Below are 71,661 nucleotides of genomic sequence, written 5' to 3'. Positions count from 1 at the left end.
TCACTCCTGACCATTGTCAATGGGAGCTGAAGTCCTGTAACATCTGAAGGACCACAAGTTCTCTCTATTTGTCCTAGGGTTCTGTGTCCCTTCGTGTGTCATCCTTCACAGAACCATAAATGGGATTTGTCCCACTGGCCCTGAACCTTGCTGTCCACACGTTAACCATACCACATCTGTAGAAGGGAGCCTGCGGTGTGCAGAGAGTCTTTCCCAGTGATGTGGAGCTCAGTGCAATCAGAATTCCACATCTCAAGGGATGTCTAGACATGTGCAACATGGTCCTCTCAACTCAGTATGCATTGCCTCCCTATCCCACTCCATGCGATTAAGATCTCATGGAGGACAATGAATGAAGTGGGGACATATATCTCTGCTTTGTCCCACAGGCCTAACTATTCTTGCTACTATCTTTAACTACCTTGCGATGACCATGAATGTAGGTTTGTTGTGGAGAACCCAACCCTAGGATAAAAGTTGAGTAGGACAGGAGTCTGTGGCAGAGAGAAGTCCCTAATCAGGAACTGAAGCTGGCAAGTTTGAGGAGGGTTGTAAAGATACAGAGATTAGTCAGGCCGGGGAATAGTCACAAGTGTCCCCCACCCCCTCCTGCCGAGACAAGCTGCCCTTCTCCATGTTTTCATGTCTCTTCTGGCCAAGGAGAGATCGGCTGCACTCAGGCACAGTCTCCAATCGCCTTTGGGAAGCCCTGGAGAGGAGGAGACATAGACAAGCAGGGAACTTTCGTCTTGGCAACTGAGTCCCACAGGGAATGAGTTTCTCTGCTCATTAGGCCTGACACTCAGCCAACTCTGTGAAGATCGTGTTTTTGCTAATAAAGAATTAACTCCAACTCTGAACTGTGTGGTTTAATGCCTGGCTTTCTCTGTGACGATCACTTGCATAGCGCTTTTGAGCCACAGTGGTCCTAGGGTGGCAAGTTGCCCACCCCCTACACTGCCGAGCTGTGTGTGACTACTTCCTTCTCATCTGCTCTATTGTATATTCTCCTATTTTTCTCCTCACAGGGGTGACTTCTGGCCTTGAAGCCCCACTAGGAGAAAAATCAGCTGAGGATGAGTTGCTTCTGGGAGAAAGGTTCAGGACTTCCACCCCATCTGCTCAGCCATGCTAAAGCATCCCTCATTAACCAGTTTTATGGAAGATCTTCTGTGATCCATTCTAACATATATGTTGGCTGCTGCCTCATTCTGTTTGTCCCATGGAGAAGCAGAGCTTGCAAAACGCTGTGTGCCCCTTTTGCTCCAACTTTCCCCCAAGTTGTTAAAAAATACAAACAATGTTGTTAAACGATACATCAATAATGATAAAGCAAAGCCCAGGCCACGAATACTGCTTTCAACCAAAGCAGATGTTATGCATTTAAAAAACAACAACACTTTGCAAAAGTTTTAAATATGGGACAAACTACAGGAAAACCAGAGAATTTTCTGCTTCTTAAATGGGAAGCATCCTTCAGTCACTTGTGCTGAATAAGTCTTTTTATCTCTAGGGGACTTCTAAGATCAAATGTTCTAAAAGTGAAGCGGGATTCTTTCTGCTAATAGCAACATGGCTTGCATGCAGTGATGCCTTTATGCTATGCCAAGAGATTAAAACATGCTAGATGCTTTTTTAAAAAAAACAAAAACCTGGTCTGTATGAGCCACGGTTTCTCTTATTGGTCCACTTGCATTGGAAGGCACATATGGGATGCAGGTTTCTGGAGATCAGAGCATTGACAAGCTATTGGCGATCACAGGCGGCACCTGGTCACGTTCTACCATCCTCTGTAATAAAGTTCCAGATGTCTACAAGTGAATGCAGCTGTTGGCTGAACGCTTCCTTTTCCTAAACTACTCTACAAGTATCATCAGAAAGAATGAACAGAAGAGAATGTAACGGATGGTGTCTGGGGAACCTAGGACCTGGAGAAAAACCTGAAAATGCGTTGGGTACTAGTAGACCAGTCCTCTGCTGTCTGCCTTATTTGAATATTAAAATCCCAAGCTCATGCTGTGTGGATGGGTGGGGAGAAATCGCCATGTTGCAGATTTCAAGCATTTCAATCATCTGGTGGTCACCTCATTTGCACAGCAACCTTAGCTAAAGGTAAAAGTAAAGGGACCCCTGACCATTAGGTCCAGTCGTGGCCGACTCTAGGGTTGTGGCGCTCATCTCGCTTTATTGGCCGAGGGAGCCGGCGTACAGCTTCCGGGTCATGTGGCCAGCATGACTAAGCCGCTTCTGGCGAACCAGAGCAGCGCATGGAAACACCGTTTACCTTCCCGCCGGAGCGGTACCTATTTCTCTGCTTGTTCTTTGACGTGCTTTCGAACTGCTAGGTTGGCAGGAGCAGGGACCAAGCAACAGGAGCTCACCCCATCATAGGGATTCGAACCTCCGACCTTCTGATCGGCAGGTCCTAGGCTCTGTGGTTTAACCCACAGCACCACCCGCATCCCGTGGTCACCTGATTTGCACAGCAGCCTTAGTTAGGTTTCCCATATTCCACCTCCCCCAATCTGGACATCCTAATTTCCAGATTATCATTATATTATACCAATCATACAATTTTACTCTGCACATAATGGATGGCAATAGAACTAGTGAAATGAGTTAAGTTTTGCCACAGCCAGAAATATCTGCAAAAAAAAATAATAATGTTTGAGTTCAGTCCTAATTCAACATGAATAATGCCTTTTTTCCATTCAAGTGATGACTATACAGGAAAATACTTTTAAATAACTCATTGGAAACTGTTCCCAAAATCTCTGGTATTAACAACGTGAATGGAAATGTGTCAGAAACCATCAAAAGGGCCATCTTGGGTTCTGATTCTAGTTTAGCAATCAAATGATGAAAATCTAATTGTGTGGCAAAATTACACACTGGATGCAAAGGAGAGCAACAGAGGATTGGATTGCTCATCTTTCTCCACCTTGTCCTCAGCCAAGTGGCATGGAACAGCTGGCCAGAATTTCTGAGTGCCTTTAATGAAGTGAATAGTTCATTGTTAGTATTTGGTGATTAAATGCAAAAAGACTAATATTCCTGTGTGGATTTGCTGAAAGAGAGTTGCCCCAAAAGGCAGGCAAGTCTCAGAAAGTGTCACATGGCTTTACAATCGGCTTATTCAGAAATGCAGAGCAACACTACTCTTTGAGTAGAGTATGTTCTGCTGTGTTCAATGACATTTACTCCTAAGTAAGGATGGATTCATCCCCTCTTCTTCATCAGTTTGCAATTCTTTAAAGAAAAAAGGTATACTTGAAAAGTCATATGCATTTTCATGCATATTTATCCTACTACATGCGTTTTTATGATATTTTCACATATATACACATTTTAATGCACTTTCCCCTTATATACATGTTTTTTATTAGAGAACTGAATCACAAAATCAGGAGGAGTGCAAATTTTGAAGGGTATGTTTTGGTTGATGCATTGGTTTGGAAAGTGCAAATTCATATTTAAAAAGTTACCGTACACCAAAAGAATTGCCTTACATCCTGGCTCCCAAGTAAGTTTGCATAGAATTGCAGTTTTACAGTACAAACCTATGCATTCTGCTCAGAGGTAAGCTCCATTATATTCAATTGGACTTTCTCCCGGTCAGGTGCGTACAGAATAATTGCAGCCTTGGTCCTTCTACTTTTTTAAAAAAACAAAACAAAAAACTATTGCAATTATTTAAACATTTTTAACAAACCAACTACAGAATAAATGCTGTTTCCTCTATTTTCTGTTCCTGGCCTCAGAAATCTGTGCAAATGAACTTGTGTCTAATTCAATTGGGTTTGCTGTCAAAAACCTTCTCCAGCATTCTAATGAAATGAATTCCAAACCCTGGAGAGACACTCCAGGGAAGCGCCATGTGATACAAAGTCTTCCAAAGGAAAAAGCTTCAAGCCAGCATCTGGTTGCCAAGGAGTTATTTCCAAGCCACTGTCATCCCCCAAAAATGTTGATACTTACATCTTCTTTCTCACAATATGGTGTTACAAAATGATAAGGAAGAGAAGCAGCCATTATTTCAGTCGCACAGATGACATGCTTCGCATCTATATTTCAGAATCAGGAACCATAAACTTAGCTAAATTTTCCACTTTTGTGGTGGTTTAATGTGCTTTCTTTGCTTGTTGGGCAAGAATGCTCTGGCCCAGCAAGGAAAATCTGTGGACCGCTGATGCAGGAGTGAAACCGGATATAGCTCACAGGTGGAGCTTATCCATCACCGCCATGGATGCTTTGAATGTGTATATATAGATGTCCCTCCCTGTCTGGGGGCACTAGTCATATACAATGAAGGAATGGCTGAAACTGAATTGGGGGCATAAATGTTTAAAGCTGGGACCATTCCCATTTTCACTTTGTGTTCAGAGACACAATCCACCACGACCCATGAGACAGGGACCTTGTAATGCGCAGTGGAAGACTCTTGAGGTTCAGTCTAATTCCTTAAAGGGAGAAGCTCCAAGAGCTTTTCAGCCAGAGGACAAAACCCTGCAGTAACTCTGTCCCTCTAGCCCCACAAAGGCTACAAAATAAGGTTATAGCCTTTTGATCAGCCAGCCAGCTCCTCCAAAGACTACCATACTTAAATAAGGCTTCCATTAACTTTAGCTCCCTGTAGAGGGAGCATCTACAGTCATTGTCAGTAGGACCTCTTTGAGCTGCTGATTAGCAAGAGAATGGTTGGAGGAGGGGGGACACAGAAGACATTTTCAGCCCATTACTGCCAAAGGATAGCACTGTGAAGTGCACAGAGCTCGTGAGAAGCCCTATGAGAAAGAGGGATGTACAAGGGGCATGTGACAGTGATGGGGAGGCATGGGGAAAACGACTTCAATGAAGTGGCCAGGAATCAGGTCATATAATATGGTCATGGTTGGAAGTTGGGTCCTCTATCATGGAGGGCACGTGTTGCGGTGAGATCACCAGAAACTGCCTCCCTGTTGTGGGGTGGGACCATTTGGATGGCCACAACACCCCATTGGTTGCGCCTCTGTTGCTGGGGCAGAAATTTGGTCAGTTGGGTTGGCTATTGGCTGTTGTGGGGCTATTTAAGCTGCTGCACGTTGCTGGAGAGTGTCACTTTCTTGTGAGGTGCAGTGAATCACCCACCCTCCTCTCCCTATATTTAGGGTTGTTCTTGTGGCCTTGCTATGCCTGTCAAGGGGTCGTCTGTTTTGGAGCAGGGGCCCGGTAGGAATTTTGCCATTTGGCTGATTAGCTGGTGCCAATTGGTTTTTGCCTGCCGTGTAGCAAATCGTCATAACTTTGTAAGGTTGGCGGTTAGGCATTTGGTTCAATGTTTTGGGGAGGGGACGTGGTTGGCTCGCCTTGCTTTTGTCCGAACCCTGTCAAGGGGCTAGGGCCACGCCAGAGCCCTGGGAGCATCTGGGGTGAGATGTGAGATCGAAGGAGTTCTCACTCCCCCAGAATGCTTTCCCTTACTGACATATGGTGGTGCCCAGTGTCAGTCCTGTTCCTGCCACCGTGCAGGTTCAGGTCGTCTGGAACCCAGTGCCTAAGCAACCACTCACATGCTGTAATCAATAAAGTTGTGGCCCAAATTTAATGCCAAAAACCTTAAACTAAAATCTGTGTCTATTGTGTCTTCATTTGGGGGTGGTTTTGGGGGGTCTTCACATGCAAGCAGAGGGGCAAGGCCTTTTAAGGTAAATCATGGGATATTAAAGCCTATGCAGAAAGCAGCATGAGACTTAAGAAGGAGGAAGGTATCCAAATCAGGAGATTTCAGCTTAACAGAGATATTTTGAATGACGGGAGAGGGGAACAGCCAGCAGGTGGGAATGCCAGAAAATACCCAAGGACGTTCGGTCGCTTTTTCCAGTTTAGCATTAATTATAGCTGAATTTCACAAGTATCTGCACAGCATACCTGATTCCCATGGTTTCTGAGGAATTTCTTAAGGAGTACATTTCAGATTTAAATCATTTAATCACCTCTCAAAATTCACTGTATTAATAACATTTTTGCTAGCATTTTCAGAACGACGGCATTTGGTTTACTTAATCGCTATGTGCAAATTGGAGCCTAGTGTTTAGTGAATGGTTCTTTTTCTCCACTGGACACAACTGTTGCCAGGGATCAGGTAGGAGAAGTTGGCAGCTAATGGGCCAGAGGCCAGCTCAGTGAGTTAGGAGGGATTCTAGCTCAGATCCTTAGTGCTGTCAGCCAGTATGAAGAGTAGGAAGCATTTAACAGCTTAATAATAATAATAATAATTTATTATTTATACCCCGCCCATCTGGCTGAGTTTCCCCAGCCACTCTGGGCGGCTCCCAATCAAGTGTTAAAAACAGTACAGTATTAAATATTAAAAACATCCCTGAACAGGGCTGCCTTAAGATGTCTTCTGAATGTCAGGTAGTTGTTTATCTCTTTGACATCTGATGGAAGGGCGTTCCACAAGGCAGGCGCCACTACCGAGAAGGCCCTCTGCCTGGTTCCCTGTAGCCTCACTTCTCGCAATGAGGGAACCGCCAGAAGGACTTCAGTGTCTGGGTTGAACGATGGGGGTGGAGACGCTCCTTCAGGTATACTGGACCAAGGCCGTTTAGGGCTTTAAAGGTCAGCACCAACACCGTGAATTGTGCTCGGAAACGTACTGGGAGCCAATGCAGATCTCTCAGAACCGGTGTTATGTGGTCCCGGCAGCCACTCCCATGATTAAATGAGTACAATTTTAAATGAGTACAATTAAAACAAACTAGGAAACAAAATCATTCTACAACAATAAGCAAAGATTTGGGCAAACTTTGATGTTTTATAAACTCCGGTTCCTTGCACTGAGCAGAGCATGTTCTGTAATCAAGGTAGTGCTACATACAACATGGTACAGTAATGGAGGTAGGAGGTTACTGGAGCCTGCAGCACTTTGGCCAGGCTCTTCAGGTCCAAAAACAGCCATAGATGGAGAAACTAGCCATAGTTGATCATAGCTGCTTCTTGTCTTCCAGTGACAGAGATGGATCCAGGAGCATGGAGCAACAAAAGTGTGCAGAATGCAGCATACTTTGTTTTTTAGAGCAATTCTTTTCAACGCTTAGCTCCCAAGGCAGCTTAAAACAGTAAAGGGACCCCTGACCATTAGGTCTAGTCGTGGCCGACTCTGGGGTTGCGGCGCTCATCTTGCTTTATTGGCCGAGGGAGCAGGCGTACAGCTTCCCGGTCATGTGGCCAGCATGACTAAGCCGCTTCTGGCAAACCAGAGCAGCGCACGGAAATGCTGTTTACCTTCCCGCTGGAGCAGTACCTATTTATCTACTTGCACTTTGATGTGTTTTCGAACTGCTAGGTTGGCAGGAGCAGAGACCGAGCAACAGGAGCTCACCCCGTCGCGGGGATTCAAACCGCTGACCTTCTGATCGGTGAGTCCTAGGCTCTGTGGTTTAACCCACAGTGCCACCCGTGTCCCTTCACTGCTTACAACAGTAGGTAAGAATAAAACCAAAATACCATAATAAATAGAACATATAAAATCACACGAAACCACTAACAGTAACTGTGGAGTTCAGAGAGAACAAGAAGAAGATAAAATCCTTACAAAATGGCCAGAGAGACAAGAAAAATAAAGGAACAGAGCCATTCCCCAAATGTTTGTGCAAATGGGGTTGCTTTGACCAGGTGTCTGAAAACTGACTGTACCAGGCAAACTTGGGAAATGTTCTTCCACAAATTGGACATGGCCATTTTCCTTGTCGCTAGCCTACCTCTGAAGGTGTGGACATGCAAAGAAAAGCCACAAAGTATGGCAGGAGGGGGGTGGGAATGCGGGGAGAAAATGATCTTTCAGATACCCTGATCAAAAATAATTAAGGGCTTTATAGCTCACAGCTTTATCAGAACCAGCACTTTGAATTGAGTCCAAGCACACACTGGAAGACAGTGGAAATTTTTAAACCCTTGCAGAATATGTTCAGTTTGGCCGCTTGTAGTTAACAGCTGCTACATTTCACATCAACTGAAGTTTCTGAGCAACACATTGCAGTAATCCAACCTGGTTACCAGAGCATGTATAACTGTGGCAAGGCTATCTTTGTAAAGGGCATAAAACTGATACAGTTCTTACCCAAAGAGCTTACAATCTATATCAGATAGGCAAGACAAAGATGGAGGAGCAGGGCGATCAGATACCGATGTTGAGTAATGGGGAGGATCAGATGGGAGCGCAGAAGCAGGCAAAATGAGGCTGGGGCAGTGAAGTAAAGGCTTGATTTTAAGAAAGAAAGTGGAGAAAATGAAAAATGGGAGGGAAAAGGAACAGGGAAGCTTGACAAAAGGAGAGGGGGAGGATGCTGCTACAAGGGTGAGCATCACAGGAGAAGGAAGGAATGTGACTTCCAGCTGGAGGCTTAATTTGTAAATAAGTAATTGAGGTAACATAAATGGGTAGTTGGGACGTGGGTGGCACTGTGGGTTAAACCACAGAGCCCAGGACTTGCCGATCAGAAGGTCAGTGGTTCAAATCCCTACAACGGGGTGATCTCCCGTTGCTCGGTCCCTGCTCCTGCCAACCTAGCAGTTCGAAAGCACGTCAAAGTGCAAGTAGATAAATAGGTACCGCTCTGGCAGGAAGGTAAACAACATTTCTGTGCGCTGCTCTGGTTTGCCAGAAGCGGCTTAGTCAATGCTGGCCACATGACCCGGAAGCTGTACGCTGGCTCCCTCGGCCTGTAAAGCGAGATGAGCGCCGCAACCCCAGAGTCGTCCGCGACTGGACCTAATGGTCAGGGGTCCCTTTACCTTTAAATGGGTAGTTAGTAACATGGCTTACTTTACTTACCAGATTCCCCACCCCCAGAAAGGGTAAATCCAGATTAAAGGGTGGTGGAGGTACAGATTGACATTTTTATGCCAACGACATTTTGTGGATACTGCAAAAACCTTGCAAGTGTGAGGAACCCTGATCACACACTTGGCACCTGTCTGGAAGCACCCAGAGATGCAAATGAGAGACAGAGAGTGAGCTAGAGGGTGTCTGAGAGTAGATAAGCACATGCAGAACAGGAGAAGCAAGGAAGAGGAGACACCAAAGGAAATCTAGATCAGGAGCACAGAGGTGGAGAGGTTTAAATCTGGCAGCATGAAGCTTAAACTTGAAGTGATGTGTGACAAGGAGCCAGGATAAATATTTAAGAAGTGGGGAGGATGTGGTGGTAGCAGAAAGTGAAGTCTTGTTCACAGCATAGCACCTGGATCTACATCAGTGCCAAGGCCACTTTTAAATATTCCTGGAGTGGAGAATCTGAGGGGCTCCTTCAGTTCTCAGCAGCTGTGTCTGACCCACCCCAGGCAAAGAGAGCTTTCCTAGCACAGCTGGAAGATCAAGCATCGGATAAATGTAACCGGCAGGGCTACTGGCAATTGGGGAGTAGAGATAAGGGGTGGGTTCAGGCAGAAGAGATGTGTTCTGAGATAAGATTAGAAGCTTTGCTCTTGTTAGAAATAAAGGCCAATTCCAAGCACAATTAAGAACACCGTGGTTGTTTGTGCTATTATGAAATCGCAATACAGTTTTTCAAGCCACTTATATGAGCTGTCACTCCTCTGTTACAGCTTTATGAGTGTCAAGTCGTCGACATGGTTGGAAACTTTTCTGTACTCCAAAGAAGCAATTGTGACCAAAGTGGAAGAGGAGGAATGACCACCGGGAGGAGCCCAGAGAGAGAAACGCCATGCACAAACGGATGCCTGCTTCTGCCCCAGCTGCAACAAAACATGTCTCTTCTGTATCATTCTCTACAGCCACTGCAGGCATTGTAATTCTCCAGTGATTTGACTTCACCCCCAATGGCACACTCTTCCATTGCCTCCCAAGATAGACAGATGCCAATCCACCTCCAAGTTCATAGGCCTCATGCCACTGAATGCCAGTTACTGATACTACTGTCCTGTTTGTGGGTTTCCTTGAGCCATCTGGAAGGTCACTATGGGAAACGGAAAGGTGGGATGGATATGCTTTTGTTCTGATCCAGCAGAGCACTTCTTGTTCTGTAATTCAAGCATGCCATGGGCCTATGGAACCGAAAGCAGCTAATTGGCTACTTAAGGGAAGAAGCAAATAAGGAAAGGTTCAAGTGCAGGGAGCAGTCAGACTACTACCACTTCTGAACAAATATATTATTAGGATCTTGACCATGTGGACAGGAACTGCTGGATAATACAGACCTATATTTGCTTCTGCTTCCAGCTGATTGCAAAAATAAAAATGCAATGCTTCAACAGCCCTAATGTGGAAGCAACCATCTGTGAAGTGGTTTGATATTATTCTTTACAGAGCTTTGAGGGGCTTTGTTATGGTGCATACCCTCCATGAACTTCTAAAACTAAAATATATTGATTATATGCTTAAGTGATAGGCACTTGACCACCTGAATTTGTTATTAGAAAAACTGATATGGTGAAAGCCACAAACCTTTGTTTAAAAGCGAGTGGGATTGACTTTCATTTTTCAAGTCCGCTAAGGCTATGAGGTATAAAAAGATAAGCATATCAAGAATACAGTATGTTAGAGATACTGTCTTTTTAAAACTTTAATCCTGAACATGTCCAAGACAGGGACCTCATTTCTTTCTCTTTAGTCTTGTTCCCATATCCTTACCATTGAAATGTTCTGCATATGCAAAGAGAAGCAGCCAAACACATTTTGATGCTTGCGGCAAAGGACAAGTTAGAACCCATTCCCCTTACAGGTGCTGATTGGACATTTTAAACATTGGTGCTGAGGAGGTGTCTTCTCCTGGGCCTGAATGGAAGAAGAGAGATTAGCTTAAGGTGTACAGAATAGTCTGCATATGCCATAGGACACACGCTGTTGTCCAACACCTCTCCACTGCTCTGCAATAATCTGGCACTGGCTGCCTGAGGCAGTTGCCTCACTCTGCCTTTCGGTAGGGCCAGCCCTGAGAGTCAAATATGGAATTTGAACTGGAGCCATTGGCACTCCCCATGCCATATCACAAATCCCAAGCAGCGTTCTGTGGAGACTATCCAAAGCACAGAGCCACGATGCCAAGATAACGTAAGCCCCAAGCTCAATTTGTCCCTGCATGCCCGTGTCATATTCCCTCCTTGGAAGAAAGAAGAAACATATCTGGTAGTTTCTGAGTGGCTCGTTTACTGTCCTCTAATTCTTCTGATGTAGGAGTTGCAGGTTCAGTGGTTGCAAATCAATGAATTCATCAAGAGTGGTTCTCTGCTGTCTCACAGCTTTTGTAACTCAGCTAACTTTGCAGCACAGCCGTCAATCAGGCCACTCCACAATGTGATTCATATATTCTACAGTACTTGTCTCTTGTTTTATTGGTTTCAGCAGGAATGAATTGGCTTTTTGAGAAACAAATAGAGATCTAAACACTTGGATTCAGCCAGCCTGTCTGTGGTTGTAAGTCCGTTCATAAACTGCCATTCAAAGGGTTTCTTCCCATACACGCATTAGTCACCTCACCATTGGAGGTATTGGTTTCATGGTCTGGTTACAAAATGTAGCCCCTACAACTCTGGAATATATGGTCAAGAATATGGTCGTGAATCTATGAGTAGGAAAATCACTGGCTTATAAACCATTTTCAGCCACAAACTCGTTCAGGGCCAGCTGAATAAATAAATAAGGGAACTTCAAGGATTTACTGAAAGCAAAAAAGGTGCCAACTTTTTCACCCAAAGAGGCTTTTCTTCTAAAACATTGGTGGCTGGTTTCCAGCCATGGATGTGCATGCTGATTTATTCTTGTCATCACCTTCACCTTGTCCTCTTCAGCACCATCTCTGGTGCTTTCTTCTTTCCCTCTCTGAGCATCCAAAGAGTCTTCAAGCCAGCAGCTGTCATAGGACGACAGCTTCCATCATCTATGTCCACTGGTCATGCTGATTTGGGATGACAGGAGCTGTGGTCTAACAACATTTCGAGGGCACCATTTTGGCTACCCTAGATGTAGACTGTGGCCCAATGGCCTAATTACACGTGACTGTCAAAGCACAGAGAAATGAGAAAGAGAGTGGCAGAAAAGAAGAGAGAAGGAGGTACCTTGTCCACTTTGGGCTCTGGCCCCAAACCCTGCTGGCTTTGGCACTGCCCATCATTGGCATGCAGTCTCTCATAGATCCATCCTGAAGGAATGCAGTCCTCTCTCTGCTGTATCTGAAGTTCTAGTCCCCCATGGTGTAGTGGTTAAGAGCGGTGGACTCGTAATCTGGTGAACCGGGTTCGCGTCTCCGCTCCTCCACATGCAGCTGGTGGGTGACCTTGGGCCAGTCACACTTCTCTGAAGTCTCTCAGCCCCACTCACCTCACAGAGTGTTTGTTGTGGGGGAGGAAGGGAAAGGAGATTGTTAGCCGCTTTGAGACTCCTTAGGGTAGTGATAAAGAGGGATATCAAATCCAAAACTTCTCCTCCTCCTCCTCATGTTGGTGAGCTGGCCCAAAATCGGCCAGGTTGCCTGAGGCAAACCACTGTCTTTCAGCCTCAGTCCACCACCTACAATTTGGGGCCAAGCATGCTGGCTTGGTAAGGGCTTTGAAGTTTCTATTATTCTCATTGCAATCTGGAAGATATCATCAAGAAGCTCCACAACAATAAAAAGGCATCCAAGCTAAAAGAGTGCATCAGGTTTCTCCAGGGTAGAAAGTTAGAGCGGCACGCTGGTCAGTGTTAAGTGATTTCCGACTCCTTGATCTGGGAGGTGAGCAAGGACTTAATAATAATAATAATAATAATAATAATAATAATAATAATAATTTATTATTTATACCCCGCCCATCTGGCTGAGTTTCCCCAGCTACTCTGGGCGGCTCCCAATCAAATGTTAAAAACAGTACAGTGGTGCCCTGCAAGACGAATGCCTCGCAAGACGGAAAACCCGCTAGACGAAAGGGTTTTCCGTTTTTGAGTTGCTTCGCAAGACGAATTTCCCTATGGGCTTGCTTTGCAAGATGAAAACGTCTTGCAAGTTTGTTTCCTTTTTCTTAACACCGTTAATACAGTTGCAACCTGACTTTGAGGAGCAACTCTTAGAACGCAGTGTACATAGTAGCCTTTTTTGAGGTTTTTAAAGACTTTGGTGATTTTTGAAGCTTTTCCAAAACTTCTTTTGCAGCCATTTGGTAAGTTAAGCTTTTAAAACTTTTTTGGGGGGGTTGGATTTTGAGTTGGGGTGTTTGGAATTCAAGGACTTGGTGTTGGGAAGGGGTTTGCAAGAATCTGGAAGCTTGTGGTTTTTTTCCTGCATTTTTATGATTTTCTGTGACCATTGGGCCACTCTGCTGTTTTTTTTTAAAAAATCTGGGTTTGAATTTTGAAATGCTCTTTACAGTATGTGTGACTTTAAAGAGCACTTAATAAACTCTTGTACCAAATTTGGCTTTGTTTGGACTGTTTTTGACCATAGGAACGCATTAATTGATTTTCAATGCATTCCTATGGGAAACCGTGGTTCGCAAGACGAAAAATTCGCTAGATGAAAAAATTCGCGGAATGAATTAATTTCGTCTTGCGAGGCACCACTGTACAGCAATAAATATTAAAAACTTCCCTAAACAGGGCTGCCTTCAGATGTCTTTTAAAGATAGGATAGCTACTTATTTCCTTTACATCTGAAGGGAGGGTGTTCCACAGGGTGGGCGCCACTACCAAGAAGGCCCTCTGTCTGGTTCCCTGTAACCTCACTTCTCGCAGTGAGGGAACCGCCAGAAGGCCCTCGGCGCTGGAGCTCAAGCTGAATGTTGGGGGTGGAAACGCTCCTTCAGGTATACTGGACCGAGGCCGTTTAGGGCTTTAAAGGTCAGCACCAACACTTTGAATTGTGCTCGGAAACATACTGGGAGCCAATGCAGATCTCTCAGGACCGGTGTTATGTGGTCCCGGCGGCCACTCCCAGTCACCAGTCTGGCTGCCGCATTCCGGATTAATTGCAGTTTCCGGGTCACCTTCAAAGGTAGCCCCACATAGAGCGCATTGCAGTAGTCCAAGCGGGAGATTAACATCAAGTCTATTAAAGTTGCTTTATTTTGGCTAGATCATGTCAAAGGCCTGGTTCTCGTGGAGGTGAACAACCTGTGTCTGGCTTGTACCACTTCATCTCGCACTTCATACCTCTGAATGTTTCTCCCTATGTAACAAAACGACTTGTTCAGAGAATGGCTGCCTATTGCAGGGGTTGGAGAAGCCAGAAGGCCTTTCTGTGCACAGAAACATTTTCTACAGAGGTGCATTCCTTCATGTCACAAACGCACACAGTACAAAGTGGTACAGCCACCTACCTGGTTCCCCACCTCCCTGTGAATGGGCCCCAAGGGAACCTCTCCGGAGCTAAACGTGCCGCAGGTCAACTCAGGGTATATTTTCCTTTTATTCTCCCTCCTGTTTCTCCACCCCTCGAAGGTGTTGAGTGTTGGGAGCTAACGAACTTCGCCTTGTAACCCCCCCCCCCAGTTAATCATGTCAACTTCGCTGTAAGCAAGAGAGGAAGGGGCTTCAAAGGGGGTCAGCTGAGTCCCCAGGGGACACGGGGCCCAGACGCCAGCCGAGAGAGATCCTAATCGGGCTTGCAGCGATGGAGGGCTATATTTGCCCAAGGATTTGGGGACAGGCCAAGAGCGTTCGAAGCGAAAAAAGAGAGAAGCTCGATTCAGCCTCCATCTCCCTCAGAGAGTATTGGCTTCTGCCAGGCTCCAGGCACGGCTGCAACGCCAAGGGAAGCTCGCTCAGCCCCAAACCAGAGAGGGAGAGGGAGCGAATGAAGTACAGGAGTAATTTGAGATAATGGCTTTCTAACAGGCTTGGGCAGACCTTGGACACAAGCAAGTGATGTTATCACCCTGCATCAGCATTCCTCTTCAGAAAACAGGGCTAGGTGCTGCTGCTGGGGGTGTTTCGGGTTTATCCCTCCCCTTCCACTGCATTCCCTCCCTCCTCGCTCCTTCCGAGGGAAACATTAACATTCCATCCAGGATTGCTAAACAGAATCTTAATTAGCTGATACTCTTGCGCGAGGGTTTTTCTTAACTAATGGTTGCTGTCAGGGTATCTCTCTCTCCCTCCCTCCCTCCCTCTCTCTGTCTCTTCTTTGGGTTCTTTGGGGGATATCGTGTTCTGCTGCTGCAAAGCATGACTGAAATGCAATGTGCAGGCGGGAGAAAAAGGGAAAGGGCAGAGAGGGAAAGGGAAGATCTGCAAATCTAAGAGTCGCAGGCCCACTCCCGGCCTGTCTCCTCCGGGAGGCATTGTTGGGAGAGCTAATGAGAGAAGGAGGCGCCGCTACACTTCTCCCGCAAAAGCATGGCGAGGACTTTGTAAACAGGGCTGCTTGCAGGTGGGCAGGGCTGGGGACACTTAGAATCATGGAACTGTGGAGTTGGGAGGGGTCCCGGGGGTCATCTAGCCCAACCCCCTGCAATACAGGAATCCTACCCACAGCCGTCCCTGTGGACTCGAAGCAACCGGGCGCACTGACCCATTGTGCCTCTAGGGCTGCTCCCTTCCGCCCCAAAGCTCCCCTGCCGTCTAGACAGAGAGCCGGCGAAAATCCTGCCCAGCTTAAAGGCAGCTAAGCCTTCCTTTTCTTTCGGAACTACAGTGGTACCTCGGGTTAAGTACTTAATTCGTTCCGGAGGTCTGTTCTTAACCTGAAACTGTTCTTAACCTGAAACACCACTTTAGCTAATGGGGCCTCCTGCTGCCGCTGCGCCACCGGAGCACGATTTCTGTTCTTATCCTGAAGCAAAGTTCTTAACCCGAGGTACTATTTCTGGGTTAGCGGAGTCTGTAACCTGAAGCATCTGTAACCCGAGGTACCACTGTATATATTCTTCTATCCTGATCCTGCGCCCACCCCACCCACACCTTTTTCTTTAGGGCTATCGAGCACACTCCCAACTAACGGTGCTTTTGCTAAGGAGGCCGCTACTAGAACTTGGCCCGCTTATTGCCATGGGGTGTGGACCGAGGGTGTCGGGCCTGTAATAGCAACGTCCCCTAAGGCACACTTACCTGAGAGTTTCCCACCGTATCAGCCCTTGCACCGAACCGGACACACTGGCAAGCGGCGCGCGCATTATGTAACCCAAGGAAATGGTCTTGTTTTGCAGCAGCGCCTGGTTGCAGTTCGCTTGCCCCACTAGTCTCCTCCACCTGAGTAAGCGGACAGCCCAGTTAGTATAGAATGAGACTCTTAATCTCAGGGTGGCAGGTTGGAGCCCCACGTTGGGCAAGAGGGTCGGACTAGATGACCCTACTAGATGACTTCCAACTATGTGGTTCTGTGAAAGCAGGTGGATGGTGAGAGTTGGGAGCTGCCCAACTCTCTTTTCTCGTGCTGCTTGGGTGCTGAAGTCGCTGATATAATCTGTGACGCCTTATATGGGGGGAAATGAGTCTGTTTGTATGATGGAGTTAGCATATATGACGCTTTTCCTCTTTTTTAGAAACCTAAAATTGAAAGGCTCGAGGTAAGCACTATATGGGCACGATCCACTGGGAAGTTTTCTTGCGCTGGTCTCCTTTGGAGTGGTATTGCCCTTCGATTTCGATGTGCTCTTAAGCAGTGGCGTAGCGTGGGTTGTCAGCACCCGGGGCAAGGCAAGTCATTTGCGCCCCTAACCCGTGGATTTGCGCCCCCAAACCCTAACCCCCAGATGTTGCCCCCGGTGCAGCCGGGCCCCCCTGCACCCCCCACGCTACGCTACTGCTCTTAAGGTTGAAGTCCTATATTATCTGAGGTTGGGAGTGAGCCCTAGAAGTCCGTGCGCCTTGCTTTTGACAAGGCTTGATAGGGTTGCCCTAGAAGTGCTCCACGTTAGCTGGACCTTGCCTTGTATTTGCAAATGAAATGCTAAAACGGTGCCCTCTTCGCCTCCCCATTCATTCCAATAGGAGTTATTCGCTCAAGAAACCCGCCTGCTTGCGCCCTGGGCCTTATTATTTTGCATTTGAAGCTGGCAGCGCGAGGAGGGAAACAGAAGAGCCTTCACCTGGCCAGCGAACGGCGAAAAAAACCCCAAACCCACCAAGAAGGAAGACCTGGTGCCTGACGTTAACCCCAAAGAAGACGGATCCTGTTTCTCAGGAAAGGCCCAGGAATAAGTGCTTCTTTGTCTACCAACCTGCTCTTTGCCGCTACCCAGATTTTGGAATTAAGTCAATTAGGTTAATAACGATTAACAAGGATATCACTACATATCTAGAGAAAGTGACGAGGAGATGCGAGGCACAGTTGTTTTTTTCAGATGAGTTGTTGGAGTCTATTTTATTGCATTTTTAGTTTCAGGTTGCCGATATTTGTATGTGGATCCGTATTTTTGAGATACGGATCGTTGGACACGATGGATTTGTTTGGCTTCATTGTTCTTCTATAGGCCGCCTTGAACGCGGCCCAAGGCGGTGCATAGAATTGAAGTTTAGCTCAATCCAGCCCCAGTCTGCTCAGAAGTGAGTTCAGTTGGGCTTCGTTTATTATTTAGAATGGGATCCTAATACCCCGCTCACCTGTGTAAGCAAGTCCAAAGACAGCTTTTAAAATACTGTAAGCTGTTTTGTCCTGGGAGGCGGGTCTGGAGAAACTCTGCGGCGATCTACTGGGGCCTTTTGGGCTTAAGCGCAGACCTCCCTCTCTGCTTGCGTAAAAGACGTCGATTACTCAACAAAGACTTCGCCATAAAACTCGCAGGGCCGGAGGGAGCTGAGCGAAGTGAGACAATGGGGCGAAGTTGGTTGATGTGGCAATAATAATGCTTAGGGAAAGTGGGGTGGGGGTGGGGGAAGCAGACGCACGACTCTCGACCATTTAATTGCTCCTTTTAAACCTGTTATTACGATGTTAACTGGTTAAGTATATATTGCTGCCTTTTATTGCCTTGATGTGACAAATTAAAACATACCCTTCTGAAAAGAGGCTTTCATTGGTGGAGGGAGAGGCAGGGAGAGGCGGGGGGCGACAGAGCTGTCAGGCTGAATTAATGGGGGGGACTTGCATTTTTTTCCTCTTTGCGATTTTGCTGCTATTGCGTTTTTTGGAAGGGGGCGGGAAGAGTCCATCAGCCACAGTCGATTTCTGTTCTCTCTTTTCCTCGCGTCGCGAGGTAGCCTTCGACGCAGTTTATATATAGATCTGTGCAATCTGCATCATCTCTTTATTTATTGACCCGTGCCTTTCCATATATAAAGGCACTGCGTCTTTTCTCTCATTTCTCCTCGCGATCTAGCGCGTTACTCAAGGGCGAAAGGCGAATGCCTTTTCGCTCCTGAAGTGAGCTGGAGGTGGACGCCCTGAAAGATGTCAAGTGTGAACGCGGCACATACATCTTCGCTTTGTAATGTGCTAAGAGAGAGTAGTGACCTGTCCAGGACTCACGCTGTTTAAAAGGGGGTATTAAAAGTGGTGAATTGAGATCTGAACTGGGAAAGCTCCGTTTATAAAAGGTGTGTTTGTTCCCAGAAGAGATTTTCCCACCTCGCCGCCCCGCGTAGTGAAACTCTCAGTGAGATATGGAAAAAAAATGTCATCAGATCGTCAAAAATCCGCGAACAGAGAGGAATGGCTCTTAAATGGTTTTATCTTTTTTAAAAAAAAAAATCGAGAAGGGCGAGTCCTTGTTTTGAACAATGAATGGCTGGATTATTTTCAAAGCAACGTTCAACACACGCACTTAAAAAAATAACGCCAGAAATCTCGACCTGGGGGTGCTCAGACCTGGGGCGTTTCCTTTTAACACCTCTCACCCATTTTTTGGAGGATGGGGGTCAAGCCTGAAAGCAGAACCGTTTATCTCTTCAGTTTCAAATAAAGTTCTTTAATTTTACACTCTGCCGTTTAAGTCACTCCTGCCGGAAGGCATGTCCTGCGCAGCTTACTCGAGAGCAAACGTTGTTGAATCCATTGAGCTCGGAGAGGCTTTGGCTTACGGGTAAACAAGCACAGGATCGGCCTGCGCAACTTAGACAAAGCGCGCGCCCCTCGATGCCCTCTGGCTTGTCGCTCCAAACAAGTAGGTCTCCACGGCCCTGTTGCTTCGCGTCCAGTTTCAGAATCCAGCTTCGAAGTTGAGAACTTTAAATAACAATAAGGATAATATTTTTTAAAAAAGCAACCTTCTTCTCCCTCGGGAGAAGGAAGAGGAAGACGGGAGGCTCTCTCCTTAGCTCCTTCGCGGGAGTTCTCTCCGCTTCGGCCGCGATCCGCTTTGAAGCCGTTTCTCTCTTCCCAGGACTAACTCGCTCTCTAGGAAGGGAGAAAGAAAACGACCCCATGAAGAAGACTGTCTTTGGCGAGGGCGCCGCCTTCAGCCACGCGGAGCAGCCAGAAGGACCTGCCCGGAGGAGGGAGGGGACGGAGGGCCGCGATGACATCCTAATGAAATCAGCTCGGAATCCATTACACGAGAGGATTAGCTAATTACCAGATCTGAGAGACGGAGAAGAAAAATAAATAAATATGCCTTTAAGTAACCGAAAGTAATTATAACCCCATTGTTGACGCTAACGATTAATAATTGATCGGATGTTCTACACAATGAAATGTCAGTTTATTCTCCTTTGGATGCGCATATGGCTATTTCTTTTAAGGAAGCGGGGCGGAGGTGGGGGGGGGAATACCCTGTCAATAGGATCACAAACATTTTCCTTGGCATGGGGGACTTGGTTTCAGGCGAGGATCTCTCTTGCTCTGGGGAACTGAAAGGCTGGGTGCCTCCATAGGCCCGTGGCCATCCAGACGGGTCTGGATTGCAGCTCCCATCACCTCTGACCATTGGTCATGCTGGCTCAGGCTGATGGGAGCTGGAGCCAACGATAGCTGGAGGGTCACACTTTAGCCACCGGGCTGGGCAGGTATTCTAGATTTAGCGCTTTCTTTAACGGGAAGTTAAGACGCAAGGCTCGCTTTTAGCCCTGGAGAGATAATTCGGTTACATTCGCTCCGGCACAAATGCGCACAGACGCCTTTAAAAAGGAAGGGAGCTGTACTGCCACGTTTCATAGGAAACTGTTTTCCTATGTTCATGTCGTTTGTTCGGTTTCTGTTTAATATACAAGCCTTCCCCCGATTGGAGGCCTTGCAGGGAGAGTGGGGCGCACTGGTGCAGCTGCCTGCAAATGAAGGGCTGGTGATGGGGGGGGCAGGATTTGGGCCTTTTAGAAGAAGCAGGTAGCTCACGGCGCACAATATATATAATAAAATATCTCCTATATAGCACCCAATGCCGCTAAAACCCTCGTGGGACGGTTCTCTTCGCCCTCGTCTCAAGGGCAAAGTTCCCATAGGTTTGAACGGCAGCCAAGGTTGGGTGCAATTGCGTCACTGAGAAGCGCATACCGTTGGAGAGCAACGATGGGGGGGCGGTTTTGCTTGCTGTCGGGCACGTAGCCACCCCCCCCCCCGCACTCCTGGCACATCTGCTTAAGCCTTAAGGGGGAAAAATGATGCAAAATAATGAATCGCGCGCATGGCGAGGCTTCAAAACAGAGAAAAGCTTCCAAGCTTCGAGAATGCCATTGCTTTGATTTATTTTATTATTTTTAACCGCGGGGTTGTGCGGGAGCGTCCTGACGTTATGCGTGCATTTTGAACAGTCAGAGGAGTTCCGTCAGATGAGTAGCTCTAAAGGTGTTTCCAAATTCTTGCCTCGCTTTACTCTTTCCTATTTAAGAATCTGATTCTGATTCTTCTTCTGTTTCGCTCCAGCAACCCGTTTCCTTCTCCCCGCCGCCAGCTCTTCGTGGGGACGGCGGACGCGTGCTTTCAACACGCCCCACCCACCCAAAATAAATTACGTGTTCATTCAGTGAGCATCCTTCGATAGGGTGGCGAAAGTGTGGGCAGATAGGTAGCCCCTTCCTTGGCATGTTTACGCGGAAATAAGTCCCACTTGGTGCAGCGGGACTTACTCCCGGGTAAGTGTACATAAGATTGCAGCCTTAATCCTTATTGTTAATAAGCAGCAAAGCCTTGAGCTGTTAATTGGATTTCGGCTTCTCTTTTCTGACGCCCGGCTATTAGCTGTGACGTTTCTCATGTATTTGTTAAGGACTTGTGTTCCGCTTTGTGCTTGGCTCAGCGCGGCCGAAGAGGAACGCCCCCACTCCAGTTTAGGGATCCCTCCCCATCCCCAGAGGCGAAAAGCCCTGGTGGCCTGCATTCTCTCTCTCTCTCTGCGAGGTTGAGGCATGGTTGGGAAATAAAGAGGCGACACCGATTTAACCTCCTGCGACGGCTGGCCTTGCATGCTGCTAACAATGTATCTTTGAAAATCCCCAGCGGCGCGATCCACCAGCTTTCAAAGCTGATATCGTTGGCGTTTGCAAACTTATCGGTTTGCACATTCGCTAGAAGCAACCCCATAGGACTTCGCGGTCGCGTAAACGCGCGCAAGGTCAAGTCTGCGAGTCCCATTGAACTGAATGGCAGTCTATCCTCCAGTAAACGAGCGAGCGATTTCCGGACAGGTTTCCGCGCGAGAAGCCCCAGATACCGAAAAGGCTCCCAGAGGCTTGATGGCTCACAGACCTCTTGCTGGTGCGCGGCTGCCTGCACATCAGACATTTACAGCGCATTTAAAGCACACGCGCCCCAAGAACCCAGGCGGCTGTAGTTTGCCCCTCGCAAAGTTGCAAAGACCAGCACCCTGAACAGACTATAGTTCCCAGAATTATTGGAGGGGTGTGCATGCGCTTTGAATGCACGCCGTGCGCGCAGCCCTGTGTACAGACGTTGAATTTAGCTCTGCCCCTGCAATCGTGAGCTTGCCCGCGGGAGCAAATCCCTCTCGGTCTCCTTTGAAATAAACAAGCAAGTCAACACAAAGCAAACAAAAACAAGCAAACGACGTCTGACCAAGGAAGTGAAAGGCGAGCGGAGGAAGACGCGTCCTGCCCTCGCCAGTTCTTTGCCCCCGCCCGCTTCACTGCAAGGCAAACGAGCCCTCCCTTCTTGCCAGCAACTGCTGACATTTGTAGGCAGGAAAGGAAGGAGTACAGGGATGGGGCGAGGGGGGTGTTATATCATATCTCCCCCTTACTGGACCGCAGCTAGCCCAGTCTGACCATTTCTCCGAGTCCTGGTGATGTAAGGCGGGTGTGTGTGTGTAGGTGTAGACCTTTTACCTGCCAGGCAAGGTCGCATTTCGCGAAGCAAAGGCTACCTCGACTGCTACAGTTTCATGCAAGCACATTAAGAGGAGCCCGGTTGTATCAGGCCTACTTGCGCGCAAGTAGAGAGCGCAAACTGAAAACTGGGCGAGTTGGAAAAGTTGGGAAGGGTCGCAGCGAGAGAAACAGGAGGGGAAATGTTTGTTTGGGGTTTGAATCTGTTACTGATAGTAGTAGTAGTAATAATAATAATAATAATAATAATAATAATAATAATAATATTCCAAGGAAGGGGACTCAATGGGTTTTCAATAGCATGTGCACCACCAAGAACAGCAGGCCAGTATTTGCACGATTTCCTTTTGGATTTACATTACTCTGTTTCTGTTGTTTACTCTTCAGTAGGCATGGCAGTTTAGCTCTCCTTTCGTTTATCTTAGCGTAGAATTCAGCTGGAAGCTCTCCTGCACAAGCCTCCATTTCGCAATGTTCCAGTAAGACCTTGCAGAGGAGCTTTAAACGGCGCCAAACTTCCGCTTAAATGAATGGGGCATGCGCAAGATTTTACTCGCGTTCAGCCAATGAGGGCTTCGCGTTCATTTATACCTTTTAATATCTAACGCGATATCGTTTCAGCTCATCACAGTGGGGGGCTTGCGCAGGAGAACTTCCCGATGGATGCACCTTAATTGCTATTTAATAAATCGGTTTGATTTGGGCGAGGCGGTGGAGACTGAATCCATTGCAAAGAGATAGTAATTCACATCTCTCTCTCTCTCTCTCTCTCTCTCTCTCTCTCTCTCTCTCTGTGTGTGTGTGTGTGTGTGTGAATGTGAAGTAGATTATACCAAAACCGTTGGATGTGACAGGCAAAGAGGGAAATGTTTCAAAGCCAGCTGCCCAAAGTCTTTCGACTTTTCCTTCCAGAAAAAGAAATCCCAGGTCTAAATTCTAGCAAGGGGTGAGTAAATTATGGAAATCTTAGATAATTCTTTGGGCGTATAAACATCAAAGGAGAGTCGTTAGCTTTCCTAATCTCTGCCACAGAATGGATTTTCAAAATAAAATAAAATAAAATATAAAACCAACTGAAATGTACATGTTATCCAACAGAGAACCTGGTGTATAATAAGGCGAAGAAGGGAGGAGGGGGGAGAGAGAGAGAGAGAGAGAGAGAGAGAGAGAGAGAGAATATCCACGCTATGGAGGAGGAAGCGCCCATTCAAAGGTCGCCGCGAAAGGGAGCGCGGGATAATTTTACACTTTTCTCCTTTAGAATAATAATCTGACAGATACGATGGAATTGTTGGCATCTACATCGCCCATCTGCCCGAAGGCACTATATTCCCTCAAAAGAGCTTTAGCCTGCAAAAATATATATCACATATAAAAATTACGCTGAGTAGTATTTAAATACAAAATTGTATTAAACCCACAAGTTACCGTTACAAAGCCAAAACACAACAAATTCCACAGCTTCATTTGAAGCCTGCTGCGGCCAGGGATAGAAATATCAGTCAGTTGCTGAGAGCACCATTCGCCAGGGAAGTTCTCCTGCGCACGCCCCATCGAAATGAACGGGAGGTGGGCAAGAGGACTCGCGGGGAAACCTAATGGGAAAGCGTGGTTCGTTTCAAGTGAGGCTTGCACAGGAGAACTGCCTCCCTCGGCTGACCCTCTTAACATTCTGCACTGAGAAATTTGAAATGTCACATAGAAAGGATCTTATAATCCTAAATAAAGAAATGAAATAAAAAGTATAGATGGGAAGAAATCAAATTTTAGATAAAGGAGGCAGGCAAACAGATTTGGTTTGTGTCAGAATTGCTGTAAAGAAGAAACACTTTAGGAATGGGTTGGAAGTCTAGACCGAATTGGGAATAGCTCTGGGGGTGGGAATGGGGGAGGCCCGAATCACTCAGATAAATAGACCCCATTATTGCTGGACCACCATCCAAACCTGTGCTAAAATATTGTCCCAAAATATTTACTTTGAACTCAGTTCTGGTGACATCAGTGAAAACTTTAACAATGGGATGATTTTAGGATTGCAACGTAGAGTATGAATATTTTAAAATTATTGTTATTATTTTAAATGTTGCTTTCTACACACACACACACACACACATACACGGCAGCCACCTGCCCAAGAGAGCTGTCTTTTGGTTAGGCTACTTTGTTTACTTAGGGGAAAGGTGATGAGGATGATGTTGTTGTTGATGATGATGATGATAAGCAAATACATTCTGGTAACAACATAAGCTGTTAGGTAACCTTCTGTAATTACACCACAGACATGCACGCAGATTCCACTCTTTATCCAGTTAACATTCCCCAGGCTGAACCCTGAAGTATCTAAGATCACTTTCAAATGCCCTTTCTAACAAGCCCCTGAGCAGGAGGCCACTAATTTTCAGCGAACAAAAAGCCACTGGAGAGAGCCCCGTTTGTCAATATCAACTGGTCGAGCAATTTCCCATCTTCAGACACATCGGCCTATCTGAGCTGGCAGATGTTTAGACAAGATTTTATAAATTGTTCAATATCAGCCCGTAATGAACCCCAACTGACCATTCCAAAGCAGCTAAAAGCACCCAGGATCTCCCCTGCTGGGATCTAATAATGCTCTCACGCTGGAACATTATTAATCATGGAATAAAATAGATGAGCCTCTTGAAAAATAAGTGTATGATTGATTAAAGGGCAATCTAAGAAGCTATTATTCTTGTTTTATAACCGTAAGTTATATTCACTCAATTTATCTTTGAGGGAGAAAATAAATGGTTGTTTGTCTCCTTATTGAAATTATATTATAAGGGAATTCTCATTATTCGGTGGGGGGGGGGAAGGGATTGAAGTGATGGTTTAGCTATTTTTTTAACCTAATGGTGAATCTCTTAAGTGATTACCACATTATAGATATATATTTTTCAAGAGGTGGGATATTTTCCTTTTTTTTTTACTTTCAAGTGTTTTGTATCTCTTGATAAAAATGAAACACAAATATTCACTTAGAGTGCAAGTAAATATGGCATTTTGAATTAAGAATTCTAGCACTAAATACAACAGGATATACAATAGTAATCTTTTTAAAATGTAAATTGTATATAGTCCAGTGCAACAGATTCACTCTGAAGATTTTTATTGTCCTGCAATATATACGTTCAACAGGTTTAATTAGCCACATTGCTAAATATATTTTAAATATTTAAGAAGTTACCTTAGGCAACTGTAACAGTGATATTTTATAAATTATCATGAATTACAAAAAAAGATAAATACTAAAAATGAACAAAAAAAGGCCACCACCTTATTGTAGACTAATCTGTTTTTATTTACAATTAAAGATATAAATTAGTAAAGAATTCTCGTTAAACAACGAGGGATTGTATAACCATCAATGTCTCAAATAAAAACCAGGCATAATTTATTTACAAAAGAGTTGGGATTCCGTTGCAATACAACTTGCATAAATTACTAGAAGCTCTCATATCATTACAAAAATAAATATCAAATTTGTTTCCACTTTGTAAGTACTCAAGTTCTTCAGTCATGGTTTATTTAATTAATTGCTACTGTATGTATCTTTTACAAAGTGTTTGTACAATAAATCCTATCACACCTACAGAATATAGATATATATAGATATATATATATATACCGTGGCAATAAGCTGATCAATTCGAGATATCCTGAGAAAAAACAGATTTGCTTCTTTCTTTCTTTCTTTCATTCTTTCTTTTTAAGTCACATATACATTGGGGAGAACTAGACTATACCAGTAAACTCACATAATGTCCAGCAAAATTCTGGTTTAACAATTAGAGAGAGTCTGTAGATTTAATAGTGCTCTGTGGTCTTCTTTTATACAGTGGCACAAGATGTGATCCAGATTTAGAATTTTGTTAGAGATAGATAGATTAGCTTGGGGAGAGATGATGGCTTGTTGACTTTTCTCAAAGCAATTGTGACACCTACCTGTGAACCAAGGAAAACACCAGATCATCCACAATCTTTCAGTTACACGCGGCGTGTTAAAAATGGAAGGCAAACTAAAACGCTTTTTCTTTTCTTTTCAGCATAGGAGGATTAGGCTTGGGTTCTGTTCTGCCCCCCCCCCCCCCGTGGGGGTGGGAAATGGTTGGCCACAAGATATTCTTTAATCCTAACTATAGCAGCGATTTGGAAATAAATGGGGAAACAGAGGCAATTCATGCAGACACTATGTTCTCTTTGGAACCTCGCCAGGATTCATCTCATTTTCCTTCTCTGCTGTTTGAAATGTATATAAGCATGCTCACTAAAATCACTCTTTATTTTTGATTCACAACTATTAGAATTGCATGTTTATAAAGATGCCTTAAGGTACATTTGAGCAGGGAAATCTTCTGTACAGCACCCGAAGCATTGAATCAGTGCAATCATGTTCTTTTATTTGGCATGCTGATATACATTTCAAATAGTACAGAGGGACAATGAGATGAATTCTGGCTGGCTTCCAAGGGGAACACACAACTATCCGCCCATATATTTCGACGGGGCCTTATGTAGGAGGAGTTCCCAATCTACTGCAGTTGCAATTTTCCAATAATAATTTGGGGAAATAAAAAAAACCCTATGATTTAAATATTTATTGAAAATACACAACTTTCATTTTTTTTAAAAAAAAAAAAGCAAGAGGCTTGTGTGAAATAATTGAACTGATTTCTCCAAAAACAAAAAAAACACACAAAAAAAGAAGGGTGAAAATGCAATAGGCTTTTCTTTTTGTAATAATGCTCTTTTGGTAATGGAGCAAGAAATTAACATTAAGCAAATTTGCAGGCTGAGCAATATGTTTCTGGAGCTGATGCCAAATGATCCTCCTAAGCGGTGTAACAGAATAGAAGGAGAAAGGAGAAAAGGAGCTGGTCTCACTTACTTGCCTGGCTGCTGTGTGATTGCACTTCTATAGGTATGGTTGTAGTCCTACTGTGCACACTTCAGTGGGGTCTGTCAAAATAGAAGCGTCAGTTAGTCACAGGACACAGCTGGCTAACTAGATTATACACTCTGGGCACAGCCTATCTCCCTCTTGCACAAAACCCCAGCACAGCCCTTGGAAGGCCTTTTCTTGAGCTGGCATTTCTCAGCGGATCTGGGAGTTAACTCGTTCGAAGGGCTAGCATTCTTAATTACTTGTTTTAAATTTAGCATAACTTGTAGCAATGTCTCAGACCAATAATGGAACTTTGAAGGAGACAGACAACTGAAGCTGCAATCCTAAATGAATTGCCTTTAGATTCGGTCCCATTCTACTCAAGGGGGGGGGGAGTTACTTCCGAGTAAATATACTTGGGCACAAGGTATCAGACTTCTCTCTGCTTCACACTGTACTGTGTTTCCTCTCTCTCCCAAACCTGAAACTGTTCTCTCTTTTTTTGCTTGGGAATATTGCCAAAACAATATTCACCCTTGCTGTTATTTCTCCCCTCTTAGCAACAAAAACAATGAATAAACTTTCTGCAAATATTTTCAGATTATATACAGGTTCAAGGAGTTTTTTTAGTGATTTTTAGAGGCATTTTAATTACACGGAGCAATTTATTTACATTATGTTCCTAATCGCATTCATAACTGGAAGGCAAATCTCAGCGTTTTCTGTTAGATCCTTTTCTTCAGAGGCCTGACCACAGCTTCGGGCTGCAATCCCGCACAAAAGGGCTGCTTTAACAACAACAACAACAAAATTAAAATCTATGGAATTCCAAGCAGAAAAACTGCGACCTGGATTGCAGTTTTGAAAAAGAGTTTTGTACCTGGACTGTCAGAAACCACCATTGCCTTCTTGCTTGTAGCACCCACCTTATTGTGATATTTTTTTTGGAGGGGGGGTAGGGTAAATTTGCGCCCCACATTATTCCTTAGTAGAAAATAAAACCTAGCCAGCAAACTCCTACCTTTTTTGGAGTCTGGATTGGAAGGCTTGTAATGTTGTTCTAGGTGGCTCGCGATGGTTTTCAAAGAGTTCTCCGAGCCTTGCTTGTGCACCGAGTTACTGCCGCCTCCGCCGCCGCTGCTTAAGACCGTCTGACTTAGCCCCTCGCTGGAGGCCACCGTCCCGGAGTTGTACCTCAGGATGCCCTGACCCTGGAGGGCGTTGAAGTTCCCATAGTTTGTGTAGTTGCTATAAAAAGGCGAGGTGTAATAAATATGCCTCCCCAGGAGAGAGGAGGGCGAGTAGGCAGCGTTGTGCGGGGTGGAAGAGGGCGGCGCCGACGGCTGGCAGCTCTGGCCCAGGTTGTGCGGGTGGTGAGGATGGTGGTGGTGGTGCTGAGGGTGCGGAGGGTGCTTAAGGTCCGAGGTGGCGATTTCCGCCAGCGACCACAGCTTGGGCTTGCTGGCCGGCGTGGTTTGCGAAGCCGCCGTCGGGGCCATGCGGGCGTCCAAAGCGGCTTTGTTGGCGTGGCGCGCGGAGTCCTCGGCGTGCGGGTGACCCAGCAGAGGGGCTTCCACCCCGGTGAGAGGGGAGGAGGTGACGGGCTTGGAGGGAAGACCCCTGTCCGCCGCTGCCTCGTCCTCCTCCTCCTCCTCGTCGTCGTCCTCCTCCTCCTCCTCCACGTCGTCCTCGTCCTCGTCGATCTCCTCGTACTTGTCCTTGCACTCCGAGCCGGACTCGCAGAGCGGGTCCCCGGCGCCGCAAGGGGCCTTCTCGCCGTCCGATTCGGCCGAGCAGGAGTGGTCGGTGAGCGAGTCCACCTGCAAGCTGATCCCTGCGGCAGAGAACCAGGGGAACCGTCAAGGAAACCAGGCGGAGGCACCGGCAGCAGCAGCAGCAGCGGGAGGAGAAGAGCGCAGCACCCCGTCTCCTAAACCTCAGGCTCCCCGCCACCCCCAAAACAGGTGGCAAACAATCGGGGCACCCCCCCTCGCTCCCCACCCCCTTCTACACTCCAGGCCCCCCAGAGATGATCTCCTGCGAAATCCCGTCGGATCCATAGGCCTCTTGAGGGCCTCTTAGCTTCCACGATAGGTGAATCGGACGGCCAGGTCGTGGGTTCAGGTGTCGGCATAAGGCACAAGCTTGAGATAGGAGCCAACTCCTAGGGGCCAAGGTCCCCCCTCCCCAATAAAATATTTGATTGGGCTCGGCCCGCCCAAAGATGACGGGCATTGCCATTCAAAGGGTGTGCGTGCCCCGCTACTTGTGATCGCTTATGTGGGGCAGGGCTTACTTGCCCCCCCCAAAAAAACACATTTTATTGAGAAGCGGCCTTCAGCCTCCTCTGCTCCCCCGTCGTGTGCTTCTGCTACAAATAATCCTCGTCCTCATCTCCTTTCCAAAGCCGCTGCAAGCACTGCCCGAGACAACGTCCCGGAAGCGCTCCGAAGGCTTGAGATCCTTCAAGCCTGTTTACCTGGAAGCGGGATAACTACCGCGGTTTACACGGCCTTTTCCCGGGGCAAGCGCCTACGGGGAAGCGAGCTCCACTCCGCTCCGTGGCGCTTACTTCGCAAGGAACGGCGTCCCCCGCTGTCTTTAAAAGAGAAAGTGCAGGGGCGGCAGCGGACTCCCTGGGGATGAATGTGGAAGATGCGCGCAATGCAATGCGTGGAGGCTGCCCCTCCAGCCTGGAATAATCCCCCTCCCCGCGCGCGTACACACACACACTTACCTCCGAGTAAGCCCCACTGAACTCCGAGGTAGACCTGCACCGGGTCGGGCTGCAGGGCTCCACGCAGGCCCATGACCTGCCTCCCTGCCCCACGAAACCAGCCTGTTCCTCCCTCACCTTCATCCTCGGCCGACGTCTCGTTGCTGTCGCGGCCTTTGTCCGACGGCAGCGCCTCCTCTTCCTTGCCGCGGATCCCGCCGCCGCCGCCGCCGCCGGCGTCCAGGTCCTCGTCCTCGTCCTCGCTCTTGTTGCGCGGCGCCCAGGTCATCTTGTTCTCCTTCTTGAGCCTCCTCCTGGCGTTGGCGAACCAGGTGGAGACCTGCGTGAGGGTCATCTTGGTGATGATGGCCAGCATGATCTTCTCGCCTTTGGTCGGGTAGGGGTTCTTGCGGTGCTCCTGCAGCCAGGCCTTCAGCGTGGCCGTGGCGTCCCGCGTGGCGTTCTTGCGGTAAGCGGGGTCGTTCAGCTGGTAGGGGTAAGCTGGGCTACCGTAAGGGTGGTAGCTGATGGCCCCGCTCATGCCCGTCGCGTGGGCATCGTAAGGGGAGCCCTGCAAAGCACAAAAGCAAGGGCGTTAGGCATTTCGGAAGAGCTGGCAGCCACTAGCTAGCAGGCAACGCCACGGGAGCGACTATTACATTTTACACTAATGTAATGCCATCACTCCAGCGAACAATGTTATTATTTCTTAATTGTAGTGCCGAGCACTCCTGCAATATTATTACTCAAGAAGAAAAAATAAAGTATCCAGAGGGCATTCGAATCCCTTCTTCCCTCTGAAAACTGCTGATGTCTTCGTTGCAGTTTATTGCAATTCAACGCAGACATTTTTGTTTTCTCCCTCCCAAGGCCCTACAGGTAGTTTCTTAAAATGATAGCTTTCTACTTTTCCTCTCCCCTCTCCTCCTCCTCCGCCTCCACACATGGTTGCAACGATATTTCCTCTGTTGCCATACAGGAAAGAGAGAAAGAGAGAGAGAGGGGAGAGAGAGAGACAACAAAGCCCCCCACTTAGCAATTCACTTCGCTAATGCATTGCAAATCCAATTTGCAAACCAGAAGATATGCACCGTTTCGAATTGGTCAAATGCGATATAATTAGCATTTTAATTCGCCCTTTAAACGTTTAAATTGCGCTGATTTAAAGTCTGCATAATACGAGGGTGAGGAGAGAGAAGAGAAAAGGGGGGGGGGAGAGGAATTAGTTGAGCCAACTTGATAACTTTCGGAGTCGGTCCAGGAAACCAAGCTAAACACAGCGCTCCGAATGTACCTAATGTTCCTAAATAGCCCGGGAACAATAAGGCTTGGCAACTTGCGACTGCTTTTCTTCTGCCACGAGAAAGTCAAACAGAGGAGCGTTTGAGATCGGCTCCCATTATCCTAAATAAAGATTGCCAGGCTGGGAGAAAAGGTGCGGGGGGGGGGGAGAGGGAGAGTCGACTCCAGCCAAAGGCGCTCGATCTGATATCTCTTGTGTAGTGAAACAAAACGAACCCTTTGCCCCACTTTCCCAGGACCAATTGGCTCCGCTAGCTTTAATCCTTCGTCGGTTTGCAAGAGCTGCAAAAACACGCGCGATCGCCAGCACAGACGTGCTCGGAAGCAAGCGCGAGTTGGAGGTGGAAATCCGTCCGAAGAGGAGCCCTCTCTCTTCTCTCCCCCAGCAACAAATAAATAAAAATAAATAAACAACACCTTTAATCGAGTTTCAGCTTGGACTCCATTCCATCGGTAGAAAGCCCCCCCCCCCGCCGCCCCAGTAAATCACATAGATTTCTAAATATATATATATATGAGAGAAGCGCTAAAGAGATCGAAGGAAAAAGTGGGGGAGGATACGGGTGTCAGAAAACGAAAGTGAGCGAGGAGAAAAGAATAAAGGAAATAAATTGGCAAGAGAAAGAAGTGAGGGAGATGGAAAGGGGGAGGGAGGGAGGAATGAGAAGATGGATAATAAAGAAGCGAAGCAACGAAAGAGGGGGAAGCGAAGGAGGAAAGTCGAGAGAGGCTGCCTCGGAGGAGGAGGAGCGCTTCCGTGTGTGTGTGCCTAACGCGGGTTGCCCGGCGTGTCGGGCGGGCTGCATCCCCACGACCCCCCAGCCTAGCCCGGGCAGCCTCGGCGCTGCCAGCGGGGGAAGCGATGGAGGAGGATGAAGATGGAGGCGGCGGCGGGCTGTCCGGTCCGTTACCCACCATGTAGGAGGGGAATCCCGTGGCCGGGTCGGTGGAGTACTGGAGCGGGCTGCTGAAGCCGGTGGCTGCCGCTTGGGCGGTGAAGGCGGCGGATCCGGGGTAAGGGCTGAACGCCGAGCCCGAAGACGACCTGGCCAGCTCTTCGCTCCGGGGCGCCGCCAGCGCCGACGCCCCGTAAGCCGGGCACGAGTAGAGCGCCAGCGAGCCCGGGGGCTGGTAGAGGTAGCCCTGAGGGTAGGACATGGCTGGCCCACGGGCGGCGAGCGAGCGAGCGCGAGGAGCGAGGAAGGGGCCTGGGCTGAGGCGAGCGGAGGGCGACTGCGGGCGCTTCGGCTCCGGGCGCCGCCGCTCGCTGCAGCCGCTGAGGAGCTCACAGCGTCCCCTCCATAGGCGGGAGGAGCGCGAGCCGAAAGGAGAGCTCGGCGCGAGGCTGAGGGAAAGCCTCTCGCACGTCCCGGGAGCGCGCGCGCGCCCGCCGCCGCCTCGCGCGCTCGCCCGCGCTCCTGCTTTCCCACGCAGAAGTCACCCGCGGCTGCTGCTGCTGCAAGAGGAGGAGGCGGCGGGCATCTGGGCAAGAGGAGCGCGCGGGAAAATGGAGGCGGAGGAGCAGGAGGAGGAGACGTCTTCCCCAGCCCGAGCGGGGAAGGGGCGGCCGAGCAGAGCGCGCGCGAGGCCAAAGCAGCCTCGACCAGGCTCCGCCAGGCCAGCCCCGGCGGCTCGTCTGGTCGGCGCGCTCGCGAGCCGCCCCCCGTGAGGCGAGCGAGGCGAGCTTTCCCCCCCGGCGCCCGGCGCGACCAGCTTTTGGCGCGGGCATAAGGGAGTCTGCGAGGCGAGGAGTTTTGTGAGGAGAGGAGTTTCGCCGGGGCATTGGCAAGGCGAGCTGTCCGTCACGGCGGCTCATTTGCGTACGGAGGAGGACACGCCCCCTCGCCCGGCTTCTTACCCACCGAAGGAAGGAAGGAAGAACTTGGGCGGGACTCCCGGCATGGAATGAAGCCCCGCCCCCCGGAGCCTGAAGGGAGGAAGAGAGAGAGAGCGCGCGCGAGGATGGCGCGCTGTGGCTGCGGCTGAAGAAGCTGGCCGGGCGCCGAGCGACCCAAGGCGTCCTTGTCTCGTGCTCCCCACCTCCTCCCGCCCGCCGGCCGGGCCTGGAGGTTATATAGCGTCACGTGGTCGCAGAGCTGCGCCGAGGGAGGGAGGGAGGCCGGGAGGGTTCCGAGGTGTTCCTCGCAGGCACGAGGCGCGGGCCTCGCAACGGGCATGCGCGCCTTCCGGCTTCGGACTAGCGCAGCTCCAGGCGGATCATGCCTCGCTGTGCGTCAAGGAAGAGAGTTGCGATCCTATGCCCGCTGGGTTCCGAAGAGACGCGCCCAGGGGGAGGGCGGATGAAGCGCTTTGCAAGGCGCGATCTTAAAAATCTGGCCAGCCTGGAGTCGGAAGGAAACCCCGAATGGCTCCGTGGGGACGCGCTCTCCCGCGTCGCCAAGATCGAGTGCCAAGTAAACGCGCAGAAAAGGGCCGGCCGTGTGGAATGCAAGGAGACGCGTTTAGGATCGGGCGGTGAACAGCAGAAGCCCCGCTTGGCACGAGAAAGCTGACTGCGGTTTGCTGGTTCGTGGGGTGGGAGAGGTCAAATTGGAGCAGACCCATTTGCAGGTAGCAACATCCCCGCCACCCCAGTGGAAAATAAAAACAAGGATTGTGCTATTATTCTGTCTACCACTCACCATTAAAGTGACATTTAATTGTCTATAAACCACTTGCTTAAAACACTCTCCCCAGTGTAATTTCCCAAGCTCTTAAGACCTTCGCACTTCTGGGTGGAGGGGCAAACGCACCGAGGTCCTTTTTCTCAAGGAAGGCTCACCAGGAAGCATTGTGAGGTCTCTCCCCCCCCCCCCCCAGTTAATTTCTGGAATACATTCACGCCTTGGTTAATATCCTGTGGATGAAGAGCTTGCTTCAGATCCACTGGGGGAGGGCTCCTTTATTACTTGTCCTCCTTTTTGTATGGTCCAAAGTCCAGCTGAAAGTGCTATAATCCACACCCCAATCTGTAAAGGCGAGGGTTCTGCGCCTGGAGCGCCCGTATAAAGGCCTTGCTATATATCCATTGTCTTACTGCAACCCTGCCTCCCCTACCCAAACAATTAAGATTTAGGGGCCATGCTCTCAAGACATTAACGAGAGCCGTGGTATGTAAAGGAAGAATGCTAATCGGATCCATAAATGATTCCGTGTAGACAAAATAGAAACATCTGAAATGTCTCTGCGCGTATAAGCCGCGTTGACGCGCTTCTGCCCAGTTTGCCAGATGGCGGTCTGATTCGGAAGTCGAATCTGTTTCGAAGCAACAACTTGCTGTCAGCAGGCGGGTGGGGGGTGGGGGTTCAAATTCAGCAGAAGGACACGTGGATTTAGAAGTGATCGCGGGCACTATAGCTTGGTGGGAACTGAATCTACGCTCTTTGGAAGTGTAGAGTGACGACTGCGCTCTCCGGGCCAAGAGCCCAACTGAGGGTGCTAGAGACAGCTGCACGAAGAGGTGGCTTCAGCAAACAGGTCTTCTCCCCACCACCCATACCCATCCCAGTTCCCGCCAGCCAGCCCTGTGCCAACGTGCGCTTAACCTTTATGAGCAAAAGAGGGAAATCTACCTTGCGGACCCTTTCCGTTCTTTCATATATTTGGGCGGGTGGATGGAATCCTGATCTCAGTGACCACTTTCTTCAAGCAGCCCCGAGTGGCTTAAAAGTCCGCCACAAGATGCGGGTATCTTTAGAGTAGAACTGCAAATAATCAGTAGCGGGTGATTGGCTATTTCCTCCTCCAACTGGCAAGTGATTTGAAATCACCTCGAAATCCAGTTGGGGACTTACCTGCAGGGAAAGGGGTTTGGAGCAGAGGCGCCAACAGCCTCCTGTGTTGGGTACGGACTGCAGCCTAACGCATGCCTCTCCCCGCCCCCATCCTTCCTACTCTCGAAGCAGCTGGCAATTTGGGAAGGCGAAATTAATTAGAACGTCAGCAAGCCCCCCGAGATGACTTTCCTCCCCGTCAAAATCGGAGAAGCGACGAAACGTGGCTTCCCTCGACCCCCCTTTTTAAAAAAATGTTAGCCGCTTCCTTTTGCGGCGCTGCAGACCCGAGGAAAGGCGCGTTGGAAGGCGCGCACGGATTTCTAGCTCTAACCAGGGACACGTTTCTAGTCGGAAAGCGGCTATGGGGGAGATATCTCCACCCCCGTTATTGCGGCTTGTTTGCTGGGGTGCTTGTGCGTTAAACTGCTGGATGTTACAATTAGAAACAAGCGGGGGGGGGGAGGGATTGCGGGTACGCGCCAGTCAAAGTTGAGACTTCTCGCATTCATTCTTATTGGGTGGGCTCCAAAACGTCTGTTTCCCCCTCTTGCACTGCCAAGGAGGCAGTGTGCTCTCTCGGGGCTCGGTCTCACCCTGACCCAAAGAGTCCATTACTTAGAATTAAGTCCCATTGATATCGGTGGGATTTACTTTCAGATAATGCGCCTGCGATAAGAGTCTTGCGCACCCGTTCAGGATCCGCGAAGGCGAATCCTCGGTATGTACAGTATTTCTTCCGGAGTGGCTGTGTTAAGAAATAAAATAAAATTACAATTGCGAGAAAAATGGCAAAGCGCAAAGTATTATATCTATTATCTAATTTTTAAATATAGTGTTTCCACCTTTTGCTTTTCCTCCGACTATACAGTGTTGCTTTCCATACAAAACAATAATAAAAAGAGGGACGGCTGAAGGGCGGGGGAAAGAGCGGCTCGTTTTCCAATAAGTGATTAATGAATAGCGTATTACCATTTCAAAAGGGGAGCCCTTGCTTTTGGGTCGATTTGCATAATTTTTGTATGGCTTCAAAAAAAAGCAACACCACATTGCTGTCATGCATTTCCAAGAGCGAAACATAATACAGTCTGTGTGACAAAGAGATCCCTCCTAATTTGACACCGCCAAGGAACTATCCGGAGCGTTTAGCTAGAAATGGGACGTTTTGTACGTTTTTGAAGGCTCGCTCGCCTTTTCTCCTGGAGTTTGGTCTGCGTATGCCATGAAATGAGAACTCCTGGATCCCTGTCTCCAGCTCTCCGCGCTTTGGGGGGATCGCCTGCTCCTGAATGGCTGACTTCCCCCCCCCCCGGGACTCTCCGAGGTTTCCATTTCCCACTGCCCAACTACTACCCACCCCCCCGCGCCTTTTCTCATTTCTTTTCAAAATCGCGCACCCCGCATTGTTACGCAGCAGGGCTGTCTTACGCGCGCTTATTACTGATAATAAATGAGCAATATGAAAACGCCTGCGTCGACGCTTCGCCGTTTCTAGGCGGATTCTTGTTGTTGTCTGAATGCTTATTTATTAACGGAGCCTCCTTGGCCCTAAGTGCAAATCGCATCTGATTTCGCTGAATAACAACTTTTCTCTCAAGGTGCGGTTAACTAGCGGCGAAGAAAGAGCAATCCATTATTTCTCGATAAAGGTCTAGCGTGGAAGTTTGTGTGTGTGTGTGTGTGTGTGTGTGTGTGTGTGTGTGTGTGTGAAGGGATGTCATTTTCGGCTCTCCCACCCCCAGCCCATTCCCTGTGACTGAAACTTTATAGCCACCGAAGGTGCATGGACAGGATCCTGCCCAGGATAAAGGCTTTTCAAATCCTCTTGATTTCGGGAAGGGGACTTATTTAAACTCTCTGCCACTGGGATCAATGGGATTTAACGATGCAAGCTCAGACGTGCTTAACGGGAAGACAGTCTCAGGGAAATCGATGCGACTTGCTTCTGAGCGGCTGCGGCTTAGAGTCCAGACTCCGAAAGTACTTGCGGTTGGGGGATCGGTCTGCCTGCTCTTTGAACTGGTGGTTCCACCCAGCAAAGGAACCCTCTGTCACATCCGATCCTCAACCCAGTTTGTGCGAAGAATAAGGGGGGTTCGCTCCTTGGCACCAGGGCGCGCTGGTATCAGGGCAGCGGTTGCCAACGCGGCGCCCTTCGGTTGCTATTGGACTCTAACTCCCAGTCATCCCAATGATCAGGAAGGTTGAGAGTTAATGGGAATTAATGAGAGTGAATCAGCATCTGGACTGCACCGCGTTAGCTGCCCCAGCAAGAAACTACATTTCAAAACGTCTTCATCGTGCAGTCCTGCCTTAAACGCACTTACTGACGAAAAGCGAATGTTACTTTTGAGCAAATCTTAGGCACACTTACCTGTGAGTAAAGTTCACTGAGCACAGTGCAGATTAACTCAGGGGAAGCACGTGCAGAGGTCAGTCTACACGTATGGAATCCGCATTTACGCGCAGGTAAAAAGCCCCATCGAATTGAGAGGACCTGACATTACAAACGATGGTCAGAGGTGCGCTGCATAGTACACTTACCTGGAAGCCTTTTCCCTGAAAGGCAATTGCACTTACAAAAGATTTAGGTTTGGCCTATAATATAATCGGTGTAGCGGCTGGGTGAAAAGAGGTGTTAGAGGGACAGAGGGCAAGATTCATTCAGGTAAAGGTCTAAAGGCCTGATCTTGGAGGTATTCAAGATTGAAGAGCACACAAAAGGATCAAGTATATGTTCATAGCATTTAATCGAATTTATTTAAAATGCCTTACAATAATGGAACAGGTGGTCCTGAGATCAGACATATAAGGGGAGGAGGGCAAATGCTTCTTTGCGGGGTCTGTGTGGAGTCCCTGGAGGCAACGCGAAGTGCATTCACTAAGCACTCAAAGCGTTTCCCACATCTGGTGTTCGGTAATCGTTCCAACAGCCTTGCAAGGTGGGCACCTATATTGTGAAATCATTTGAAGTAGCTTCCAAAAGGATGCAGTCATGTCTAGCTTCGGGTTGTGGGTCTGTTGATGGGGAAATAACTGGAGTTTGGATGGATTGCAGGCTCACTTACTGCGCACTTTATTTTAATGGAAGCTCAGGTGTTTCCAGTAATTTAAGACTTGCTCACACAAGCACGTATGCACACGGCTTGAAAATGGTAGGCTTGGTAGTCTGTGTCAACTTCAACAGGTAACACTAGTCCCTCGTGTGAATTCTGTGGTAGCTCTTCCATGCACCCTAGTGCCCATCGGTTGACGATTTGCACGTGTGATCAGGCCTCTATAGCTATATGGGGAGAGATAATTTTTAGGCACAACCTTTTCCAGTGCAGTTAGTTCACGCATGCAGCATGCCAGTCGTCAAGAGAACTCCAGTGATGTAGACAGCCCCAGGTTGTTGAGATGCACGTGTGAACGAGACAATCAGTTTAAGTAGGCGGCAGCAATTGCCTATAAACGTAGCGGAGCTTACCTTGGGTTTTGTGCCGTCGGGGTCGCCTATTTTCCTAGAAATTTGTGGGTGGCTGTGTGTGAGCATTGACATCCTCGGGCATCGGCTGAATTGGGACGTTGAGGATTTTGTTTTCAAAGGTTTCTTCGGTCTGGAAAGCGACAGGTCAACGGAGCCTCCGATTCCAAAAGGAAACCGGTGAAAGAATTCGGAGGACGGAATTTTGGGGAGGGCTTTGGCTCTGGCGGTAACTTGACGCATGGGAGGCGAGGGACAGGCGACTCCAACGTTGTTCGGATAAAAAGAGACGCTCCGAGGACGAAGCCCAGGGGGAGCCTGGGAGGGTACGGGTTGGCCCGATCCTGACTTTCCAGGCCTCCGAGACCCAGTCAGGCTGGCAACCAGTCACAAAGCTTCCCAGTGGCCGCATTGGCCCTCCTGTCTAAGCTTAGAGCAGACCCTCAATTTTAGATCCCACCAACTAGCCGAGCAAAACAAACGGGGAAAATACCCTCCGGTTGCTGCTGTCCAGGGACATACTTCTGGATCCCCTCGCTCTTTCCCTGCTCCAGCATCCCCTCTCCCCACACTCCCAGACGTACTCAGTGACTGGATGCATTTGGCTGCGTTAGGCTTAAGAACTAGGATATTAAGTTGCATTGTGCTGGGCACGCTGCCCTTTCCAAGCCTCTGCGCGAGCGAAAGCCTGCCTTTTCATCTATCATCGTAAAAGCAGGCTTATTTATTCCAAGGCTTGGGGGGGGGGGGAATAATATGACTGAACATTACTGGACAAACTGCCAGGATATTCCAGGAATTCAATGGACCTTACCCCCGAGTATGGCTGCAATCCTATATCCATTTATCTGGAAGGTTAAGAGCATTAAGAACTCAGCTAGGTGCAGTCCGATCCTATGAACGTTGGACGGGGAAAAAGCCCTAATGGGTTTGATGGGTTTATCCACTCCCAAATTAAAAACCACTCTCATCCCTGTAAGCCCTATGGAACTCAATGGGATTTACTTCTGAGTATATAGGATTGCAGAGTTAAACGCGCCTAGAATTTCAGCCAGGCACCCGGAGCAAATGCGTACAGCACTGCGGCCAGAACCCGCCACTCCCAAGAAGCTCGGAAACGGCGCAAGAAGCTTCTCTCCTCAGCGGAGGGGGTGCGCTGCCTCTGAACGTGGGGGCTCGTTTTAGTGATCATGGCCACGAGTTTTGGTTCATGCGTGGACACCCTAGCCTCAATGGTCACAGTAGATCTCGTGGGAGCGAATTCCACAGAGGCGTTAGGCTCTGTGTGAACGAGCTTCCTGCTTTTGCCAGTTCCTCTACGCCTTAGTACCGATGATCGATCCGTTTCATCGGGTTGACTCTCAAGGAATTTCAGGGCGAGCAAAGATCGGATCGAGACTGTAAGTGGTCCCTCCTCGTTCTTTTCCTTCTACATTAGTTAAAAGTCAGATATTGCTGTCACCCTCCACGACTTTCACGCCCCTTCTCAATCTTGATCAGCTAATTCGACCCTGTGTCAGAAATCTCACTCTCTCTCAGCTCCCCAATCCCAAATACTCACCCCAAAAGTATAGTTCAGGTAGGCTAAGATCGCCGGAGGAGTGAACTGAGCAGCCGAAATTTAAACTAATAACCTAGAGGAAACGCGGAATCCCCATTGATTTCAATGAGGAACGTTCAGACACGTGTCTAGTTCTTGCACAGGAATCAACGAGGACATGAAACGTATTCAGAATTGGCTGGGTCGTGCCTAAAGCCTTCCCTTCCCTTCCTCCCGTTTAGAAAGTGGATGGGACATCATTTTGGATCATCTCGAGAAACCAGTCCCATTTGCGGCTTAATATATAAACAATAGAAGTCACAGCCTCTCAATCAAAGACTGGAATCACCTATAAAGCAATGGAAAGCGGTGTCGGAAGTAATGGAAGGAATGTGGAAGGCGAAAGAACTTCCAAACCTGCCTGCCTTAGCAAGTGTCCATAGGATCGCAGAACTAAGCACAGCCGTGGCCTTTGAAGTGCTTAAATGTAGCGGAATCGCGCTCACGGTTCTTTTTGCAGCAGGAGGAAGGAAACTGTATCAGAGCAGCGATTCCAAACTGGCAAGGTCAGCGCGCAGATCCCAAGCAGAGGAAACATTCTTTCCCCAAGAGTGTTTAAAAGGGAAAAGTTGTTGCTGCTGTTGCTGTTGCTGTTATAACAGCAGCAGCAACAACAGTAACAACTGGCGCGGTGTACATGTGTGGCTCCTGGTAGGGATTTAATCTACCTTGATAACTTTGCAAAACAGCTCCTATTTAAAAAAAATAAATGTCTCAGAGACCGCACCTTGACTCCATCCTTTGCTTTTTATTTTATGTTTTTGTCACTTTGGAAAGAAAGGCACTAGAAAGACAATACAGTGGTACCTCGGATTGCATACGCTTCAGGTTACAGACTCTGCTAACCCAGAAATAGTGCTTCAGGTTAAGAACTTTGTTTCAGTATAAGAACCGAAATCGGGCTCCGGCGGCGCGGCGGCAGCAGCAGGCCCCATTAGCTAAAGTGGTGCTTCGGGTTAAGAACAGTTTCAGGTTAAGTACGGACCTCCGGAACGAATTAAGTACTTAACCTGAGGTACCACTGTATCTCGGAAACTTTCCGCAGTAACTAGCGACGTTCCGTAGGCAAGGAATATGGAGGGCGCCTTCTCTCGTTCACGGGAGGAAGTTCAAGTCTTCCCACTTTTGTTGTGCTGCATTCGAGCTTGCAATCGTTCATTTTCTCTCTCTTTCTGGGCCGCACTCTTTTCTGCTGCGCGTAAAAACCACTTGGACGCCCCTCTCAGAAAAGAAAAGAAAGCCCGATTTCTGAACTGGGTACTCAGTTGAGTCGCGGCAAAGAGGAAGAGCGGGGACTTTTGCCTTCCTCGGGCGGTAGAGTTCCTGAGCATTTGCTGGCGGAGAGAATCGACCGGAACCAGGACGTTGAAAGTGGAGCTGCGGAAGCGCCGGGTTCTGTGGTCGGGATGTGAGACCCGGAATCGACAGGGGTGCCTCCTCCCCAGCCGATCGGTTTTATTACCGCTCTTAACACTAGAGAGCACCTGATCACCTGCTTTGTGCCTTTTCCGCAGCAGGCGCGCACGCGGGGGCGCAGAGCGCGCCTGTGCGCTCGCTTCGCCAAGCCAGGGAGCGACGGCCGCCGATTTGGCGATAGGCATGGGATGATGATGATGATGATGATGATTTTAAGCACCAAAAACGCCGAGGGGGAGATGCCTCAAAAGGGTCATTGCACCCCATCAAAAGAGCCTCTGGATGGAACATAAAGTTCGTTCAAGGTGACTTCACCAAAAGCACCGTTAGCCCGGTGTTCCCCAAACTCCATGAGGCAAGGTGAGGTAACCACCTCAGGAGGCATGTTCCACAGGGGCAGCAGATCTGACCTCCAAGGAATGCTTCGCTTACTGCTTCTGCCACTGCTGCATGCTCCTTTGAGGCTGCATGTGCCTCCTGCTCAGCAGCGCCCCCTAATGTCGGCTCCACAGCAGCCTCTCAGGCGAATAGGAGGCTCGGCTGATCTCCTCCCACCTTGTTCCTGATGTAGATCTTTGTTCCCAATGTTTCCCCTTCTTCCCTGACGTGGGTGGGACGGGACACCATTTTGTGGTTTGCCCCAGGTGTCAAAATTATTATTATTATTATTTATTTATTATATTTATATACTACCCTTCATTATAAGATCTCAGAGCACTTCACAGAATAAGATGTCTTGGGCCCAACCTCAGGTGTACTCCAGCCCTTCATGGATTTTTAAAATGCTCACTTCGTTTTCCAAAGCTTTACTTAAAAACCTTTAAAGTGCATGGCTTCTCACCAAAATCCCGGGAGCTATAGTTTCTTAAAGGTGCTAGGAATTGTGGCTCAGTGATGATTCTTGGGAGAAGTCATGTGTGTTAAGAGTATGGTGTGTGTGCTGCCTTGGATAGAGTAGGTATAAGAATATCGTCACTCCTTGGGGTTTCTGCACAAGTCTGACTGTGCTTCCGCCAAGGACAGGTAATTCTGTGCTGTCTCTGCATCTGATTAAATGACCCAATATTACTTTGATGCAGGGATGGGGCAGAAATACATATCCTATGGCAGTGACAGATGCTGCTGTTGCAGGCTGGGTCTCTGTTGAGTACTCAGGAGTGCCAACTTGAATAAAATATTGTGGGGGCGCACGTAAGCCCAACCCCACACAATCAATTACATGATGCAGTGCACACACACCATTTGAATGGCAATGCCCATCAACTTTGTTGATGCCTCCTCAAATATTTTACTGTGGGGTGCTGAAGCCTCCACGGCCCCTAGGAGTTGGCTCCTATGTCAGTACTCCTGGGTGATGAGGGCGGGGGCGGGGAATCTGTAGCTCTCTGGATGTTTTGGGATGCCAACTCCCATCAGTCCCAGCCAGCATGCTGAAGGGTCATGGGATTCAGTACTCCAGCTTTGGTCTTCTCCTCCCTTTCCACTTCTGTTAGATGATTCCAGGAATGCTCATAGACTAGAATCATAGAATCATAGAGTTGGAAGAGACTACAAGGGCCATCGAGTCCAACCCCCTGCCAAGCAGGAAACACCATCAGAGCACTCCTGACATATGACTAGTCATTTGGCACATTAAAAAATAAAATAAAATTATTTATTCGGTTTTTTATATTACAATTTTACAGTCACATATTCAACATAGATCAAACCTATCCATTCTTAAGGAAATCAGCCCTGAGTGCTCATTGGAAGGACAGATCGTGAAGCTGAGGCTCCAATACTTTGGCCACCTCATGAGAAGAGAAGACTCCCTGGAAAAGACCCTGATGTTGGGAAAGATGGAGGGCACAAGGAGAAGGGGACGACAGAGGACGAGTTGGTTGGACAGTGTTCTTGAAGCTACCAGCATGAGTTTGACCAAACTGTGGGAGGCAGTGGAAGACAGAAGTGCCTGGTGTGCTCTGGTCCATGGGGTCACAAAGAGTCGGACACGACTAAACAACAAATCCAACATACAACATAGAAACAAGATTCCAAATAATCTCCTGGACTTTCCTCCTCCCTTTTGTGGGTCCTATTGTTAATCATTTCCTCCTGCATCTTTTATAATAATCCAAATCTTTTATCTCTCCATTGGGTCCAAAACTCACCATTTAACTACAAGCCTCCAACTTTTTCAGACTTGGGGCCTACTCAGAATAACTGCCTACAGTGTGGAGAGCAAATTGTTTTTCTCATTCTCTCTCTTTCCTGCTGTGTGGAGGCCCAAGACATTTTGACACCTGAGGCGAATGACAACATGGCGTCTCCTCTCCCACCGTGGAAAGAAGGGTTGAGTGAAGATTTGCATCGGGGACAAGGGTGATGGTGGGGTGAGGGGCGGAATAAAGAAGGGTTGGGGAGATCTTCTTGCAAAGAGGCCTCTGCAGAGATGGCATTGGGGAGGGGTGTGTGTTGCCAAGGAGGTGGCAGATTCAGCCTCCAAGGATTTGCATGCCACTTTTCCCTAGTTAAAACTGCACTCAAGGCGGCTTACAACATGAAAATATCACATAATTAGAAACATAACAAAGGCAGTAATCAACAATAAATCAAACACATCAAAAAGTACACAACTACCATTTCAAACCGAAATTATTATAAGATCAAAATATTAATATACAAAAAATTAATATCAGTAACAACAAAATTAAAAAATCCCCAATGAAACTCACTAAACAATACCCCAACCCAGTTTTTGTCGGCCATGGTAAAGCGACTTCACTCTCCCCCTGACCAAAATAAAACATGACAGTTTAATTCTTAGCCATCCATGCTAATGCAATCTACCTCTTCCTCTGCTTAGTTTATATGGTGAGTTTCTCTCTGATAAGGGCTACTTATTTGGCATGAGGATGATTGGCAAAGGGTGACCCCAGGGGGAGAACATCATTGCCTTTGATGTGAAAAAATAATGGTGCTTCACGCCTCTGCTCTGCAACACCTCTGGTTCAGAACAGACAAAAGAAAGTACTTCTTCACTCCAATTTACACATGGAACTCATTGCCACAAGGAATGAGCACAGAGAGACCCCTCCACCACTGAAGAAAAAGACTGAACAAATGTATGCAGGATGGTTCTATGAATGTTAGCTGCCGCAGCTGAAAGAAACATCAGCTTATGCAAGCAACAGTGTATGTGGCTCTGAGTTCATCAGATGCTGGGCTCCAGGGGTGACCATTGTCTATATGTAATCACTGTGAGCCATAAAGAAGGCTGATCGGTGAAGAATTGATGCTTTTGAATTATGGTGCTGGAGGCGACTCTTGAGAGTCCCATGGACTGCAAGAAGATCAAACCTCTCCATCCTGAAGGAAATCAGCCCTGAGTGCTCACTGGAAGGACAGATCCTGAAGCTGAGGCCCCAATACTTTGGCAACCTCATGAGAAGAGAAGACTCCCTGGAAAAGACCCTGATGTTGGCAAAGATGGAGGGCACAAGGAGACGGGGACGACAGAGGATGAGACGGTTGGACAGTGTTGTTGAAGCTACCAGCATGAGTTTGACCAAACTGCAGGAGGCAGTGGAAGACAGGAGTGCCTGGTGTGCTCTGGTCCATGGGGTCACGAAGAGTCGGACACAACTAAATGACTAAACAACAACAAATCATTGTGAGATTCCTAGAGGTGGCTGTTCTGCTATTTGAAGCTCAATGCTAGACAAGGCTGACCATTTCTTTCCTCCACCAAGGCAGTTCCATGGTCGCTTGGTGGTCTCCGTTCCAGCAATAAGTGCATGATTTCAAAAGGGGGAAAATCTCAGTAAGTTAAGACAGCTAATTAGATAAGTCACTTGGACCAGGAAACAAATGCCTCTAAATTCCAGGAGTGCTGGAATGTCTTTAAGTCAACAAACACTGCACAGATTACCCCCAGTCTGCATGTCAAGCAAGCTTTTAAGGGAGGCAGAGGATGACTTGCATGAAAATTCTCCAGACTGAAGAGTAGTAGCCAGACAGGAAGATGAAGTAAAGGAACATGGCTCTAAAAATAAGCCGAGAGAGAGAGAGAGAGAGAGAGAGAGAGAGAGAGAGAGAGATGGATGCTTAAAAGTCAAGTGTAATTTAATCTTAAATAAAATAGAAACACAAATAAAAAATTATAGATAAAAAAAGAAGACCAGATCTATGAATACATTTAACTGCAGTCATCAGGACTCCCCAGATTTCTATGCAACAGATATCCTATGTGTTGTATGGGAGGCCCCCACAGGGCCAAACTAGTTGTTGTTGTTTAGTCGTTTAGTCGTGCCTGACTCTTCGTGACCCCATTGACCGGAGCACGCCAGGCACTTCGGTCTTCCACTGCCTCCCGCAGTTTGGTCAAACTCATGCTGGTAGCTTCGAGAACACTGTCCAACCATCTCGTCCTCTGTCGTCCCCTTCTCCTTGTGCCCTCCATCTTTCCCAACATCAGGGTCTTTCCCAGGGAGTCTTCTCTTCTCATGAGGTGGCCAAAGTCTTGGAGCCTCAGCTTCACGATCTGTCCTTCCAGTGAGCATCTTCATGGATCACTGCCTTGCCGTGGCGAAGGGGCTTGAATAACTCAGAGAAGCTATGAACTATGCGGAGCAGGGCACCCAAGATGAACGGGTCATAGTGGAGAGTTTTGACCAAACGTGATCCACCTGGAGGAGGAACCGGCAAGCCACTCCAGTATCCCTGCCAAGAAAACTCCATGGACAAAGACAACAGGCCAAACTAGACACGATGCTAAAGATACAACTTCACTTGAAGTTGTATCTTTATTATATATATTTAAAAATAATGAAAAGAATCACTCCCACCTTCAAATTCTAATAAGAACTATGGTACAAAGGAAGAACATTCACCTCTTCCTTTCCCATCCCACCTTGACAATCTCCCTAAGCTAATGTTAGTCCTATGAGGAGAGCTCTCACTGGTACCATTTTACATAATCTACACCATACCTTTAAGGTACATTTAAAACGTATGGATTCCCCCAGAGAATCCTGACTTAACTAGATTCTAGTTTGTGCTTCAAGCATCTGTGAAACACTTCTGAGAAATATTGACACAGGGCCAACGTGATGTTATGATTCCCATTCAGCTCCCCCTTCCCGTTTTGTGTTCTGCAGAAATACAACGCAGTGAACTGGCTACCCGCCCTGTGATGGTGAGGGGAAGCTAGCTTGAGACAGTTCAAAAGGCAAAGTTCCAGAGAAATATAATTGGGGATGGTACAGAATTCAATACAAAGATACAATAAAGAATAAAGAAGACAAATCAATGGAACAGTGCTGTGGACTGGCAGGATGTCAGGGTGAATGGCAGAAAGAGTTCAGTGGCATAGTAAACGCAAGGCCTTGGCTCAAGATGAATAATGTTGTCAAGCTTGGGTTGGATTGAGACTTAGCTATGCTTAGAGCAGAGTAGACCCACAAGAATGGGCCTTTTCTGTGATGGCTCCCCACTTGTGGAATGCTCTCCCCAGGGAGACTCGCCTGGTGCCTTCATTGCATATTTTTAGGCACCAAGCAAAACATTCCACTTCTCTTAGGCCTTTGGCTAATTAAACACTTTATGACCTCTTAAGTTGTGTGCAGGAGTTAATGTTATTGTATTATGTTTCCGAGCACAATTCAAAGTGTTGGTGCTGACCTTTAAATCCCTAAATGGCCTTGGTCCAGTATACAGTGGTACCTCGGGTTACATACACTTCAGGTTACATACGCTTCAGGTTACAGACTTCGCTAACCCAGAAATAGTACCTTGGGTTAAGAACTTTGCTTCAGGATGAGAACAGAAATCGTGCTCCAGCGGCGCGGCAGCAGCAGGAGGCCCCATTAGCTAAAGTGGTGCTTCAGGTTAAGAACAGTTTCAGGTTAAGAATGCATCGTTCTAACCGGACACTGAGGTCTAGTGGCGACGGCCTTCTGGCAGTTTCCTCACTGCAAGAAGCCAAGTTACATGGAACCAGGCAGAGGGCCTTCTCGGTAGTGGCACCCGCCCTGTGGAACGCCCTCCCACCAAATGTCAAAGAGAACAACAACTACCTGTCTGGGCTGTCTGAAGGCAGCCCTGTTTAGGGAAGCTTTTAATGTTTGATGCATTATGGTATTTTAATATTTTGTTGGAAGTCGCCCAGAGTGGCTGGGGAAGCCCAGCTGGATGGGCGGGGTATAAATATATTATTATTATTATTATTATTATTATTATTATTATTATTATTATTAGTTTTTATATTGTAAACTACCCTGTGATCGTCAGATGAAGGATGGTATAGATTTTTTTAAAAAACCAATTGGGCTTTAAAGTCATGACTAGTTAAAGTCCCATTGATTTCAATAGGTTCCCTCAAAGCATCACTAAGCCTGGATCCAGCTCAGTGAATGGCCTCCTAAGGCAATACAGGCAGCCCCCCCCCCCATTTATGCATGGGTTATGTTCTGAGGCACTGCATACATCGGTGAAATTGCATATAACTGAAACCCATTGGAAAAGCTTGCAAACATCTCTGTTCTGCCCCACCCCACCCTTTTAGTGATGTTTCAGTGATGTCTTTATGATGTTTCCAGGTCACGTATACATGGTCACACACTTCCCGAACACATGTAAATGGGGAGCTCTGCATATATCTAAATCCAGACCAACCTAGATTATAAAGCATTTTGCTGATTTAAGGAATTTAGGTTGTTTTATTTTGCTCTTTTGGACAAGTTTAGCAGAGTGCCAACAAAGGTCCATATAGTTAAAGCTATGGTTTTCCCAGTAGTGATGTATGGAAGTGAGAGCTGGACCATAAAGAGGGTTGATCGCTGAAAAATTGATGCTTTTGAATTATGGTGCTGGAGGAGACTCTTGAGAGTCCCATGGACTGCAAGAAGATCAAACCTATCCATTCTGAAGGAAATCAGCCCGAGTGCTCACTGGAAGGACAGATCGTGAAGCTGAGGCTCCAATACTTTGGCCACCTCATGAGAAGAGAAGACTCCCTGGAAAAGACCCTGATGTTGGGAAAGATGGAGGGTACAAGGAGAAGGGGACGACAGAGGACGAGATGGTTGGACAGTGTTGTCGAAGCTACCTCCTTCCATCCGCCATGTTATGCAAAGGAAGAAGCCTGATTTTTTAAAAAATGTCCCAACATTAATTATAAACTTTGATGAAAGGATTTTCTGAGCCATCCAATTTGCACAAAAGTTAAAATATTTTAATGCACGTATTTAGAGCACATTTCAAACCCACAAAGAATTCCCAGATAACCCAATTTATTTATGTACCGCAATCTGCTTTTCCTCCATATTTTTCCTCCTGTTTTGTAGCAGGACTGAATATAACCACAAACACTTCTGCTATCTGAAAAAAATGCAAAATGCTTCCTGAAAAAAAAAGTTTAGCATACACAAATTGTCCAGTGAAGTTCATTCTAAATTAGGACAGCTGTTGTCTCTGAATGCATTACCAAGTGAATCTGTAGCCCAAGACATTATTCTCTGCAAATTTTGAGGGGGCAGATTCTCTGAATATGTGCAAATATTTGCTACTCAGCAGGATTAGCATTAGCATTTGGCATCTGATTTTGCAGCCATGCTTAGTATTTGACAACATCTCTAAAATGACGCGCCGGAGCAGTCAAGATCTGACAGGGACTGACATATGACAGTCAACCTTTGGCAGTATCTGACAGCTGACATGCAAGAGCAATCAATGTTTGACATATCCGACAGATTACTTATTTATTTAAATTTATACCTTGCCTTTCTGTACTGGGCACCCAAGGTAGCTCTCAATAATAATATACAAAAGCAGCAATCATTAAATAAAACCAAAACAACAAACAAATAATAAGCAGTAAATAAAGCAACAGCAGGTTAAAAACTAAAATAATTATCATCATAAGCAGCACCCTGTTCTAAATAAAGAAACAAGGGGAGGAAGAAGAATCACCTTAGCAGGCTGAAGTCCTATTTAAACTAGAAAGGACTTAAATGGGCCTCCCTCAGTAGAATGTTACTAAGAATAGGCAAAGGCACTGAGGTCATTTCTTGTGTCAACTGCACCTCAGTTGTTGATGAGACAGGCCCCTTTGCACTATCCATTTTAAGCAGTATTATACCACTTTAAAGCCACTGCTTCTCCCAAAGAATCCTGGGAACTGTAGTTTGTTCCTAGAGTTACTATTATTATTAATAATAAAATAACTTATATACTGCCCTGTGAACAGGAATTGGCTGTAAAACCACCATGAGAATCGTAGCTCTGTAAGGGAAATAAAGGTAAAGGGACCCCTGACCATTAGGTCCAGTCGTGGACGACTCTGGGGTTGCGGCACTCCTCTCGCTTTATTGGCCGAGGGAGCCGGCATACAGCTTCCGGGTCAGGTGGCCAGCATGACTAAGCTGCTTCTGGCCGTTTACCTTCCCACTGGAGTGGTACCTATTTATCTACTTGCACTTTGTGCATTCGAACTGCTAGGTTGGCAGGAGCAGGGACCAAGCAATGGGAGCTCACCCCATCACCGGGATTCGAACTGCCGACCTTCTGATCAGCAAGCCCTACGGTTTGTGGTTTAACCCACAGCGCCACCTGCGTCCCTGTAAGGGAAATAGGGGTCTCCTAATAACTCTCAGCACCCTGAACGAATGACACTTCGCAGGATTCTTTGTGGGCAGTTTTAAAAGGTATGACACTACTTTATTAGTATAGTGCAGATAGGTCCATAATAGAGAAGGGGCTCTCTTTCAGATCTTAATCTTGGGCAGTCCCACATCAATTCCCCCCTGCCCTCTTAATGCTGTGACTTGAATCCAAATTTGGGCAGTTTCATATAGGAGGATGCAGTCCTTCAAATGACCTGGTCCTTTCTGTGATTTCCCACTAATCATCTGATTGGGTACTGTCCCATGGATCTTTTCCACCAGGGTTGCTCAGCTGAAAGGAGGTAAACAACAGGAGAGGGGACTAGCAGGTGATGGGGCTTGGGGAGAGGATGGCTAGCTATTGGACGGAAATCACAAAACAGTGAACACGTTTCTGTGTTTTCCAGAACTCTTTTTCCAGGCTGGATATTAAGCAAACTGCAGTGGGGAGTGGGGAGTGAGGAGGAAAAGCTGGGCTTGGTGTTAGTGCCCCAAAGAACACAGTTATTATTTATCAGCAAACGTTCTAAGAACTTTATTAAGTTGGCAAATGTCAAATGTTGATGTCAGTTTCATTTCTGGAACTCACATGGCAATTTGTGTGTTGCTGGTTGGTCAGATTTTGGCATATAAAGCAGAAAATTTAAAATTTGCTGAATTTTTCTGGATGTTCATTTCAGCTGTGGTTCAACCCTACAAGAGTCTAGGGAAATGCACTGGACTTTTTTGGGCGATTTGAGACTGCCCTTCTGCCACTATTCACAGTATAGAAAGACCCACCCATTCTTTGTCCAGGTTTAACTACTGATTCTCCTCATTTTGTGGGCACCATTACCAATTACATTATGCTCAGGTATTTCACTTAGTACAAATGAGGCCGTCTATTTTGACTAACATGCATTCTAATCAAATTATGCTAGTTCAAATAAGAAAGTTTTCCCCAAAATATATAGACATATAAAGTATCCTTGTCTTTTATATTAAATTAATGCATCAGATTAGTTACTTTCTGACTGTAGTATAAGTAGAATACTGTTTGATCACTAATAAAATGCGATAACTACCCTGCTCCTGAGATTAGCCCAAGAAACCACTGGCTGCTTGGGGGTGAGTTATTTTGTTGAAATGGTACTCGTGGGATTAACAGTGATTATATCCTCTGGGAAATCACAGTGCTTTCTAAATCCATTTTGAGTTTTCTTCAGAAGAACTTGTAAGGGAACAAGAAGTGCAGTATATAGAATGATTTCCCAGGGTCTTTGAGAAGCAATTCATCTAATTGTGTTACATTTACATAACTCCAATGCCTTTTTTCTCAAATGGGTTCCTCCCCCCTATCCATCTGTCATATTTTATTCTTTAGAACAGAAATCACAACATGCCTCAGAAAGTTTAATGATTAAAACTATGAACTGCACGTTTGCATACAATAGGCGCAGCCATTGGTGCAAATATTATAAGGGCACATCAGGGACTCCGGGGTGTGAACCACAAACCTCAGGATCTGCAGCTTAGGCCTAGCCAAGTAAGCTATACATTGATTGGGTGTTGCAGAAAGGTGTTAGGGATGTACCATGGCAGCACCATTGACATGCAGATGGTATAAAGCCTCTGGATTGGCCAGGCCTGGAATAAATATGCACAACCTCTCCTTCTGCCAATACCTGGTCAATAGCAGGGTCTTCTGCTGAACTTCAGACTACAGATCAGGGCTGAGGAACCAGTTGAAACAGGACTACAGCTTCCATTAATCCCTCATCGCTGGTCATGCTGGCTTGGGCTGGTGGGAATCAGAGTCCAACTACATTAAGAGCAGCCACAGTTTCTCCATCTCTGCTATTATAAAAGCCCACATTCTTCAGCTGATGCAATTTCAGAATGTTTCCTTGCACCCTGTGTTTCCTGCTTACATGGGCTGAACTGGCTCAAATTTGTGTGGTTCCCAACAGCAGGGGCAGGCCAAGTGTAGATTGGTGATTTACAATAGAAACCCAGCAAGGACTTCCAAGGACTTCCCATAAGCAACTATCTCACATAGAAAGGGCTTGGGGTAGGGCCAGTCTTTCTCTCTCTCAGAAGCTAAATATCCCCACCGTCAAGGTCTAGGAGTCAGTGTGGTGTAGTGGCTAAGAGCAGTAGACTCGTAATCTGGGGAACCGGGTTTGTGTCTCCGCTCCTCCACATGCAGCTGCTGGGTGACCTTGGGCTAGTCACACTTCTCTGAAGTCTCTCAGCCCCACTCACCTCACAGAGTGTTTGTTGTGGGGGAGGAAGGGAAAGGAGAATGTTAGCCACTTTGAGACTCCTGAAGGGGAGTGATAAAGCGGGATATCAAATCCAAACTACTACTACTACTACTACTACTCCTCCTCCTCCTCCTCCTCCTCCTCCTCTTCTTCTTCTTCCTCCTCCTCCTCCTCCTCCTCCTCCTCCTCCTCCTCCTCTTCTTCTTCCTCCTCCTCCTCCTCCTCCTCCTTCTTCTTCCTCCTCCTCCTCCTCCTCCTCCTCCTCCTCCTCCTCCTCCTCCTCCTCCTCCTTCTTCCTCCTCCTCCTCCTCCTCCTCCTCCTTCTTCCTCCTCCTCCTCCTCCTCCTTCTTCTTCCTCCTCCTCCTCCTCCTCCTCCTTCCTCCTCCTCCTCCTCCTCCTCCTTCCTCCTCCTCCTCCTCCTCCTCCTCCTTCCTCCTTCCTCCTCCTCCTCCTCCTCCTCCTTCCTCCTCCTCCTCCTCCTCCTCCTCCTCCTCCTTCTTCCTCCTCCTCCTCCTCCTCCTCCTTCTCCTCCTCCTCCTTCCTCCTCCTCCTCCTCCTCCTCCTCCTTCCTCCTCCTCCTCCTCCTCCTCCTCCTCCTCCTCCTCCTCCTCCTCTTCTTCTTCTTCTTCTTCTTCTTCTTCTTCTTCTTCTTCTTGCTCTGGCTCCAGTTGATGGTCCTCTAGGTCCTGTTTGAAACCATCAAAGATCTGTATTCAATGCTGGTCCTACTCAGAGTTGTGGGATGTAACATTACTGAAGCAGTCAAAGACATCATTTCCTGTTTGCCCAGAGTGGACACACAGGGGAATGTTGCTCCAGCCAGGAGGACTTCCTGTCACACCTGGTCTGGAGTATCCTCCCCCTGTGACCAGGTAGATGGGAGCGACCCTGACAGATCCTATAAAAGGGCTGGTCACTTTTCCTTTTTCGCCTTTTTCCATCTTGCCTTTTGTTGTCCGCTGGCTCTCAGCCAGCAGCACATGGGCTCATCCCTCACAGAGGATGAACCCACACTTTTCTCTAGAACCATAACTACAAGCTAAAGCCTTCCTTCAGGACCATACTGTGAACTGGATGTAAGTAAATCTTGTCATTACTTTTAAAAGAAGACTCATCGTTGTTTTTAAGGGGAAACTAAAGGGGATTTACCAGGAACAATCCAATTTGGACAAGCCAGACTGGATTGCTTAACTCCAATGGTTCTAATGAATCTGTTAACTAGCTTCCAGCAATGTAAAAGGGAATGTGCTCTGCTACAAGCTCACTAGCGTGAGTGAGGAAGGATAATATTTAATCAATATATCCTCTCCTACTATCCTCAACATGCCCACAAGAGTAGACCCATGGACATGAATGAATATGCCAACTTTAGGTCCATTTATTTCAATGGGACTACCGCGAGTAGGACTAGCCTAGATGCTCACCCCTGCCCTATGGAAGAAAGCCGTGCATATTGTTTTTGTATGTATGAGCCCTTGGTCAATAACTCAGAGACTTGAAGCAAAATCTGAGGTTGGGGTCTCGCTTAGGGCTCATCCAGGCTTCCTTCTGTGGTGCATTTGAAAGCACAGGCCTGGACTTTAAAGCTCTGTGTCTGAGTTTTCTTTTGCTTTGTTTATCCCGTTGCTTTCTCCTGGAAAACCCGTGTTTTATTGCTGCATCGAAGCGAATGGCAATTGGGTTTTCTGTGAGTTTCCGGTTGCTCTGATTTAGCACTAAAATGTGGGTTTCCCAGGGAAAGTGCTGGACAAAGCAAAAACCCTCTTACACAGAGTTTTAAAGTGTGGAGCTATGTCTGGAAAGCGTGGCACAAAAGGAAGTCTGGATGAGCCCCTAGAGAGGGTGCGCATATGCACCATGCTGCTCAAAGACTTGGTCGGGCAGAGAACATTGGCAGACAACATGAAGACTGTGGATTGGCCTAAAGGTAAAGGACCCCTGACCATTAGGTCCAGTCATGACCGACTCTGGGGTTGCGGCGCTCATCTTGCTTTACTGGCTGAGGGAGCTGGCGTACAGCTTCTGGGTCATGTGGCCAGCATGACCAAGCCACTTCTGGCGAACCAGAGCAGCGCACGGAAACGCTGTTTACCTTCCCGCCGGAGTGGTACCTATTTATCTACTTGCACTTTGACGTGCTTTCGAACTGCTAGGTTGGCAGGAGCAGGGACTGAGCAATGGGAGCTCACCCCGTCGCGGGGATTCGAACCGCTGACCTTCTGATCAGCAAGTCCTAGGATCTGTGGTTTAACCCACAGTGCCACCCACGTCCCTGTGGATTGGCCTAGCCTGGTATAAATGTTGGAAATCTGGTTTGGGTTTGTCTTTGCTAGTCAACAGAGTAGCACACCTGCTGCAACTTGGAATTCACATTTGCCTGCTTCAAGTTTCCATCTCCAGGTATAATGGTACCTGGAGCTGTGCAATAACACAACCCACCTAACCTTACTGATTCTAAAGCTCCCTTCATGTCAGTGGGTTTGCAAAAAGTTCCCTTGCCACAGGCCCCAAGGCAATGAGTTGGAGCTTGCACAGAAGCAGTACTTGGTGGGCTAGAGACCCAACGTCTATCTTATCACAATCTACGGCAAGCTTAACTGCCTTTGATCTTATCTAATAATAGATAGATGGCTAAAATAATCACCATTTAAATATATTAGGTTGTTTGACATAGGTACTACACACAAGGAAAATCAATAATGATTATACAATCAGGAGATACAATGTAAACTGCATACCTCGAATGCCTTTGCGGGGTTAGATAACATCACAGATCTCCTAATGAAAGTCAATAGCTATTTGTTTTCAGGAGCAGCACTTGAACTTTGGGGGTTATTCCTTTTTACAATAACTAATCCAACTGTGGGCACAAGGTTTTAAAACAAATGAATATCAAAGAAAGAATGACAAGTAGACTCAACAAACAAGTGTGCGTGGGAAAGGACTTCAGTATCCTTTTGAAAAACAAAAAGGTACCTCAGGTTAAGAACTTAATTCGTTCTGGAGGTCCGTTCTTAACCTGAAACTGTTCTTAACCACTTTAGCTAATGGGGCTACCCACTGCTGCTGCCACACCGTGGCGGCACAATTTCTGTTCTCATCCTGAAGCAAAGTTCTTTTTTAAATTAATTTTATTCATTTTTCTTTTTCATTCATTACATACGTCTCAAAATTCTTAACATTTACTATATATTCCCCCTCCCTCCCCTCCAGGGCTTCCCCCAACTTCCGCTTTTAATTTGTTTCTCTTTTCACACTTTGCTATCTCCTAACAGAAAAAGTTAATAAGATAACATCAAGCCTAAAAACATAAAAATAAAAGTAAATACACCACAATATTTCACTATTTTCTAACCATTTTCTAATACTAATAATGTGAATGCTTATTTAAATCCTGAAGCAAAATTCTTAACCAGAGGTACTATTTCTGGGTTAGTGGAGTCTGTAACCTGAAGCATCTGTAACCAGAGGTACCACTGTATTTTAGTGTTTTGTTGGAAGCTGTCCAGAGTGGCGGGGGGGGGGGGGACCCAGCCAGATGGGCGGGGTATAAATATTATATTATTATTATTATTATATTGGTTTTCACAGGGGAAAGAAAAAGCTGGTATACCAGTTTGATTCTGCCCCCCTTTTTTCTCTTCTCTTCAAAAGATCACTGGACATAATTCAGCCAAACTTAAGCACTGGGAAATCTCATTGATTTCAAAGGGGTGGAGGTAAGTGCACATTTAATTATTGCATGAAAATCAATGTGGCTTAGATTTATCCAGACCCAGGGTTGGCTCAAGACACCTGAGGTCTGAAGGTGGTGCAAACCAGGTGCAACTTTATTTTTCTTTTGGAGATGCTGCTATGTCAAGGAGAAGCAAGGTCAACAGCTTCCAGCCAGGCTATTGATTAGGCATATGGTTGGGTGCAAGGAAATCAGCCCTGAGTGCTCACTGGAAGGACAGATCGTGAAGCTGAGACTCCAATACTTTGGCCACCTCATGAGAAGGGAAGACTCCCTGGAAAAGACCCTGATGTTGGGAAAAATGGAGGGCACAAGGAGAAGGGGACGACAGAGGACGAGGTGGTTGGACAGTGTTCTCGAAGCTACCAGCATGAGTTTGACCAAGCTGCGGGAGGCAGCGGAAGACAGAAGTGCCTGGCGTGCTCTGGTCCATGGGGTCACAAAGAGTCGGACACGACTAAACAACAATATGGTTGGGTGCATCATGTGCCTCAATGTCCCTCCATGATACATTTTGTTGCATGTGAGCTGGAGGGAAGGGGCATGTGGCTGCTTCTTCATATCTCTCTCTCTCTCTCTCTCTCTCTCTCTCTCTCTCTCTCACACACACACACACACACACACACACACAGAGGTCCAGTGAGCATCTCAGTCCCAATCGACCGCTTTTGATAGGGCTTCATCTTAGCTTGTTTGGCATGGTGCAAACACATTGTCAGAAATGCTGGACTTCCCTCCCAGGAAGCGATAGCAATGGGGATGTACCAGGAAAACACATAGTTCTGAAGGAGCCACAGCCTTTCCAGCCCCCTGATACCCTTCCCTCAATCGGGAGAGATTTATGCCACATAGCCTAGGACTTGCTGATCAGAAGGTCGGCGGTTCGAATCCCCGCTACGGGGTGAGCTCCCGTTGCTCGGTCCCTGCTCCTGCCAACCTAGCAGTTCAAAAGCACGTCAAAGTGCAAGTAGATATATAGGTACCGTTCCAGCAGGAAGGTAAGCAGCGTTTCCGTGTGCTGCTCTGGTTCACCAGAAGCGGCTTAGTCATGCTGGCCACATGACCCGGAAGCTGTACGCCGGCACCCTCAGCCAATAAAGCGAGATGAGCACTGCAACTCCAGAGTCGGCCACGACTGGACCTAATGGTCAGGGGTCCCTTTACCTACCCTGTTAATTTTCTTCCCACTGTTGTCAATAGGAAGGGATCCCTGCCCCCCGGCCACATACTTTTACTCCCCCCCCAGCTTAGCTGGAGTCTCTGATGATGCTTGCTATTTGCTCACATTTCACCTGGTGATGATTTTGCGCACTTCATGTACTCAACAATTTTGCACCGGTTGTTTCCTACTGGAATGCCGGCTTTGGATTTTGCCGTCGATTTCTTGCTTGCATCGCGATAACATTTTAAGTTCTGTTTTTATTCCATTTCAACTGCGTGCCGCCTAGAGAACCTGTTATGAAGCAACTAATCAATACAAACAATAAACAAAACAAATGATAAATAATTCCAGCAGCCTCCCCAAACTCAAATGGCCAAATTCCGAGTGTTTTTTTAATTTATTAAAAAAAACCTTTTATATAATTTATCCTTTCATTTGAAAATTAAGAGCTTCTGAAGGTATGAAATGTACAATTTATTCCTTTTATCTGCTAGGCTCTCCAACATGGCTGTCAAATTTACTGTTTACATTTTTCTCTGTAATCACACTATTATGCACTTCATCACTCTCCCCAACCCCCCATCCTTCGACCTAATGGTTTTAAAGGGGAAGGAAATTAGTTGTCTCTGCTGCCAACAGTTGACACTTTTATGGGTCATTTGTAATGAAGCCATTCTTTGGTTTTAATGGAGACCTTGATTTGGATCGGTGTGAATAATCGTCAAAAGGTGATTAATTAAATAATCACTACCGCCACCAGCCTGTAAAATGGATCAACATATTACATTACACTGATCCAAAAGTTAGTTTATTTCTGCACTAGATTTCAAATTCAATGCATTTAAACAAGCCTTAAGCCCAGCTGTATAATTTACTACACATTAATTATACATTGCGCATGGCTAAAGAAAGTGTTTACACCTATTTTTGTAAAGCTGTGTAAAGTATGCTGTCGCTGTGTTTCATAACGGATAGGCAACTACTTGTGATATATATATACCTGACCATTAATCTGAGTAATTTGAAAATTAAACAAAAATTCCATTTGATTTAATTTCAGGAAATGTCAGCATGTTTTAGAAACATGATGCTTTAGTTACTGGGGGAATCTATTATTTGTTAAAAACAATTTCTAAATGTTTAGTTATATGGCTTAAGAGACTCAGAAGAAGAATAGTTAAGGAGTTAGTCAGACATGAGAGAAATTAATAAGTGCTACAGAATTATCAAGTGGTGTTCTTGAATTCAGAGAATGCTCCGGAGAAGTATAAAGTGATGCTTTGAATTCCAGCTCCCCCTGCCCCCCACCTCAAATTAAGCACATACCACAAAAACATGAAAGCATCATCGCCAGGAGTGGTATTGACTTAAAGTTGCTACAAAAGGATGTAATCCTGAGTAAATAGTTGTTCTGCCTGCTTATAAAAAGCGGTGATTTTTCTGAGGTAAACGTTTAATGTCAGGCCGACTAGAAATACTGCTAATTTACAGGATACTGAGGGTGCTTTTGATCAGGGGTTCATTTTATGATACGATACAATACGATACGATTATGTTTATTGTCATTGTCCCATAAAGGTAAAGGGACCCCTGACCATTAGGTCCAGTCGTGGCCGACTCTGGGGTTGCGGCGCTCATCTCGTTTTATTGGCCAAGGGAGCCAGCGTACAGCTTCCAAGTCATGTGGCCAGAGTTACCTGCCGGAGCGGTACCTATTTCTCTACTTGCACTTTGACATGCTTTCGAACTGCTAGGTTGGCAGAAGCAAGGACCAAGCAACGGGAGCTCACCCCATCGCAGGGATTCAAACTGCCGACCTTCTGACTGTCAAGTCCTAGGCTCTGTGGTTTAACCCACAGCGCCACCTGCGTCCCTACCATTGTCCCATACAGAACAACGAAATTGAAAAAATAAAATAAAAAAATCTACATCAGACATTCAAAAACCAACAAGCCTGCTATCCCAGCTATCCCGACCTGGTTAGCCCCCTAAAAACTCTGATACCCCATTTTTAAAATACAGTATACTCCCATAGAGACTCCCTACACTGCGTTTAAAACCAAAATCTTATTTGGATAGAAACTGTTTCTCAGGCAGCTAGTCCTAGTCTTTATAACCCTGTACCTTCTTCCAGAAGGCAGAAGCTGAAAGAGATCATTTCTGGGGTGTGCACTATCCTGCACTATCTCTTCAGTTTTCTTATAGCACCTGGAAGCATAGATTTTGGAGGAGCAGAGGGCTTGGCACACAGTCTTCAAACACCACACCAACTACAGCAAACCCAACCACAGTCAAAGCAGTTAGAAACCACCACCTGTGCTGTAGAGGGTGTTGTGATTGCAGAGTCCTGTGCATAACGGAATGACGAACAGTACGTGCCACATGCTTTAATGTTGCTTTATTTTCAGTTCAGAGTTGAGAAATTACAAACATGCATCTTGCCTCTGCGGGAGCAGAGAAGCAACCGTCCTTCTCTTCGGAATAACGAACACCAAGAGAACAGTGAAAAACAGGAAACCAGTGTACGTCACATCCAGCTTCCCATTCCCGTGTGAAAACCCAACAGTGCTCTGACTGTGGAATGTAAACATTGTCTTGTGACAAGCACTTTGCTGCACAGTGAAGAGAGCAGAAACCAACATCCTCCCCCTTTCTGTGAACATCACTGGGCAGCGTGTTCGTACAATATCAGTACAAACCCAACTTCTGTACATAGGAACAGTGTTGATCCCTTGATACAATCTTGGACAATACATCGGCAGGAATTTCATTACCTGGCATATAGGACACCGTTACGAGTCCCTTCTGAATATGTTCCCTAGCATGTTGCACCTTCAACTGCAAGTGCTTCGTGCTTTGCTTACAACCTTCCGAATTCAGCAAAGCCAAACATGCTTTGTTGTCCTGGTAAACCTGGATTGGACATTTGACAGGAATTTTCATGTCTTTGCACAATTGTAACAACCATTCACAATCCTTAAGTGAATAAGACAGTGCATTCAGTTCAGCTTCACAAGTACTTAAGCTAATTGTTGTTTGCTTCTTGCATGACCAATCAAATAGACCCTGATTGTACATGTAGCAAACTCCAGACGTACTTTTCCTGTCTGTAGTGTCACTTCCAAAACTTGCATCTGCAAAAATCTCAAGACCACCAGACTTCTGATTGTTAAATCTCAGTCTGTAATGCATAGTGCCTTTCAAATAGCGTGCTATGCGTTTTAGAGCTTTCCAATCCTTAACAGTAGGATTGTTGACTTGTCTGCTTAGCAAATTACAGCTAACAGCAATATCAGGTCTTGAACATCTGGCAATGAAGTTTAGCTTGCCTAGCACACTTCTGTACAGTGTAGTGTCAGAAAATGCTTCTTCAGTGTCTTCTACCTGATAACCTGTTGTCATCGGTGTATCTACAGGGTTAGCATCCATCAGGTTCAGTTTGCTTAACACATCAGCAATTTTCCGTGACTGGTGTACTAGAATGTTACCACTTTGATCTTTCTCTATTTCCAGAGATAGGTAATTGTTTACCTCACCAAGATCTTTCATGTCAAAGTGCTCTTTCAGTTGAGCTAGGGCGTTATTGTACATTGTGACATCTTTCCAAAAGAATAAAATATCATCAACATAAAACAAACAATACAGTTTCTTTTGCCCCTCCTCTTTGACAAACACACATGGATCAGCTTTCCCTTGCTGAAAACCTAGAGAAAACAATGCTTCAGTGAGTTTTGTGTGCCAACACCGTGCACTTTGTTTGAGACCATAAAGGGACTTTTTCAGAGCACAAACAAATCCCTGTTTTACCTGTACGCCATCAGGTTGAAGCATATAAAGTGATTCACCTAGAGATCCGTACAAAAACGCTGTATTCACATCGTGGTGACTAATGTGTAGATTCTCCTCTGCAGCTAGCTTGAGCATAAGTCTAATGCTCTCATATCTCACAGTGGGTGAGTAGGTCTCGTGATAGTCTTCACCTGGTACCTGTGCAAAACCTCTGGCTACCAATCTGGCTTTGTGTCTGACTATCTTGCCATTCTGATCAGTCTTCGCTTTGAAGACCCATTTGCTTCCAAGCAGTTTCATTCCTGGAACTACTGGAACTAGCTCCCAAGTTTTGTTTTTTTCTAAGGAATCAAGCTCAGCCTTCATGGCATTTAACCATGGCTCAGCTTCCTTAGAATCCAAATCCTGGATTTCTTGGAAACTTGAAGGTTCAAATACCTTCTTGGAGCTTTTAACAGCTGCTACTGCTGTCTTAGCAAATTCATCAGCAAATCTCTTTGGAGGTCTGCCTTTTGTGGCTCTTTGTGACCTGCGAATCAGCCTTTGGTCTTCAACACTCTCCTCTTCCTTCTTAGGAGAAAAGTGACCTATTGTGAACAATGGTTCTTCCAATTCCTGATCAGAGCTTTCAGAGGGTCGCATAGAGGCTTTCGCACTCTTGAAATCCTCTGAAGTATCCGATTCAGTTTCAGACTCAGAATCAGAACCTTCATCAGTGGGTGTGGGTTGTTGTTGCTTATCCTCAGTCTCATCACTGTCATCAGGATAACATTGGAAAATTCCCACATTCTCCCCCCACTTGGCATTGTACTCAACACTTCTTGTGAGCTTAATTGTCTTAGAGTCAGTCATCATTATTCTGTAAGAACCTTTCTGATAACCTAGAAAGATACCATGCAATCCACGTTTGCCTAACTTGGAGCTTTGTGGTGAATGAATCCACATGTCAGAACCAAATATTTTCATGTGTTTGATGTACGGTTTCTTGCCAAACATCTTCTCATACGGGGTACAACCAATCGCTGAAGATAACCTGCGATTGTAACTGTAAACAAAACACGAGAGAGCTTCGGCCCAATAACTCTCTGGAAGATTGGCATCATGCAGCAAGGTTTTTAACCCTTGAAGCAATGTTTGATTTGCCCTTTCGCAAAGTCCATTCTGCCATGGCGAGCGAGGACTGGACAAATCGTGTTGAATTCCTTTCTCAGTCAGAAAAGCTTCAAACTGCTGAGAAGTGAATTCTCCCCCGCGATCTGTGAAAAGAATCTTTATCTTCTTACCATGCACATTTTCCAACCAAGCACAGAATTCCTTGAACCTTGGAAAAGCCTCTGATTTCTGTTTGAGATTGTACACGTAAATATACCTGGAAAATGCATCAATGAGAACCATGAAGAACCTATTGCTACCCAAAGAGGGCGATAGTGGACCAACTAAATCAGCATGAATAATCTGGTATGGTTCTGTAGCTTGCCTACTAGACACCTTACCTTTCGCAGCCATTTTCACCTTGTTTGCTGCGCATGCCTTGCACTTCATGTGGTACCTGCAGGGTTTAATAGTCATACCTTCAACCAAGGTAGGCATTTTAGATACTGCCTCAAAATGCAAATGACCAAATTTCCTGTGAAAATCATGAATACATCCTGCATGCAAACTTTTGTTAGAACCTGCAATGCAACAAGTATCATTCTGCACAACATCATCATAATACAAAACAAACAAACGATCAACACATTCAGCATGCAATACATAATTGTCTTTCTTTGTGATGGTGCATTTCTTGTTCTTGAAGGAAACGTCAATGTTCCGTTCATTCAGCTGCATCACACTGAGAAGATTGTGTGTGGCATCCGGAACATAAAGTACATCCTGTATCGATAAGTCCAAACTGTGAAGAACAACAGTTCCGTAGCCTTGACTGGGGATCGTGTGGTCATCCGCCTGGTGAATCGCACCTTCCTGCGGTGTAAAAGACACGAACAGTCTCTTATCGTTGCACATGTGGTGGGTAGCTGCTGAATCAACAACGAAGAAAGATCTAGACGTCTTCTGGACCTTTGCAACCTTTGGAGTGAAGCGTGAGACCATTGCCTTGTGCTGCGTTGTCCTGGACACCGGACCTTTGCCTTTGCTTTGGCCTTTTCCACGCGATGAACTTCCGCTGCGCTGCTCTGTCTTGGCCCTGGGATATTTGCATTCCCTCTTCATATGGCCTAGACGTCCACACGAGTAGCATTTCACTGCCTTCAAAGCTTTGGCGCCCTCTGGTGGTTCCACTGCACTCTGGGATGACGTCTGTGAAGACTCCCCCTTACCCATGCAGCTAGCACCCCGGCGATCTGCTTCATTCTGGATCACGGCAGTAACATAGGCTACTGTGAGCTGAGCAGTTGGTTGAACAGCAATCTGAGTGGCAACGGACTCCCAACTTGGACCCAAAGAATGTAGTATCATAAAGGAATACACAGCCTCTGGAAAGTTGAGTCCTCTGTGTTGCAACTCATGTCTCAGATTCTGCATCTCCATCAGGTGTTTACGCACATCTCCACCTTCAGCAAGAGCCATACCATGCAGCTTGGCATAGTAGTACATTGAGGAACCAGCTTCTGTCCTCAAGTGCGCTTCTCTTAAAGAGTTCCAAATTTCTTTGGCTGTGGTCTTTCCACGCAACAGACAGAGCTCTTCTGGGGATACTATCAACGTAAGTGTTCCCCTTGCTTTGGAATCCTTAGCAGTCCATTCAGCTGTAATTGGAGCTGGGGGGTTGTCTGTAATAACATTAAACAGACCTTCTTTCTGCAGAATTGCCTCTGCATACTGCACCCACTCCGTGTAATTTTTTTTATTGAGCTTAGGAATCCCAAAAGCATCAGCCAGCTTTGCTTCAGCCATCATTGCTGCTTTAAACAAGCTGCGTCACAGTACTGCAGCTTTTTCCAAAAGCACTTTTAAAAAGTACTTTCGCTTTCTCAGCCATTGAGCATGTGAGCTTGTGTCTCATAGCCTTTATCGTGGCAAAACGGCTTTAAAAGTTCAAAGTCCAGCCATAAAACCATAAACTAGAAACTGGCAGGCTGCCAGGCTGCTCCGGGCAGCATGAGCACATACCTTCATCAATCAAACTTGACGCGCAGAGCAGATAACGCGATCCGTTCCTCTGTTCCTCTGCCGGCATTCCTCAGTTTGATTTACGTCTTTCTGGGCCCATAACCAAAATGTTGTGATTGCAGAGTCCTGTGCATAACGGAATGACGAACAGTACGTGCCACATGCTTTAATGTTGCTTTATTTTCAGTTCAGAGTTGAGAAATTACAAACATGCATCTTGCCTCTGCTGGAGCAGAGAAGCAACCGTCCTTCTCTTCGGAATAACGAACACCAAGAGAACAGTGAAAAACAGGAAACCAGTGTACGTCACATCCAGCTTCCCATTCCCGTGTGAAAACCCAACAGTGCTCTGACTGTGGAATGTAAACATTGTCTTGTGACAAGCACTTTGCTGCACAGTGAAGAGAGCAGAAACCAACAGAGGGCACCATCAGCGCAGGAGGGAAGGAGGCGGACACTGGACGCTTGCAGTGGTCTGCCTCAGTTTGGGAACATTGGAAGTTTGTTTTGAGTCAGGACTTTTGCCCATCTACCTCAGTAATGTCTGCAGCACATTTGGGGAACATGTAGCCCTTAAGATGTTGCTGGACTAAGACTCCATCATCCTTGACCACTGGCTGTACCGGCCAGGGCTGATGGAGCCCAACAGTATCAGAATTACATTCCCTCTCCCTAGACTACACCCAACAGCAGTGGTTCTCCAGGGTTCCAGACAGGAGTCTTTCTCATCCCTAGCTGGAGATGATGACAACAGAACGTGGCACTTTTTGCTTACAAAACTTCTGTTCCAACAGATAGGTAGCCGTGTTGGTCTGCCATAGTCAAAATAGTCAAAATAGTCAAAATAAAAAAATTCCTTCCAGTAGCACCTTAAAGACCAACTAAGTTAGTTCTTGGTATGAGCTTTCGTGTGCATGCACACGTATCTGAAGAAGTGTGCATGCACACGAAAGCTCATACCAAGAACTAACTTAGTTGGTCTTTAAGGTGCTACTGGAAGGAATTTTTTTATTCTGTTCCAACAGTCCTTCCTTTGTTCTGTAACCTTCCTAGACTTTAGAGTCATTGCCTTCTAAGAGTCAAGCTCACCACAGATCCTTTGACTTAGGATGTTAAGTCTGCATCCGGTCTGCTCTCTGTCAGGAGTCCAGGTTCCCAGCTTGATAACACAGTAAGTGCAGATAATTAAAAGGAGGATTTATTGCAAAAACACACAGATAACTCCGGACGGCTCAAACAAAACCTCTGGCATCATTACTCAAGATGACCCTGCTAAAGAGTCCTTCTGGGATCTACAGAAGATATTGAACTTATGGCTCTTGTTTTGCTTCCTGTCTAACAACCCTCCCATTCGTCGTCTCTTAGGACTTAGTGGGTAAGCTCCGCCTTCTTCCTGGTCTGAGAGGCTGCCTTTGAGACTCTGTGTGCCTTTTTGTGCTTCCGGCGAGCTTTGGTTGTGTTCTAGCCTGCACTCGGTTACTGCCTTATCAAGCTTGCTCATCAAGGTCAGGAAGGGCCAAAGTCTGCAGCTGCTGGCTCTCCCCTGCCTGTCTCACATCTAAGTCTCCCTGTTCCTGGCTGCTTTCTGCAGTTGGCTGCATGCCTTCTTTGGGAGCTGGCTCATTCCTGACACTCTCACTGCTGGTTTGGGAAGTGACAGTGGAGGCCAGTCCATTTGAGCAAAGGAGGCACTGGCGCACCAACTTCCATGTGCTCCACCTACCTGCCTTTCTACTTGCAGCCAGTCCATGGGGTGGCACTCCCGGTCAATTTCCTCCTCCTTGGTCTCAGTTTTGTTTCCTTTTTCCTTTTTTTTGGATGAAAAAATTCCTTATCGAAATTCATTAATGTCATTACAGATTTAACTTCACACATACACATGCATACATACATACATACATACATACATACAATATATATATATTCTTAAATTAGTTTAACTTAGAATGTTATTTGACCTAATTCCACTTAGATATCAGCTAAGCTAAAATCATATAATGGTACATAAAATAAAATAAAATAATAAAATAAAATAAAACAACAACAAACTGAAGTAAAATAAATATAGACTTCCCACCATTTCCCGATATAGTTGACATTTGTGATTTTGAATGTACTTATAATTATTACCTTACATTTAATATACCGTATTTTTCGCTCTATAACACGCACCCGACCATAACACACACGTAGTTTTTAGAGGAGGAAAATCCGTAGGCATGCCACCCGTAGACATTTCCTCCATAACACGCACAGACATTTCCTCTTCCTTTCTAGGAGGAAAAAAGTGAGTGTTATTGTGCAAAAAATACGGTACTTTCTAATACTTTCTTACAACCTAGCATACCGATTTTCCTTTATTTCTTAATATTTTATGTACACAAGGGTCATTCAAACACTACCAAAGATAATACGTTGCTGTTATTTTTTTGTAAGTATCTCTTAAACATTTCCCATTTTTGAGAAAATAATTGTTTGGTGTTACCTCTTAACCTATTTGTTAGTTGAGCCATTTCCACATAGTCTCAGTGTTGCCTCTTGTAGCAGGGAGGAGGATGGGGACAAAATTAGAATTAGTTGACTCTGCCTGTCATTGGCTCCTGTCCCACCTGCTGTCAGTTTACCTGCCTTCTGCCGTACCAGGGAAGTTTTTAATGTGTGACATTTTAATGTATTTTTAATCTTTGTTGGAAGCCACCCAGAGTGGCTGGGGAACCCAGCCAGATGGGTGGGGTACAAATAAATAAAATAATAATAATAATAATAATAATAATACCAGCTCTAATGGACACTATCTAGCACTGGGAAGTGGTGTACCCTCAACATTTGTCACAGTCCAGATGAGGAGATTTCACCCCTCCCATATCCAAGAATCTGCTGATGAGTCTGCTGATTCTCCAGAGAGGAGGGGCGATGTTCTACTCTCTACTTATTCCGCTCCAGCCTAACATCAAAGAGTCAGTCAGTGTGTCGGAGAGAGAGAGACTGAGTGTTAGAGAGAGATCATGTGTATAGATAAGGTTGCTGCTAAGAGCAGCTGTAGACACTCAATGCAGTCCAGCATTTTTGTTTAGACCTCATTTAGCTTTGTATATAGTTGTGTATTATAGTTGTAGATAGAATAAAGAAGATATTCTACAGAGCTGCTCTCCGAGTCATTTATGCTCTGCTAAGTAGATAAATAGGTACCGCTTACCAGCGGGAAGGTAAACGGCGTTCCGTGTGCTGCGCTGGCTCGCCAGATGCAGCTTTGTCACGCTGGCCACGTGACCCGGAAGTGTCTCCGGACAGCGCTGGCCCCCGGCCAATAGATGTGAGATGGGCGCACAAACCCCAGAGTCTGCCAAGACTGGCCCGTTCGGGCAGGGGTACCTTTACCTTTACCTTTATACTCTGCTATACTCTGCTATACTCTGCTGTGCGATGACTGTCTACTTGTTGGAGTGAATCCGGTGCTCACAACTCTAAGCTGTGGGTCCACAGCACTTTGACCTGTTCCTGTGCAGAAGGTGGTCTTTGGAAGTGCTACCCAGCTCGCCTGGCCCAGTCGGGGTTGAAGTGGATGAGTGCAGTTGGTGGCACTGGCTCAAGGGCGATGCTGACATCCATATATATCTTGTAACCATCTCATTGTTTCTTACAACATTTTAATGTGCCCTCCACCACCATGACCAGCTTTAATCCGATTTGAGAAAAATAGTGACTACCTGAGTTTTAAGGCAGTAATGGGCACACAGCTTTGGATCTGTGAAATGTCAGGGAGACATTCAGCTTTGCTTGCCCACCTAGTTTTCCTCAAGTGAGAAGCCACTTAGAATCCTATTGTGTCATTAAGTAATATAGAAATTAATTAAATACTAATGCTAATAAGAAGGGACGTTGGTGGCACTGTGGGTTAAACCACAGAGCCTAGGGCTTGCTGATCAGAAGGTCGGCGGTTCGAATCCCCGCAATGGGGTGAGCTCCCGTTGCTCGGTCTCTGCTCCTGCCAACCTAGCAGTTTGAAAGCACCTCAAAGTGCAAGTAGATAAATAGGTACCACTCCAGCGGGAAGGTAAACGGCGTTTCCACACGCTGCTCTGGTTTTGCCAGAAGCGGCTTAGTCACGATGGCCACATGACCCGGAAGCTGTACGCCAGCTCCCTCAGCCAATAAAGCGAGATGAGCGCCGCAACCCCGGAGTCGGCCACGACTGGACTTATGGACAGGGGTCCCTTTACCTTTAATGCTAATAAAAAAACCCAACCAAGGAATTAATAATAATAAGGTCAATAGGTCAAAACAGATCATGTGTTATTGTCATAATTGTTTCAAGGTCAGGGCTGCTCAGAAGCACCCTCCCTCCTCTCAGCTTTGACATTTTCAAGGTACCAAGAAAGGGGCACAAAATTGCCTTGTCAGCAAAATATCAACACATTTGACACCACCCATACAATTTTAAGTGCGTTTAAACCCCCCACTCCTTTCTACTGGAGAGATTCCAGCAGTTTTCCAGCTCTCCTTGGAAGAATTTCAACCACATCATGCTCAATACATGCCATGTAGTGTCTCACATTGATTTATTTTAAAGCAAAGGCCGAGGGCACTTTTAAAAAAAATGGTATTTCCCCCCCCTAAAAAATTAAATGCAAAAGTATTTTAACTCTGAAATTGCAGAGATTTTTTACATACAGTGAAGACACACAAACAAAGGGGAAACTTAATGGTGAGAGGTGGTTGGGTTTTTTTTGGCGTAACATTTCTGCACTTGTTCTGTCTACAAAATACTTCAGTAGATTGACATGAGGCCCCATTTCAGACAAACATTAAATAGCTCCAATGTGTTAAGTGATGATGACAGAAAAGGCAGGACTTCACAGGGAAAGGTAGGTGTCTGCTGTACTCCAAAGGCAAACAGCTGTTTTGAACTGTGAAAACTATTTAAAGGTTTAGTGTACACCTTGGATTCCTGCTGTCTACATAAGTACAGAGACCTAAATCCACTGCATACTGGGACTAACTGATCAAAGCAGTAGTTAAATCTATCCATGGAAAATCTAAGTAGTCTTTGGAGGCGACTCTTTGAATGCAGATTAGCGATTTCATTGAAGTAGTCAATCAACTGCGTTTCTTCTTCTTCTTCTTTCCCCCTTTCTCTCTCCCGGCTGTTAAAATGTCACTGAATGAGCAGAGTAGATTAAAAAAAAGGAAAATGGAAAAGAAAAAAAAAGATGAGCCAAAAAAATAATAATATTTCAACTTGAACAAACTTGCTATTTGTAAGACTGGATCACATGAATCTGCTTGAGACTCAAGATCATTTCAGAGGTAGCTACAGGAATGAATCCCACAAAGGGACTAGGTTTAATCATCCAATCCCAGACTGTATTGATTTTGGAACTACTTGCAATGACTATATAAATAAGCCATTTCTTTGCAACTGTATCTGGAGTCGGTCATGAACCCAAAAACCTTCACAACCTGGTCCAAAGTGAATTATGCCCTGCAGAAATAAATTAATAAAACTAACACAGCTAGGCTTCTCGACCAACTTATTTTCACGTTTCAAGAGCTTAAAAATATAAAATCAATAATCATTTAGTCATAAGGGTAAATGAAGCGACAGAACATCAAAGTATACCCTTTAGCCATTCAAGTCATTCTTGGTAATTTATCTCATCAAAAGGCAGGGGTAATAATCCTTTCCACTCTGAGACAAGCCGCCACACAGCTGCTGTATTATCCCAGAGTAAACAAGTTTGGAGAAAATATTAAAAATCGATATCTGTTTCCTTCTATCAGGCCAGATGGCATCCATCATAAATCTGGTTTTTTAAAGAGTTCTTTAGCTTGAGCAGCCAGACTGTGAAAGACAACTGAATTAACGATAGACAACTCAGCTCCGTTTAATGGGAACTGACAGCTGGATTTCCTTACACTTGCAATTTGGAGGCAATGGGACAATTTTCTGAAAATTAAACAGACATGCAAAAAACCATCCGTTACATTCACAGAGCACAACTGCAGGAGGTGCAGCAAGACTTGTGGGTGGGGGAGGGCTCCAAATACCAGCAGCAGCTTTGGAGAATGCATGAAGAGAAAAAGCAGAAAACCCATGCTTATTTACGACAGATAGAACAGCACTTTGCATTTCACTGTGTTTCCTCTCGGAACAAGCCTACTGGGTAGGCCACTTTTTGTCTATTTCATTCTCCTGTGTGAGCACCAAGGCCTGGCCTATGCAAACTGTGGATGAGATGCTCAGACTGTTCCTGGATTGTAGCACATCTAACTAAAGGTGGCCGTTTCATGACTGGACACTTCCTCACCCCAAAATAATAAAACAAAATAAAATACTACATGCGTGTACTACAATATACATGTAGTATAGCACAGTAGTGTGTCATGCTTAACACTGAGCAAAACTCTTCAGTCCAACATGGTGATGGCAATAACTGTGGGAAGATCTACAGCCCAATCACAAATGCATGATTGCTAAATGATCATGAATAGCAGACTCTGTGACGTCATATCCTCTAAACCTCTGTGTTGGGAAGGGGAACAATGGAATTTTAATTTCTACTTCTTCCTGTCACTACAAACTCTCTCCTCCAGAGATGAATCTCCATTTTGAATTGGACTATGGATATTTGTATCATTGAAGGAGTATTACCTGCCTGATTTTCATCAGTGTAACGGTTGAATCCTGGCAAGACTTTGATGTGAGTAAACCTTGTATTCTTATTGTTTACTAAACAGTCTGAGAGTGATTTCTTTGTTAAGAGGCAAACATTAAACAGGAGAAGATAATCCAAGTCTGCCTTATACATCAGATATCATATTGAATATCATATTTGTTCTAGAAGGTTATGCAACCTTGTTCTAATAGCTTCTAGAGACAAGTTGTGCACATATGGTGATTTCCAAACTCTGCTAAAATAGATATTTGCATTCTCACACAGGTGAGCAAGAGGAAGGATAATTACTAAATAAAATACCCTCTCCTACTCTTCAAAATCAATCCAACAATAACAACTATTATTTTAAAAGCACTAGGATTAAGTAGGAGCATTCCATACTTTGGCCACCTCATGAGAAGAGAGGACTCCCTGGAAAAGACCCTGATGTTGGGAAAGATGGAGGGCACAAGGAGAAGGGGACGACAGAGAATGAGATGGTTGGATGGTGTTCTTGAAGCTACTAGCATGAGTTTGATCAAACTGCGGGAGGCAGTGGAGGACAGAAGTGCCTGGCGTGCTCTGGTCCATGGGGTCACGAAGAGTCGGACACGACTAAACGACTAAACAACAACAATTCCATAATGCATGACGAAGGCTGAAGCAGTCTTACTGAAGGACAGTTTTATAATCTCATTTGCAGTTTCATAGGCCAGGGCTAGGTGACACATTTGTGTACATCTCTTGAGGAAGTAAACATTCAAAGGGCTGCTTAGGGCTGACACAAGAGATTTGTGGTAGCTCCGTGGAATTTTTGACACTCCCCCATTCCCCCCATATCCCTTAGAGCACATCGTTTCAAAATCAGGAGACCACACTGAGTGGGATAGTGGCACTGCTGTTTGGAAACTGCCCCCCCCTCTGACCTGAAACACTCTAGGGCATATTTTACTACACACAGGTCCCACTTACTACAGACAACGCATTCCATGCAAATCATTTTTATTTTATTTTAT

The 71,661-nt window shown here is 46.4% G+C and overlaps 1 protein-coding gene across 4 annotated transcripts; it reads right to left on the bottom strand.

Annotated features, from left to right (window-relative positions):
- Nucleotides 1–18,543: 18,543 nt before the first annotated feature.
- Nucleotides 18,544–32,299, bottom strand: IRX2 (iroquois homeobox 2). 4 transcript variants are annotated; one of them, XM_082234466.1, is made up of 5 exons: nucleotides 31,960–32,299; nucleotides 29,764–30,313; nucleotides 28,048–28,860; nucleotides 27,030–27,100; nucleotides 18,544–19,244 (listed from the first exon to the last, which is right to left on the bottom strand). In XM_082234466.1, exons 1-4 carry the CDS (start codon nucleotides 32,200–32,202, stop codon nucleotides 27,057–27,059), a joined length of 1,650 nt encoding a protein of 549 aa, XP_082090592.1. In that variant the 5' UTR covers nucleotides 32,203–32,299; the 3' UTR covers nucleotides 18,544–19,244; nucleotides 27,030–27,056. The 4 variants fall into 4 exon arrangements, with proteins under 4 accessions (XP_082090592.1, XP_082090591.1, XP_082090590.1 ...); XM_082234465.1 differs by lacking the exon at nucleotides 18,544–19,244 and adding an exon at nucleotides 25,234–26,082 and having other exon boundaries at nucleotides 31,960–32,298; XM_082234464.1 differs by lacking the exon at nucleotides 18,544–19,244 and adding an exon at nucleotides 25,234–26,086 and having other exon boundaries at nucleotides 31,960–32,291.
- Between the last annotated feature and the right edge of the window lie 39,362 nt (nucleotides 32,300–71,661).

This window comes from Podarcis vaucheri (assembly GCF_965113315.1).
Source record: "Podarcis vaucheri genome assembly, chromosome: 8".
NCBI lineage: Eukaryota > Metazoa > Chordata > Lepidosauria > Squamata > Lacertidae > Podarcis > Podarcis vaucheri.
The sequence above is the reverse complement of the archived record's forward strand: the minus strand, read 5'-3'. Positions and strand labels throughout refer to the sequence as shown.

Bases quoted from the DNA above. Each gene is read 5' to 3' on its own strand.
- IRX2 (XM_082234466.1), bottom strand. From the start codon at position 32,202: ATGTCCTACCCTCAGGGCTACCTCTACCAGCCCCCGGGCTCGCTGGCG. The intron at 30,314-31,959 runs GTGGGTAACGGA...TGTGCTTTGCAG, and splicing joins CGGGATTCCCCTCCTACATG to GGCTCCCCTTACGATGCCCA. The intron at 28,861-29,763 runs GTAAGTGTGTGT...TCTCTGCCGCAG, and splicing joins TCAGTGGGGCTTACTCGGAG to GGATCAGCTTGCAGGTGGAC.